The sequence below is a fragment of the Micromys minutus genome (genome assembly GCF_963924665.1).
Source record: "Micromys minutus genome assembly, chromosome: 11".
In the NCBI taxonomy this organism is placed as follows: Eukaryota; Metazoa; Chordata; class Mammalia; order Rodentia; family Muridae; genus Micromys; species Micromys minutus.
The window spans coordinates 22897235-22959660 of record NC_137980.1 but is presented as its reverse complement, the minus strand read 5'-3'; the positions used below and the strand labels follow the sequence as shown (position 1 = coordinate 22959660).

General features: G+C 39.0%; 1 protein-coding gene and 1 pseudogene across 2 annotated transcripts; both read left to right on the top strand.

Moving 5' to 3' along the window:
• Nucleotides 1-16872: 16872 nt before the first annotated feature.
• Nucleotides 16873-32231, top strand: LOC308427549 (vomeronasal type-2 receptor 116-like; the record flags this gene model as incomplete). The annotated part of the gene is made up of 6 exons (XM_080925695.1): nucleotides 16873-17075; nucleotides 19405-19687; nucleotides 20049-20852; nucleotides 21706-21930; nucleotides 25512-25635; nucleotides 31327-32231. 6 exons carry the CDS (start codon nucleotides 16873-16875, stop codon nucleotides 32229-32231), a joined length of 2544 nt encoding a protein of 847 aa, XP_080781821.1.
• Nucleotides 32232-39954: 7723 nt separating this feature from the next.
• On the top strand, nucleotides 39955-41076 carry LOC308427357 (caspase activity and apoptosis inhibitor 1-like; annotated as a pseudogene). The gene is made up of 2 exons: nucleotides 39955-40005; nucleotides 40387-41076. The product of its transcript is annotated as a caspase activity and apoptosis inhibitor 1-like (transcript).
• The last annotated feature ends 21350 nt before the right edge of the window (nucleotides 41077-62426 follow it).

Genomic DNA, 62426 nt, shown 5'->3' with positions numbered 1-62426 from the left:
GATGCTTTTACTGACCCTCATTCTAGGACTTTTGCCCTTGGGACCTCACCCCTCCATTTACTAGACCCAGGCCAGGCCTGGATCTCATTCTGGAGCACAGCTTCCGAGGAGCACTGCCTCTACTTTAACCCCATTGCCGACTCTCACCCATGGGCCGCCTCCGTGGAGCACAGCCTCCGAGTTTAGTGCCCCCATGGCAGCTTATTTCCTGTGATGCGTTTGTTTAATTTATAGTAAACAGAAACCAATAAACTGCACTCCATTGCTAGCTATCTGTTACCTAGTTTGCTGTGTAAAGAGTGGGTCTGGCTCTGCCCCTAGTCTCCGCTTGGGACTGTTTGCTAGACAGAGCTGTTCCCATCCCACATGTGCTTTCCCAGCCCCAGTCTCTGTCCCAGACTCTTTCTGTCTGCTGGGAGCCAATGGGCAGGCATCTGGTCTGGGACACAGTGCCTGCAGGAGCAGCCGGCGGCCCCAGGCTCTAGCCATTCCTGGGGCCTGTGAGGATGGTGGCAATTGGGTTTCTGCAGGAACCCTGGCCTTGATGTCAGTCCCTAGGGAAACCATGAAAGCAGGTCTCCTAGTAAGCAGCCACCTGCCTAGCAGATCACACACGTGGCAGGTAGTGCCCTGCCCACCCAGGGGCGGGGTGGTGCGCCCCCTGGCTGGAACCACTAACCTTGCCCTGCCACCACAGAACCAAACCCCCTCCCTGTATGTGAGTGCCTTCAATGCCCCAACTGCACTTTCTCACCTGTGTGCAGTAGTGCCTGTCTCAAACATGTTTTGTTTCCCTTTATTATTTTCAATCTTATTCTGCCTGCTAGATTAAAGTTTTATTTATTCTAAGCCAGATTTCTGACTGCATTGACAGCTAAGGCAACTGCAGCTTAACAACTAAAAGAAACAGATTTCTATTTTCTAACAAGCAGCTCAGATATATGGTTACTTCCTTATGTAAGCTCTGGTTCCATTAATGCTTCATGTTTCCTCTTGCTAAACTTCCTTTTCCACTATATATAATTCTTGCTCCTTCTGCTCCATAAAGGTTCATCTTAAAAATGTTTATGTTATTAACTCATGTTGTTACCTCGTTTATAAACTTATAAGCTACAGGAAACCCAATCAGATCTACCTCCAATGGACCAAATAATACTCCACCCAGATAAGTACATCTGCCTAAAGCTCACTACCTATTCTAAAGGGTGGGATTCCTCTAGATTTCAAATGTGGGTTTCAAATGTACATCTAAGAATTTTTCTTTCTTTTCATGACTATAGCTCTTGCCGCGCAGGCCACTGAGATAGTTAAGTCAAACGCCACAGGGTTTCACTTTTCTTGATACCAGATCATGGCTAAGGTTCTCGCATAAACATCGGCAAATTGGTAGAGATTATCACTCCAGTTGGCAGAAAGAATCTCTGATTTCCCAAACAAAGCCTGGCCAGCCTTTGCGGGCAAAGAGGGTTAATTCTCTATAGCCACAGTTTTGAGACAGACATTTACCATTGAAAAGGTCCCTTCAGGAGTGCCCTTTACTTTATCCCTTCCCCCAGGGCTCTAGCAGCCTGTTCACTCAGCTGAAGACCAGGCCTGGCAAGGGTACTCTCTGCCAGATCTGGGATCTGGTGAAGCCACCAGGAGTCTGAGTGACGACTCGAGACCCCTGCACATAGGCAAAACTTTACTACCATGTTTTATCCACTGGGACGCTGGTTTGAGATAGCTCAGTAGCCCCTCCCTATACCTTCCCAATGGACAACTCAATGTCTCAAATAGTGTCACCAGACTCCCCACTGGGATATCTCCTGGAAAATTCCAAATCTCTAACACTGACACCTCAGCTACAATGTTTGGACTCAGTATCCACTAGATAATGACTCAAAATGGCACCCTAGACTCATTAATTTTATGAGACCTTCACTCATACTGCCAACGATCTGGTAAATGCAGAGAGGTTCCTCGTGTACAGGCATCTATCTATCTCTGCTCTAATCCTTCTCTGTGTTCTTCTTGTAACCCCACCCACCTCCTTTTAGCAATGAGGCAATAAGGCAGATGACACCACAGCTCTCCATCCAGCCCATGAGCCATCCTCTCTCCGCCGCAAAATCCAAACCTCTACCTCAGCTTCTACTCATGCTATTCTAAGCTTTTCAAAACTCTCCCCTCCATGGCCAGACTCACATGTAAACGTGGGCATGCCACCTGGCCTCAAGCACCACTGCTGATGCCCCTTACCTCCCTATCTTGTCCTCTTCTGCACGGCAATCTTATAGTCTGATGTTCCATGCTTTATGTATGAGTCTCACTAATAATTTACTTCCTGAAGAAAGCCAGCGAGTTTGGGAGCAGAACAAATGCATGCAGATGAGATCCATCAAACAGATAGACACTAACTTAGACCCTGAAAACCCAGAAGGTAAACAACTTCTAATGACCTATTTCTTTTCCCAGAGCTACCCTGACATAAGAGGTTAGCTTAAAAGCTAGAGAGGGGACTCCTAACTCCACAGGTAGAAGAAGTCTTGGTGCTAGCCTTTAAAGTGTACCACTGGAAAAGAAAAAAGGCTCACAAACAAATACCATATGCTGGCAAAGGCTTCCCAACCAGCCCCAGCCACTGCTACACCACCAGGCCCCCTGCTAAAGATGTGGTCAATAGGTCACTGGGCAAAAGCTTGCTCCAGCCCTTACAAGCCAAGGAACCATGTCCTAAGTACGATCCAGAGGAACATTGGGCCATCAATTGCCCTGTGTCACGCAAGACAGAGGGACATCATGCCCAAATAACCCTCCAGCCTTCTAGGCTTGGCTATGGACAACTGAAGAGGCCCAGGCTCCCTTGACCTGACCACTGCCATCATGAACACGGAGCCACAGGTAGCTATCATGGTATGCGGGGAACCCATCTCCTTCCTCTGGGACACTGTGGCCACTTACTTGGTCCTGACGGAGTTTTGGGGACCCACTTCTCCCTCCCATTTTCCTATTGTCAGGTAAAAGGACACCTTACCTTTCTCACCAGATCCCACCACTTAGTTGCATCTTTAGGGGTGTAAATCTCAGTCATTCCTTTTTGGTAGTGCCAACATATCCTGTCCCCTTACTGGAAAGAAATCTTCTAGCTAAGTTGGGAGCCTCTATTTCCTTTGCTCCCCCCATTCGCCTGAACCCAAGCTCACCAGCAACCTTTCTGCTCCTTCTAGCCCATTAACCTATTAACACAAACATGTTTCCTTTACCAGTTTCTCAGGTAAACCGCCAAGTCTGTTGCTAAACATCATTCTTCTGTTGTCATTTAATTACTAGACCCTACCAGGACCCTTTAAAGGTGATTCTTGAGATGCCTACAGCTCTTTTTCCACACACAAGATCCATGAGATCCCAGGTGAGAGACAGAAGTTGTTGATAAGCTCTACTATAAAAACCAACAAGAGTCCTCCCTGTAAGTACTATCAAAATTCATCTGCCCTGACTCTGACGTTGCTATGACTCCACACCTTTCCTCTATCCCTCTTCATGGCATGGCAAACTGTTTTAAGACATCTGGGACACATTATAGTAATTTGCTCCGAACCTTATCAATCTTCTGTCTACCTCAATGACAGACAAAAAAATTCTAACCAAACTATTAATTAGTTCCTGTTACAGGATTACCAGCCACTGTCCATAGAGGAGCCTGATGTGAACACTTGCCATGTGGATCCTGATGGTGAAAGTCAGCTGCACCCCCTTAGGATGCCCCAAGACAGCAGGAAGTAGCTAATGAGACTCGACGCCCATATTCCCCTTTCACCATTGGCCACCCCTCCCTTTTTTCTCCATTTTATGATAAAAAAGGGGGGTAATGGCAGCATTGGGACTGCTCCTGAAAATCTTTCTTTCTTCCAAACCAAATGTACTTAATCTCTACCTATAATGTATACATATGTGTGTTCCAGCATCTTGTCAAGTCCAGGTGCTTATTACATCTAGAACAGCTCCAGAGAAGCAACCTACAGATGCTTCAGCCTTCTCTCGAAGACACAGACACTTCTACTGGACCTGTTCCTTCTGACTTATCCTCAGATGGTTCCACAGACCCTGGACAACAAGGAAACAGCCAACTCTAAGACTGGACAAACTTCCCTATCCCCACTTTTCTGGACTCTCTAGAAGCATCGCCCCAAACAAGCATAAAGCAGTCAAGAGATCACAACGACCCTATTCCTGGTCCACCATCACCTCTAATTTTTCTTTTTTAATTAAACCAAAATGGAGGGATGTTGGGATTCTGTAAACCCCACCCCTCAATTACCTGGCAGTAGCCAGGTATGCTCCACCCCAGTGACCTGACACTATAAAAGGGGCTGCTTGCCTCCTCCTCCTCTCTCTTGGCCTCTCTTGCCTCCTGGCTCTCTTGGTCTCCCACCCCTATCCCTCCTCTTCCCCTTCCCTTCCCCCCTCTCCCCCCATGTGCTCATGGCCATCCTCTACTTCTCTATTTCTCTCTCTGCCTCTACTATGCTCTTAACTCTCCCATGACCTGAATAAACTCTATTCTGTACTAAAAAAAAAAAAAGAATTACACCAAACTTCTCAACAGAGACTATAAAAATCAGAAAATGCTGGATAGATGTCATCCAGACCTTAAGAAAGCACAAATGCCAGCCCAGGCTACTATACTCAGCAAAACTAAAAATCACCACAGATGGAGAAACCAAGATATTTCAAGACAAAATAAAATTTAAACAGTATCTTTCAAATAATCTACAGAGGATACTAGAAGGAAAACTGTAACACATGGAGGGTAACAACAACCAAGAAAACAGGAAGAATTAAACATCTCACAAGCAATCCAAAAGAAGAGAATCACACACACACATAATGTCACCACCAGCAACAACAACAAAAAGCCAGGAATTAATAACTATCTGTCTTTAATATCTCTCAATCATAGACTCAATAACAAAAAGACACAGGATAACAGACTGGATATGGAAACAGGACCCAGCATTTTGCAGTATACAAGAAAAACACTACAGTGACACAGGCAGATATGACCCCAGAGTAAAGGGCTGTAAAAAAGGTTTTCAATCAAAGGGTCACAAGGAAGAAGCTGGAGTTGACATTCTAATAACCAATAAAATAGACTTTTAACCAAATGTTTTCAAAGTACACACCATATTCATATGTGGAAGGACACATGAGATTCACAAAAAAACCAAACCAAACCAAACCAAACCAAACCAAAACAAACAAACAAACAAACAAACAAACAAATAAAAAAACCCAAAAAACCGCCACAGAGAGGAAGCCTAAATTCTGAATATCTGTGCTCCAATTGCAAAGGTACCTACAATCATAAAAGAACTTACTAAAAGCTAAACCCACACACTGAAATTCACACATTAATAGTGGGAAACTCCAACATCCCATTCTCACCAACGAGCACGTCACTGAAACAGAAACTCAACAGTGATACAGTGAAACTAACAGAAGTTATGAAACAAATGGATCTAGTGTTCATCAATAGAACATTTTACTTCAAAACAAGAGAATATACCTTCTTTTCAGTGCCTCATGGAATGTTCTCCAAAATTGGCCATATAATCTGACATAAAAGATGTCTCAACAGCTTGAAATAATCCCAAGTATTCTATCACAGTACCATGAACAAAGGCTAGACTTCAATAACAACCAAAATAATACAAAACCCACATACTCATGAAAACTGAATAATTCTCTGCTCAATCATAACTTGGTCAGGGAAGAAATGAAGAAAGAATGCAAAGTCTTTCTGGAGTTCAATGAAAATGAAGAAAGAACATACCCAAATTAATGGGACACAATGAAAGAAGTGTTAAGATGAAAATTCATAACACTAAGTTTCTTTATGTAGATACTGGAAAGATCCCATATAAGCAACTTAACAACACACCCAGAGCTCTATAGCATGAAAAAAAGAAAACACACCCAATAGGAGTAGATAGCAGGAAATAGTCAAACTCAGTACTGAAATCAACCAGCTGTGTTTTTAAATAGTATTTTCCTTTTATCTTCTTTACTAAAAATTGATAATATTTTTATCTTACTTAAAAAGAAAAGAATTGGGGATAGTGCCTTTTGGGATGTGAGCATAGCTCTCATATGCTAATTAATGCCCCTGAATTTGGCTTACACTTTTTTCCCCTATAGGCCCAGGGAACATCACAGAAGAGAGGACAGAAAGAATGAAAAAGCCTGAAGATGAGTCCTGTAAAATGCCATCTCCTGGAACAGTTGTTATGCACATAAACTCACAGAGGCTGTTGTTAATCAAGCACAGTCAAGCCAGTTAGGAAATCCTGTGTGGACAGGGAATGAGCTACTGAGATGCCATATCTAGCTGAGGAGCTATTGGCAGTTGATGCTTCTCAGGGGAAACAATCACTTTTATACAAATACGTATGGTCATCTGTAGGTGGCCTGTGTCCTAAAAACTGACTCCACACCTGCTTTGCATGTAAGTTGCTCTAACTGGATTCAGTATGTTAAAGATAACATGACATAAAGTTATAAGGTGTGATGGGGATTTCTATGGAGAATTGAATGTGTATAGGGATATATATTATCCAGAAACTGTGCATGTGTGATTTTCAAAAAACAAAAGTATTTAAAAAAGGAAGAAACAGAGAGAATGATACAAATAAACAAACCAAGAGCTGGTTCTTTGAGAAAATCAACCATATGCATAAACCCTTAGCCAAACTAACTAAAGTGCAGAGAGCCAATATTCAAGTTAACTAAATCAGAAATGAAATGGGAGACATATCAACAGAAACTGAGGAAATTCAAAATTTTTTCAGAATTACTACAAAAACATACATATACTCAACTAGAACATCTAGATAAAATGGATGATTTCTTTTTTTTCTTACAACTTTATTTTAAAAAAACAGACACTTGTACAGATTTTTAAAATAATTTTGGCATAAAACTGTATGAATATATTTTTGTCAGTACTTGATTTTTTAATAAGGTTTGTATTTTTAAAAAGGTATGTATTGAAACCTTACTAGTTACAATGAGCATAAAGTACATGTAAAACAAAACGTAACATAGAAATAGTCAAAGTTTTCTTGGTGTGTAAAGATTAAACAATGATTTTTAAATAAAAAAAATTGCCACAAGGCTATCTTCTTAGCTCTTGAGTTATTAATGATTTAAGGTCTACGTTTACCCCACTCTGAGAGGGAGCTATATGGTTTCAATTTTTGGCCTATTTTTCTGGGGGGGAGCTTCATATTGTCTATGAGTTGTTTCTTGGGTATTCAGAGCTTTATGGGGCTGGTATTCAATTATCAGTGACTGCACATAATGTCTGTTCTTTTGGGACTGGGTTATCTCACTCAGGATGATATTCTCTAGATGCATCCATTTTCTTTTTTTAAAATTTTTTTAACAACTTTATTTTACAAAAAGATAAATGTACAGATTTTAAGCATTTTTTTTGTGTAAAATTATACAATACATTTTTGTCAGTACATTTTTTCAGATTTTAAAATAATTTTTACATAAAATTATATGAATATATTTTTTAGTCAGTACTTAATTTTTTTAAAGGTTTGATAGTATGCATTGAAAACTTAATAGTTACAATGAGCATAAAGTAAAAGTAAAACAAAATGTAACATGGAAATAGTCAAAGTTTTCTTGTTGTGTAAAGATTTTTTTGTTTTGTTTTGTTTTGTTTTCATTATTTCTTAGACTTCATACAGTCTGTGAGTTGTTTCTGGGGCAGTGCGAGCCTCTGGGGTTAGCATCTCACTATCAGTGACTGCATATTATGTCTGTTCCTTTGTGACTGGGTTATCTCACTCAGGATGATATTCTCTAGATGCAGCCATTTTCTTAAGAATTTGGTCAAGTCATTGTTTCTGGTGGCTGAGTAGTATTCCATTGTGTAAATGTACCAAAATTTCTGTATCGATTCATCTTCTGAAAAACATCTGGGTTCTTTCCAGCTTCTGGCTATTATAAATAGAGCTGCTATGAACATTGTGGTACATATATCTTTGTTGTGTATTAAAGTGTCTCTGGGGTATATGCCCAGAAGTGGAATAGCTGGGTCTTCAGGTAGTATTATGTCCAATTTTCTGAAGTATAGCCAGACTGATTTCCAGAGTGGTTGTATTAGTTTGCAACCCCACCAACAGTGGAGAAGTGTTCCTCTTTCTCTGCAGCCTCGCCAGCATCTGCTGTCATCTGAGTTTTGGATCTTGGCCAATCTGACTGGTTTGAGGTGGAATCTCAGGGTTGTTTTGATTTGCATTTCCCTGATGGCTAAGATGTCGAGCACTTCCTCAGATATTTCTCAGCCATTCGATATTCCTCAACTGAGAACGTTTTGTTTAGCTCTGTAACCCATTTTTAATAGGGTTATTAGATTCTCTGGTGTCTAGCTTTTTGAGTTCTTGTACACCTTAGATATTAGGCCTCTATCTGATGTGGAGTTGGTAAACATCTTTTCCCATTCTGTTGGCCATCCTTTTGTTTTCTTGAGAATGTCCTTAGCCTTACAGAAACTTTGCAATCTCATTAAGTCCCATGTGTTAATCTTTGACCTTAGAGCTTGAGCCATTGGAGTTTTATTCAGAAAATTTTCTCCTGTGCCTATATGTTCTAAAGTTTTCCCTACTTTCTCATCTAATAGTTTCAGTGTATCTGGTTTAATGTGGAGATCTTTGATCCACTTACACTTGAGCTTTGTACAAGGAGATAAGAAAGGGTCTATTTTCATTCTTTTGCATGCTGAGTGCCAGTTGGACCAGCACCATTTGTTGAATAGGCTGTCCTTTTTCCATTGAATGTTTACTGCTCCTTTGTCAAAAATCAGGTGACCATATACATGAGGGCTCATTTCTGGATCTTCTATTCTATTCCATTGATCCACATGCCTATTTCTGTACCAGTACCATGCAGTTTTCAGCACAATTGCCTTGTAATATAGCTAGAGGTAAGGGATAGTGATTCCTGCAGATGTTTTCTTGTTGTTGAGGATGGATTTCGCTATTCTAGGTCTTTTGTTGTTCCATATGAAATTGCACATTGATCTTTCCAATTCCATGAATTTGATGGGGATTGTGTTGAATCTGTAGATTGCTTTTGGTAGGATGGCCATTTTTAAAATGTTGATCTTTCCAATCCACGAGCAAGGGAGATCTTTCCATTTTCTGAGATCCTCCTCAATTTCCTTCTTTAGAGGTTTGAAGTTCTTGTCATACAGGTCTTTCACTTGCTTAGTTAGAGTCACACCAAGGTATTCCATAGTTTTTGTGACGATAATGAAGGGGTTCTTTTCCCTAATTTCTTTCTCCACATGTTTGTCCTTTGAATATAGGAAGGCTACTGATTTGTTTGATTTAATTTTGTATCCAGCCACTTTGCGGAACTTGTTTATCAGCTGTAGGAGTTCTCTAGTGGAATTTTTGGGGTCACTCAAGTACACTATCATGTCATGTGGGATATTAAAGTCTTCCACTATTATTGTGTGGGGTGAAATGTATTTTTTGAGCTTTAGTAGGGTTTCTTTTATGAATGTGGGTGCTTTTTTATTTGGAGCATATATGCTAAGGCTTGAGAGTTCCTCCTGACAGATTTCCCCAGTAATGAGTAAAAAGTGTCCTTCCTTATCTTTTTTGATAACTTTTGGTTGGAAATTTACTTCATTCGATATTAGAATAGTCTCTTCACCTTGCTTCTTGGAGCTGTTTGCTTTGAAGTTTATTTCCCACCCTTTTACTCTGAGATAGTGTCTGTCTCTGTCTCTGAGATGAGTTTCCTGTATGCAGCAAAAGGCTGGATTTTGTTTATGTATCCAGTCTGATAGCCTATGTCTCTTTATTGGGGAGTTGAGACCATTTATGTTAATAAATATCAAGGAATAGTTGTTTCTGTTTCCTGCCATTATTTGCTTTTGTGGGTTGAGTTGTGTCTGTGTCTTTTTCTTCTTTTAGTTTTCTTGTTTAGGAGTTTTCTTGTTTTTACTAGGCTGTATTTTCCCTCATTGTATTGGGTTTTCCACCTATAATTCATTGTAGTGCTGGGTTTGTGGTCAGATATTGTGTAAATTTAGATTTGTCTTGATATATCTTCATCTCTCCATCTATAGTGATTGATAGTTTTGCTGGGTATAGCAGCTTGGGCTGGCACTTGTGCTTTCTTAAGGTGTACATGATGTCTGTCCAGGCACTTCTAGCTTTCATAGTCTCTGTTGAGAAATTGGGTGTGATTCTGATTGTCCTGCCTTTATATGTTACCTGACCTTTTTCCCTTACTGCTTTTAGTATTCTTTCTTTGCTTTTGGCACTTGGTGTTTTGACTATTATGTGTCAGGAGGTATTTCTTTTCTGGTCCAACCTATTTGGAGTTGTCAAGGCTTCTTTTTTGCTTGTGGTCATCTCATTCTTGAGGGTAGGGAAGTTTTCTTCTAGGATTTTGTTGAACATATTTTGTGCCTCTTAGTTGATACTCTTCTCCCTCTTCTATTTCTATTATCCTTAGGTTCAGTCTTCTCATTGTGTTTTGGATTTCCTGGACATTTTGGGTTAGGAGCTTTTTGTTTTTTGCATCTTCTCTGGCTGTTTTGTCTATGTTTACAATGTTGTCTTCTGCCCCCAAGATTCTCTCTTCCATCTTTTGTAATCTATTGGAAATGCTTGCTTCTGTGACTCCTGATTTCTTTTTTAGGTGTTCTACCTCTAGGGTTATCTCTTTTAGTGCTTTCTTTATTGTGTCAGTTTCCGTTTTAAATTGCCTCTTCCATTCCTTCGTCTCTTTGGTTCTGTTTTCTCTAGTTCTTTGAGTGTTTTTCTTGTTTCCTCTTTAAAAGCTTCTGAGTCTTTTTGCTTTTTTCCCCATTCTTGTTTAAGTATCTCTATCAGCATCTTGAGGTATGATTTCAGGTCTGTGTCTTTTTTTTCTGGAGTGTTTGTCATTCCAATGTTTGCTGTTATTGGAGAGCTGGGTTCTGGTGTTGCCTGGTTGTCTTGATTTCCTTGGGATATACTCTTTCGCTTTCCTCTTGCCATTTTGTTGTCAGTGATATGTTCTCACCTTTCCCTTGTATCTGGTCTGTGTCCCTGGATCTCCACTGGTCCAGGTGCCAGATGGGCTGAGCCCTGTTCTATGCCTCAAAATCGCTGGGTGGGAACAGAAGTTCCAAAGTTCTGTTCCTGGTCCCTATATTAGGCAGATCAGAGGGTGCACTTTCCGTGTGCACTTTTCATAGATCTCTCTGCTCCCTGGCTGCCTAGATCTCCTACTCACCAGTTTTTCAACCTTTAGGAGCTGCCGGTATGAGTGACAGATCCCTTAGATGCTTTTCAGCCATTTAATATTCCTCAATTGAGAATTCTTTGTTTAGCTCTGTACTCCATTTTTAAATAGAATTGTTTGATTCTCTGGAGTTTATCTTTTTGAGTTCTTTGTATATATTGAATATTAGACCTCTATCAGATGTGGGATTGGTAAAGATCTTTTCCAAATCTGTTGGCTGCTGTTTTGTTTTCTTGACAGCATCCTTGGCCTTACAGCAACTTTGCAATGTCATTAAGTCCCATTTCTCGATCCTTGGGCTTAGACCACCTCTGTTCAGGAAAATTTTCCCTGTGCCTATGTGTTCTAAAGTCTTCCCCACTTTCTCTTCTAATAGTTTCAGTGTACCTGGTTTTAAGTGGAGATATTTGATCCACTTGCACTTGAGCTTTTTACAAGAAGATAAGAAAGGACCTATTTTTAATCTTCTGCATGCTGAGTGCTAGTTCAGCCAACACCATTTGTTGAAGAGGCTGTCATTTTTCCATTGAATGTTTTCACATCCTTTGTCAAAAATCAAGTGACCATAAGTATGAGAGTTCATTTCTGGATCTTCTATTCTGTTCCATCGATCAACATGCCTATATATGTACCTACATTCTGAGGTTTATAACACAATTCTTTGTAATATGTACTGAGGTCAGGGATGGTGATTCTAGCAGAAGTTTTCTTGTTGTTGAGAATAGATTTTACTATTCTAGGTATTTGTTATTCCAGATATATTTGCAATTGCTCATTCCTACTCTATGAAGAATTGGGTTGGAATTTTTATGGGGATTGCATTGAATCTATTGATTGCTTTTGGTAAGATGGCCATATTACATTGTTGATCTTTCCAATCCATGTGCGTGGGAGATCTTTCCATCTTCTGATATCTTCTTCAATTTCCTTCTTCAGACATTTGAAGTTCTTGTCATACAGATCCTTCACATACTTAGTTAGGGTCACACCAAGGTATTTTATACTGTTTGTAACTACTGTGAAAGGTATCTTTTCCTTAATTTATTTCTTAGCCTGTTTGTCCTTTGAGTAGGGGAAGGCTACTGATTTGTTTGAATTAACTATATATCCAGCTACTTTGCTGAAGTTCTTTATCATTTGTAAAAGTTCTCTGGTGAAATATTGGGGTCATGTAAGTATACTATCATGATATCTGCAAACAGTGATGTTTTTACTTCTTCCTTTCCAATTTGTATCCCTTTGATTTCCTTTTGCTGTCTAATTGCTGTAATCAGAACTTCCAGTACTATGTTGAATAGGTAGGGGGAGAGTGAGCAGCCTTGTCTAGTCCCTGATTTTAGTGGGATTGCTTCTAGTTTCTCACCATTAAGTTTGATGTTGGCTATTAGCTTGTAGTATATTGCTTTTATTATGCTTAGGTATGGGTCTTGGATTCCTGTTCTTTCCAAGACTTTTAACATGAAGTGGTGTTGAATTTTTGTCAAATGCTTTCTCAGCATCTAGTGAGATGATTATGTGTTTTTCTTTTTTTTTGAGTTTGTTTAAATGGTGAATTACATTTATGGATTTCTGTATATTAAACCATCCCTGCATCCCAGGGATGAAGCCTTCTTGATCATGGTAAATGATTTTTTGGATGTGTTCTTGAATCTGCCTGGCAAAAATTTTATTGAGTATGTTTGCATCAATGTTTATAAGGGAGATTGGTCGGAAGTTCTCTTTCCTTGTATGGTCTTTGTGTGATTTAGGAATGCATTATTGTGGCTTTAAAAAATGAGTTGGGTAGTATTCCATCTGACTCTATTTTGTAGAATAGTTTGGAGAATATTGGTATTAGGTGGTCAATAAATGTCTGATAGAATTCATCACTGAACTCATCTGGTCCTGGCTTTTTTTGTTTGGGAGGCTTTTGATGACTGCTTCTATTTTTTAGGTGTTATCAGATTGTTTAAATGGTTTATCAGGTCCTGGTTTAACTTTGGTATCTGGTATCTGTCTAGAAATGTATCCATTTCTGATAGATTTTCCAGTTCTGTTTTTTGTAGTAGACTTTTGTAGTAGGATCTGATGATTTCTTCAATTTCCTCAGTTTCAGTTATTATGTCTTCCCTTTAATTTCTGATTTTGTTAATTTGGATACTCTCTCTTTGCCCTATAGTTAGTCTGGCTAAGGGTTTATTAATCTTGTTAATTTTCTCTAAGAACCAGCTACTGGTTTTGTTGATTCATTGAATGGATCTTTTTTGTTTCTACTTGGTTAATTTCTGCCCTAAGTTTGATTATTTCTTCCTGTCTACTCCTCCTGGGTGTATCTGCTTCTTTTTGTTCTAGAGCTCTCAGCTGTGCTGTCAAGTTGCCAGTGTGTGCTCTCTCCAGTTTCTTTTTAGAGGCACTCAGAGCTATAGGTTTTCCTTTTTGTATTGTTTTCATTGCATCACATAAGTTTAGGTATGTTGTGCTTATATTTTCATTAAATTCTAGAAAATCCTTAATTTCATTATTTCTTCTTTGACCATGCTATCGCTGAGTAGAACATTGTTCAGTTTCTGTGTGTATGTGAGCTTTATGTTGTCTTTGTTGTTAATGAAGACCAGCCTAAGTCCACGATTATCTGATAAGATGCATGGGAGTATTTGAATCTTCATATATCATTGAGGCTTGTTTTTTGACTGACTATATGCTCAATTTTGGAAAAGGTGCCATGAGGTGCTGAGAAGAAGGTACAGGTGTAAGAGGGCCTGTGGAGCTGATCTTCAATCACTGCCTTTCCTGGTCATACCCCAGTTCCCTCTGACAAAGACCTGAGTCTTACTATGGGCTGGAAACAAACCTTTTCCACAAGCACTGCTAAGCCCTCTCTGTGCTCTGGTTACTCATGGCATAACATCACTAGGCCTGTACCCCAGGATCTCTACTGGTCCAGGTGGAAAAGAGCCTGTGCATTTAGTCTGCAAGCACGGTCTTTCCTGGATAGATTCTGAGTACCTCTGACAGAGGCCAGACCCTTACTGTGGGCCTGAGGGGAACCTTTTCCAGGAGCAGTGCCAAGCCCTCTCTGCAATATGGTTATTCACAGTACAACTTCACCAGGCCTTTGCTCCACGATCTCTGCTGGTCCAGGTGGAAGAGAGCCTGTTCGTTTAGTTGCGAGCATGGCCTTTCTCAAATCAAAGTCTTATTAATCTTCTGTAGAGCTGGGATTCACTTTTATACCTACATTATTCTTCACCACTTCCATCAAGTCAAGGCTGTTCGATGAACCATTTGTAAAGAGTAAGCACAAAATATCGGCGGGTAATCAATGAGATCTTTTATATTGCATGTCTCAGTCATAAAAGAGGACATTTTCCATCTGTATAAAATAATGACTGTGGATTCTCATAACTGCTTCAGTGCTTTGACTAAATCTTGCCTTTGTGCTGTATCTCACCATATTTTAAGTGGTTTAAGAATCAATAAAGTGCATCCAACTAATGGGGAACAAATAGTACAATAATGTTTCATTAACAAATGGTATCAAACATTTAGTGAAAATACAACACCAATACTTCTAATATTATTCTACACAATGTGAAGGGGATGGAGACTATCACAGGTTGCCCATAGAATAACATGGCATCAGAGAACTGATATCAACAAGAAGTAATGAGACAACAAACCTGAAGGAAACTGTCAAATAATAGCTGATAAATGTATCAGCAAATTTCATTTTACATACTCATCAAGCATAGTAGTGAATATGTTAAAATTTACAGCCAATAGGATAGCCTAAATGGAAAGGAAGAAATTTTTCCTTGATAATCAGGAACGACACTGTGGTACGTGGAGTGCATTCTTTCCACCATGGCAAGCCAGTAACATAAGTTTTAGGCAAAAAGAGAAAGTTCAAGTAACACTTTTTGTGTTCCAAGCAATATAGAGTTTGTCTTTTCAGAAGACTACATGGATGCTCATATCCAAATTTTGGCAAAATAAAATTCAACATTATTGAAGAATCTGAATGTTTGATTTGCTGGCTTCATATAATATGTACTTTATGGATCCCAGCCCAATGCTCACGCAAACCAGCTGACATGCTTAGAACAGCCACAACTCGGGATGGCATTTCCATAGAATCACAATGGAATTCACAGTCTGTCTCCATTATAGACAGAATGTATATTACTAGTAGATTAAACATAGCCATATATTTTATAAAATGTATACATCCAGTGTACAAAAATGATACAAATTTACTTAGTCAGTAGGTCTGTAAAAGTACTAAAATAGTATTTAAACTGACAAAGGTATAATTTAACCAAAGGATGTGACACATTTTTATTCAGATTAACACATTTAGTGCAACAAAATCAATAGAAAGATTCTATTTCAAGCTAATGAATTATCAACCATTCTTAAAATTATTTCAGTGGTGTTGAATAGATAGTTTTAAAAACCACAATTTCACATGGAGATAGGATTCAGTGTAGCAATCATGAGGATACATATAAAGTAGTTCAAAAAATTACAAATCAAAATCAATTCTCTACATATGAAACTCATTTAATTGAAACAAGTTACATAAATTAGTATATCAGACATTCATCTGTGTTGTTGCAAAGTCATCCAAAACAGCACTGTATCAAAACAAATACCGAGGTAATGAAAAAAAGTAAGGTGTATACTAATATTTCAGATTAAATTTGCTTATAAATAACAATGAAATTATCTCATTCCTTTGAGTAAAACATATAAAAATGTTCTTAATCATCTCAATGATATATGGATAAACATCAACCAAAGAAATGTTTCATTAAATGGCACTGAAGCCAGGGACTGATTATCAGGCAAGCAATAAGCATTATAACTCAGTGAATGTCATCACAGGAAGTGATATTGGACAGGAGGGTGTTGAATAGTGTAATTCTAGGCATTACTGGATGTAACATGATCACAGATTCTCCAGCTGACAGGAATCACAGAAAGTTGGAGGAGATTTTCTAAATATGACTGACATAGAATAGTGTATATGCAACAGAGAGAATGTTTAGCTCCTGGCTCCATGTTGCATATAAGATTGTCCTTCTCTAGACTAGACAATGGAACACATAATATTCCATGTATCAAATCAAAGTCTGAATAACATGGGACATTTATGACTTTCTCAATTCCTTTTTTAATATGAAACTTCTGATGAACTTCATTATAATTGCCAATAGTGTTCTTACATATGGCTGTTGATACATAAGTCTTTCCCAAGCTACTCAGGAGAAGACGGTCCCTGGAGTGTCTGCCATGGGATATGAATGAAATCATGGCACCTGAGGATGAAAAACATGACCTTCACAACATGTTTTCAGAAGTGTTTTGATCAAAAGATTTCAGACCTCAGATGTAGTGCTTGAGGTCACAAATTTCCAGATATATCCAGGGACTATGACACAGGATGAGTGGAAAGAAATTGTAGAATATAATTCAGTGGATCTCCAGACAGCAAAACCCTTAAAACAGAAACATAGGTGTCAATGTGTGTGATGTTTGTCTGCATAAGAAACGCATTTCATAACTGCCCCATCTTAGGTCCTAGCAGCCATGAAGAAGCTGTGTGCTTTCACAATTTTCTTCTTGCTCTTGATGTTTTCTCTCATCTTGTGGAGTGTGACTGAACCCAGTTGCTTCTGGAGGATACAGAGTAATGAAGATAATGAAGAATTTCGAAGTGACTGTGGTTTTGTTCTTTTCCCAAGCAAGGTACCTCTAGATGAAAAGTTTTACAATAATGTTCTCAGTTTTGGGTAAGTCTAATTTTTGTGCTTCAATGTCATAAATTATAAATCTATATCTGTATATATAAACTGTGGGATTCTGTCCTGTTCTTTCCATTGTAGCATGAGGAACCACTGAAAACTGTATAGCACATCAATCATTATTTTAATAGTTTCAAATGTGTCACTGTTTAATTTGGTTTCAGTATAACGTGCTCCAATTTATATAGCTAATAGTAACATATGTGCTAATGGAGTGTGGAACAAATGAAAATATTTCATATGGAGAAAAGTTCTCAGTGATCAGCCATAACTTAAAGGTTGGGAAAGAAGTAAGAAAACTTGGGTATCTACTAAAATAAAACTAGGAAAGTATTTTTACCTAAATAAAAGATAACATCAAAATTGATATGCAAAAAGTCAAAAATTAATAATCTACTCATGTAGTATATTGTATTATTTTGTATATTTGGATATGGATACATTTGTATTAAATTAATTACCCTATTGATAAATATTAACATTTGAAAATAATGTTACACTTTTTTACAAACATTAAAAATTTAATAATTTTATATATTTTCTTTCAGAATTCTGTACCCTTTTGGTAGCCCTTCCCAAAGTTCTTTACCAGATCCCTACTTTGAGACTCTGAGAGGGTGTTCCCCAACCCCGACTGTCTCATCTCCCTACCATACTCACCTCTCTAGATAGTCCCCACACCTCATATTCTTTACTCATCCATCCACACTCAGAGGTCTCTACAAGTTTGGGCACATGCTCTCCCAATGAGGTCATAAAAGAGAGTCCTCTGCTACATATGTGCCAGGGGCCACTGGCCAAAAATGTATGCTCTTTGTAAAAAGATTATTTGTCAATAACAATGAAGTTAACATATATCTAATGTTTGACTTCAAAGAGTTTTTCCTATTTTATATATATATATATATATATATATATATATATATATATTATATATAATTATATATATATATATATTATATATAATTCTTGCCAATTACATAAATTCTCATATAGAAACATGGATAATATCTTAATCTTTTTTATCAGATATTTTATATATTTCCATTTCAAATGATGTTTCCTCCCTGCTCAAATAATATCACATCCCCCCTCCTATCCCTTCCATGATGATGTTTCCACACTAAACAACCCACTCATACCTCTTTGCCATGGCATTCCACTTCACTTGGTAAACCATCCTTCACAGGACCAATGGCTTCTCCTCCTATTGTTGCCAGACAGTTCCATCTTCTGCTACCTACGCTGCTGGAGCCATGGGTCTCTCCATATGTCATCATTAGTTTGTGTTATTCTCTAGAGCTCTGGGGGTTTGGTTGATTTACATTGTTCTTCCCCTGAGTTTGCAGACCCTTTCAGCTTCTTCAGTTTTTTCTCTATCTCCCAGATATCTGTCCTCCTGCCTAGTCCGATGGTTAACAGCTAGCATCCTCATCTATATCAGTATGGCTCTGGCAGAGCCTCTGAGGAGTCATCCCTATCAGCAAGCACTTCTTGGCATTAGCAATATCTCTGTGGATGACCAGATATAACCAAGGTCATCCCTTGTGCTGCAGCTGGGTTGGTAATGTGTAAGAATTGCCCAGGTGGTACTGGTTTTAAAGATATAAAGCTGTCATGGAGAACAGCTGTAGTTTGGCAGTAAAAGATGCAAGGGAAGGCCATTGGTAAAGATGCAGCTTCAGTTAATGGCCCAGGACTAAATGGGTCGTTATAGAAGGTGAGTTTTGGCACTATGAAGAGAGCTGATGGGATGCTATTGAGGAAGCCTGGACGCATCAAAAGTTTTTCATGTCAGAATTGCCAGAACCAAGGAATGACTATGAAGTAAAGTAGCAGCTGTGGAGTGGAATCAATCAAAGCCTAGAGTTATACAGAGGGAAGAGCTGGAGAAATGACACAAGACCTTTGAAGAACCCATAAAGTCATGTTCAAATCCCAAACATTGGAACTAGAAGCTGTGAAGCTGAAGTTGACTTGGAGACTCCAAGATTGTAAAGATGCCTGATTCAGTGTTATTAGAATTTGAAGACTATTGTGTAGCAATCTTAGTTTATAGGACTGTAATGTAGTCCATGTAATGCATCCAGAGATAAAACAAATATGTATCCATTTTCACAAATATAAAAATTTTTATATCAGAGTGACCTATTTAGGGGAGTTCTTAGGGTGCATTCATCTCTAAATTTCAATAATTTCCCAAGCTTATTTCAGGCAAGGGAGCATTTACATATTTCTTAGTACAAAATTTGCTGCAATTTAGGGAAATTTTCATGTTTCTAACATACTGCTCAACCATCCCTATGACTTCTTGTAGAATACCAGCAAGAAGATATGAGTATTTTTTGGTACTGTTTTTTGCAACTGATGAGATCAACAGGAATCCTCATCTTTTATCAAATATGTCATTTTTCTTCAGTATCAATTCTGGTACGTGTGAGGATACATTAGGATATATAGAGGAACTAAATTCACGGCGAAATATTTCTTTGGATTTTCTTAATTATGACTGTGCAATATGGCCAACATGTGAAGTAGATCTTACCGGACCATCATGGACAACATCTTTAAAACTGGCAATTCTTTCTAGGAATCCAAAGGTGAGGATGTGTGACATTGGATGAAGTAACAAATTTTAAATCTACTCATAGGTGCCTAGGGAGACAAATTGGTTTACATGGTTTTCTGTGTGTTGTGTTTTATATTTTATACATATATTATTAATGTTTAGAAAATAAGTTCATAGATATATTGGGGAAATAGATAAATCTGGTTTCTACAAAACTGAAATTTGTCAGGAATAGATTAGAATCTAATAGTAATGATACATGATATTTATACTGTAATCTTACTATCCTCAATATAATCTGAGAAGTAAGTAATGTCACTTGTACATAAGTCAAAATTCCTAACAATCGTATTCCTTTTGGGAATGTTTAATTCTCTTTTTACATCATTTAGATTTTCTTTGGACCATTTAATCCCCACATAAGTGACCATGATCAGTTTCCCTATGTCTATCAGATAGCAACAAAGGACACATGTTTGTCCCATTCCATGGTCTCCTTGATGTATCATTTTAGATGGACCTGGATTGGACTGGTCATCTCAGACGATGACCAGGGTATTCAGTTTCTTTCTGACTTGAGAGAAGAAATGCAAAGACATGGAATCTGTTTAGCTTTTGTGAATATGATCCCAGAAAACAAACAGATATACATGGTAAGAAGTAAGATATATGACATACAAATAATGACATCATCAGCCAAGGTTGTCATCATTTATGGTGAAAGGAACTCTACTCTGGAAGTCAGCTTTAGAAGATGGGCAGATTTAGGTGCACAGAAAATCTGGATTACAACCTCACAATGGGATGTCATCACAAATAAAAGAGATTTCAGCCTTGATTTTTTCCATGGGACTCTCACTTTTGCGCACCACAATGGTGAGATTACTTTATTTAGGAATTTTTCACAAACAATTAACACTTCTATATATCCAGTAGACATTTCTCAGTCTATGCTACTGTGGAATTATTTTCATTGTTCAATATCTAAGAACAGCCATAGCAAAATGGACCATTTTACATTCAACAACACTTTGGAATGGTTAGCATTTCACAACTTTGACTTGGCCCTGAGTGAAGAAGGCTACAATTTGTATAATGCTGTGTATGCAGTGGCCCACACATACCATGAACTATTTCTTCAACAAGTAGAGTCTCAGAAAATCATAGAACCAGGAGTTTTCACTGACTGTCCGCAGGTAATGTCTCTTACATTTCATTATGCTGAGGTTTACAGTGAGACCTTTAAATGACCTCTAGAAACTCATGTACATTTGTTAGAGATTCTTCTCTCAAGAGACAGAATACTACACTCCAAAAAACTTCTTAATGGATTGTTTACTGGCTTATGTTTCCTGAACAATTATAACAATTTATAGAAGACAATATTTTATATTTGAACATAAGTGAGTTTTGTGAAAATATTTCTCACATTTTATCCAATGAGTTCAATATTTTATATAGGCGCCATAAGTTTTCTCATGAATGCCTTAACTTATGATTTAAGTAGAATAGTGTTCTCAAGAAGTGATTCAAGAATTAATATTCATTGAAATTAACATTATTTAAAAAACCCAAATGATCAACACAGCACATTTCTTAAGTTTATGTTTATTTCATGCATGTAAACTCTATGTGCACAAGTGACCCATTACCACTATTGGTTTCCACAACTTCCAGATATTCTGACTGCCCACTCATTATTACATACATGCCTTCAATTTCTTAAATTATTTTGCCCATTATGTACACTCATTCTCTCTGTCTCTCTGTCTCTCTGTCTCTCTGTCTCTGTCTCTGTCTCTGTCTCTGTCTGTCTGTCTCTCTCTCTCTCTCTCTCTCTCTCTTACTCACTCACTCACACACTCATACAGTTACTTTCTATTTGGTAAGCACTTTAATTACCAATTAGGTACATTTTAATATCCTACATGGTATAACTTTAATATAGCTGTATTCCCTGGAAGACATTAAAAATTTAGGGACAATCTCAATTTTGTGTTGCTTTAACTGATATGCATATATAATCATCTTATGATCCATCTCTTTTAGGTTGCTTCAGTGCTAAAGACCAGGGTATTTACTAGTCCAGTTGGAGAACTTGTGAACATGAATCATAGGGAAAATCAGTGTGCAGAGTATGACATTTTCAACATTTGGAATTTTCCACAAGGTCTTGGATTAAAAGTGAAAATAGGAAACTATTTTCCTTGTGACCCACAGAGCCAAAAACTTCATATATCTGAAGACTTGGAATGGGCCACAGGAGGAACTTTGGTGTGTACACCACAATTTCCATTCTTTTCTTTTTGATCTTTTTTCAAAAACATATTCCTGTTTTTATTCTTTTCCTTTACTCTAGATTTTATTCCCCTCCTGATTCATCCCCAACTACTCCACTTCTCATACCTCCTGCCTACCCCCTTGTCTCCAGGAGGATATCTTCATCCCTCCCCACCAGGTCTTAAGTTCCTTGAGGGTCTCCTGTTTCTTTGTGGTTAGGTGAATCTTCTCTGACTGAACACCACCTGGTAAATCTCTGCTGGATATGGGTTGCAGGACTCATATCAGATGGTAAATGCTGTGTGATTGTTTGTCCGGTGTCTGAGAGATCTCAAAGGTTATGGTCCTTTGAGACTGATGGTCCTCCTACAGAGTTGTCTTCCTCCTCACTTCCTTCCAGCTAGTCCCCAAATCAACCACAGGGGTCAGCAGCTTCTGTCCATTGGTTGGATGCAAATATCTGCATCTGACTCTTTCAGCTGTTTCTTGGGACTTTTGAAGGGCAGCCATGTTAGCTCCCTTTTTAATGAGTGTTCCATGGCCTCAGTAATAGTGTCAGATCTTGGGGCCTCCCCTTGAGCTGTATCCCAGTTTGAGCCTGTGGCTAGACTGTTTTTTTCTCAGGCTCTTCTTCATTTCCATCCCTGCAGTTCTTTCAGAAGGAACAATTATAGGCCAGAGTTTTGTTGTGGGATGGCAACCCAATCTCTCTTTATGCACTGACTTTCTGTTGTATATGGGCTCTATAAGTTCCCTATCCCCACTGTATTAATTTCATCTAGGGACCCCTTCATTGAGACATTGAAGGTCTCTCACCTCCCTGGTCTCTGGTACATTTTGCAGGGTCCCACTAAATTCCTACCATCTGAGTTTTCCTGTTTCCATTGTTTCTGTTGGCTCTCAGGGCTTCAGCCCTTTCCCCCTCTGAATAGCAGATTATATGTTGTTCCCCTCTTCCCCCTCCTATCACATTTCCCTTCCAATTTTCTCTCTAACTCTGCTTTTGTGATTGCTGTCTTCTTCCTCCAAAATGTGACTGCTGTTTCCTCCCTTGGGTCCTTTGCTCGATGACCTTTTTGAGTTCTGTGGACTGTATCTCAGTTATTCTGTACTTTTTTGTCTAATACATTCTCTTATTAATGAGTACATACCATAAATGTCCTTCTGGTCTGAGTTACCTTACTCTGGATGATATTTTCTAGTTCAATCCATTTGCTTGTAAAACTCAGGATGCCCTCGTTGTTGATAACTGAGTAGTATTTTATTCTGTATATGAACCACATTTTCTGCCTCCACTTTCTGTCATGGGACATCCAGTATATGTAATTTTAAAATATGAGGCACTGAAGTGATAGCTGTGTAGTTAAAACCAATCACTGCTGTTGCAATAGACACATCCTCTGTTACCAGCAACAGAACTTGATAACTCATAACTTCATGTAAATCTAGGTCAAAGTGATCAAAGGCCTCTGGATTCTATGTTCAATTGCATTCCTATGCATATTTACCCCACAATTCAGAAACAGTTTTATAAAATTTAAATATATATGTATACATATTTAGGTACATATATATATACATATAATAAAATATTTAATTTAGTTTTTCTATGCATACAACGTATTTTTTAGAATAATATATACAATATTATATATTTTCCATTTTTATTATTTTATTTCTTTTACATTACTAATGCTGTGTCTTTTCTATTCCCCACTCTATGAGCACCACAATCCATCTGCCTCCCCTTCACCTCTAAGAGGGTGCTCCCCCACCCTTCCACCCATTCCTATTTCACACCTCTAATATTAACCTTCAATGAGGAATCATACCTGCTAAAGAATAAACACATTCTTTCCCACTGAGTCTAGTCATGGCTGTCCTTTACTATGTATGAAGCAGGGGCCATGGACCACCCTATATGTGTTCTTTGGTTGGTAGCTCAATGCCTGGGAGCTCTGAGGTGTTAGATTAGTGGATTGTGTTGTTTTTCCTATGGGGATGCAATGTCCTTCAAGTCCTCCAGTCCTTATCCCAACTCTTCTGCTTGGGTCCCCCATCTGAGACCAAAGGTTAGCTATAAGTATCTACATCTATCTCAGTCTGAAGCTGGTAGAGCCTCTCAGAAGACATCTATATTATAGGGACTTGGTGTATGTGCATGGAATTGATTCTAAGTTGAATGGTTTCTGGATAGCCTCCATTTTTGTTCCCACAATTTCTTTAGGCAGGAAAAATTTTTGCTCAAAATTTTTGATATGGATAGGTGGCCCTATCCCGCACCTGGGGTACATGTCTAGCTATTGGACCTGGTCTCTTCAAGTTCAATCTCCCCACTTTTGGCAAATTCAGCCTATGGCATCCATTGTATCTGGTATTTTCTACAGGTTCTCTACACCCCCATCCCACACTGCTATATATTTCTATTCATTTTTCTGAGCCTCTGTGCTTCTCTCTTTTCTCCCTCAATACCTGATCCTGCCCCCATTTTCTTTTCCTGTCTCTCCCAGGTTCCTCCCTCCCTCCCTCTGCTTCCCAGGATTATTTTGTGCTCCCTACTAAGAAGGCATTAAGCATCCACACTTAAGCCTTTCTTCTTGTAAACTTCATATAGTCTGTGAGTTGTATGTTGGATATTATGAACTTTTGGCTTAACTTTAACTTAACAGTGAGTACATACCATGCATGTGGTTTTTGTCCCGGTTACCTGACTCAGGATTATATATTCTAGTGCCATTTTTGCCTGAAAATTCATGGTGACCTTACTTTTAATAGCTGAGTAGCATTTCTGTGCAAAAGGCCTATCCTTAGTTAGCAGCATGAAAATTTGATAACTCATAACTTCCTATGAATCTGGGTCATAAGAGTCAAAGGTCTTCAGATTGCTTGTTCTAATGTACTCACATGCCTATTCACCCCACAATAAAAACACATTTATGAAATTTAGAATAATATATGACTATATTTATATCAAAATTTATAATTGCAATAAACCATAAAATTTTGTGATTCTGTTTGAACATTGTTATAGCCTATGAAGTACAGCATATTTAATTAACAGCCTTGATTTAAACTTAGAAATAGTCTATTAATTTCATGAGAATCTTATATAACATGTTTTGTTCAAAGTCATCAAAGAATGTTTTTGATATACCCTACTTTCTCTTCTCAGCCAACTTAGTATTATTATTATTTTATTTTAAATTATGTGATATAACCAATGTCACATAAATATTCTATTTGAATTTTATCACTTTAGGAAGGAAACTTTTAAAATCTATATAGCTCAAACATTATATACTTAATATTACAAGATGTAGTAAATATTGTTTGACAATTAGTGCACTAGAGGCTTACACAAAATAATAAAGTGCCTGAAATTGATAAGTGACTTATAAAAGGAATATATATATTAATATCTGTTAAGTATATACATAGACATACATATATTAAAATTATATAACTACATATAAAACTTGAAAATTAGGTACCGATTTGTAAATGTATACCTATACATATATGTGTGTCATTATACACTTGATATATACATACATTATACATATATATATCCTCAGGTTCCCACCTCCATGTGTAGTGTGACATGCACTCCTGGACTCAGGAAAATTCATCAGCAACAAACAGCAGACTGCTGCTTTGACTGTGCCCATTGCCCAGAAAATGAGGTTTCCAATGAGACAGGTACATACTTCTATGAGAAAAACACCTGCGGAATTCAAGGATCTTTTCTTTTTATATTAGAAGTGTAAAATTTCCTAGGTGGAAATGGAGGCCCTAAAATCTATGAGTTTCAGATTTTAATCATTTGATGATACCAACAATTTTGGGCCCTGCAAATAACCTTCAATATCTTCTACAAACAACTCATTTCTCTCACAATATTATGACCAGTGATTTTCATTTTGCAGAAAACTTTCAGGGGAAGAAATATTTGTAACCATTTACTTATATTATTCCCCTCATTGTGGCTCTTCAAGTCCATGTGAGACTAAGTGCTTCAGCTCCTTCTAAGGCCAGACAAGGCAGCACATATGCAATTGCATATCCCACATATAGGCAACAGCTTTTGGAATAGACCGCTGCTCCAGATGTTCCAGACTCCCGGGACACCCGGCTGCATATTTGCTACATAAGATTTGAAAATTCTAGGCACAGCCTGAGTATATTCTTTTAGAGGTTCAGTCTCCAAGAGTCCCAAGCATCCAGTTTAGTTAAATCAGTTGGTCTCCCTGTGGAGATACTATCCTTTAAGGAGCTGAAAGTCTTCCTACTTTTTCATAAGGTTTCTAAGTACCATACAATAAATGGCTGTTGGTGTCTGCATCTGTTTCAGTCAGCTGCTGTGTAGATCTTTTCAGAGGACAGTCATAATAGACTCTTGTTTCCCAGCATAACAGATTATCATTAATAGCGTCAGGGATTGGTGTTTGCCCATAGGTTGTGTCCGATGGTGGACTTGTTATTGGGTGGCCTTCTTATCAGTCTGCTCCATTCCAAACCTCTGCATTTTTTCTATGATAAATTTTGCGCTGAACATTTGGTGAGTGAGTTGGTGTTCCTCTGGCTCCATTGGGGTTCCTGCCTGGCCCTGAGAGGCAGTTTTCCCAGTGTTTATATCTCCAATGCTGTGATTCACAGCTAAGCACACCTGCATTGATTTTTCTCACCTCCTTTATTTCAGGTCTTTTTTGTTTTTCCTGGAGATTCTCCATAATTCCCCACCAAAAACCACTGGTTGCAGATTTCCTTTAATTCTCATGGCCACCCAATGTGGCCATCCTGCTTTCCACCCCCTAAACAAACGCCCACACTCTCATCCAGATCCTCTTTCCCACCCAATTCCCTACCTTCATATGCTTTCCATGACCATTTTCACCCCTTCTGCCTTCTAAGTGAGTCTCAAGCATCCTTGCTTGGGCCTGTTCAGCGTTCTTTCTTCTGTGAAATATAGCATGGGTATCCTGTACTTTATGGCCTATATACACATTAAAAGCGCATATGTACCATATATGTCCTTTTAGGTCTAGGTTACTCCATTCAGGATAATAAGCTCACGAACCATCTATTTGTAAAATCCATTCCAAAATTCATGATAGCTTTGCTTTTCTAGATGAATAGTGTTTTATTGTGTAGATGGGCCACATTTACTTTATCCATTCTTTTTTTGAGGGACATCTAGGTTGCTGGGTTTGACAAGGCAGTCCAGCTAACAGAACATATTTCCTACCCAGGTGACAGCTTTTTGGATAGCCTCTGTTTTAGTGGTTTGGGACAAAACATGAAGACCAAGCTGCACATATATGTTTATGTGCAGGGATGTCTATGTCCTCCCCTTGTATTTTCTTTGGATGGTGGTTCTGCCTGTGAGAACTCTTAAGGTTTAGTTTAGTTGACTCTCTTGGACTTCCTATGGAGTTCTTACCTGTTTGGGGGCTCACAATCCTTCCTCCAACTTTTGTGTTTCCAAGGTTAATCCACTGGTTTTGTTTGTGGGTGTCTATATCTCTGAGTCAGCTGCTGGATGGTGGCTTTCAGAAGACATTTACAGGATCCAAACCAAGATCTAGTTATTTGTGTATGTTGTCCTTCATTTTACATTGTAAGTTAAATTTTAAAAGGTATTTAATTTTTTTATTTGTCTTTGACCAAGTTATTAGTGAGTAGAACATTGTTTAGCATATATATATATGGGCTTTTCATGTATATATTTTTATTGTTGTTGTTGTAATTGAAGAGCATTCTTTATCCCTGGTGATCTGATACAATGCATATGATTATTTCAATCTTGTATCAGTTGAGGCCTGTTTTGTTACTGAGTATGTGGTCAATTTTGGAGAAGGTACCATGAGTTTCTGAGAAGAAGTTTTATTCTTTGATTATAAGATGAAATGTTTTGTTTCACAACTTCTGTTAGTTTTACTGGGTCTCAGATTAGTATCTCTCTTCATGATCGCTCTATTGATAATAGCAGGGTTTTGATAATAGTCTTCCACTATTATTTGTCAGGTGCAATATGTGCTTTGAGCTTTAGTACTTTTTTTTTTTTTTTTATGAACGTAGTTCCCTTGCATTTGGGACATAGATATTCAGAACTGAGATTTTTATCTTGGTAGATTTTTAGAGGAGTATTAAGTTTCCTTCTTTATATTTTTGAGAATTTTTGGTTGAAAGTTGATTTTATTAGCTATTATATTGGCTACGCCAGCTTGTTTCTTGGAAAAATTTGTTTTGATAATTGTTTTTCAGCCTTTTAATCTGAGGTAGTTTCTGTGTTTTTCCTTAGGTATGCTTCCTATACGTAGCAAATTTCTGGGTCCTCATTATCAATGTAGTCTGTTAATCTATGTTGTTTTATTTCTGAATTGAGTCCGTTCATGTTCAGAAGTATTAGGGATCAATAACTGTTGTTTTCTGTTATTTTTGTTTTTAGAGGCTGAATTATGCTTGTGTGATTGTCTTCTTTTGTTTTAGTTGAAAGAAGGTTACACCTTGCATTTTAGGATGTAGTTTCCCCCCTTGTGCTGGAATATTCTATTTATTTTATTTTGTAGGTCTGGATTTGTTGACAGATATTGTGTAAATTTGGTTTGGTCATGAAATATTTTGGATTCTTCATCTATGTATTTGTGAGTTTTTCTAACTATAGTAGCCTGGGCTGGCATTTGTTTTCTCTTAGGGTCTACATGACATCTACTCAGGATCTTCTAGATTTCATAGTCTCTGTTGAGAAATAGCGTGTAATTCTGATAGGTCTGCCTTTATAGGTTACTTTAACTTTTCCCTTATTGCTTTTAATATCCTTTCTTTATTTTGTGCAGTTGTTGTTCATCTGTTATGTGACAGGAGAATTTTTTTTTTTCTGGTCGAATCTGTTTGGAGTTCTGTTGGCTTTTTGTACATTTATGAGCATCTCTTTTGTTAGGAAAGTTTTCTTCTATAATTTTGTTGACGATATTTACTGGTCCTTTAATTTGAAAATCTTTGCTTTCTTCTATGCCTATTATTCTCAGGTCTCTCAGAATGGCAGTTGTGGACTTATTTGTGTTCACGGGTGTGTAAACACTTCTGGGTGACCAGCTTTATAGAGGCAGGGTCTGGGTATAAAGTACTCTATTACAGAAGAGTTCTGGGTGCAAAAAGACACCAGAAGGATCCTCTCCTAGACTGCTCCTTGGTTCTTGTGTCCTTGGGACTCCTTTTGGGTTTCTCTTTGACCAGGAATTTGATCAGAGGTGGTAGTCTCCAATGTGCTCTCAAATGTGTCAGTGTTCCTTTGAGGTTAGCTCTCTTCCAGCTGGATATGTACAGAGTGCTCTGTCACTAGATCAGCTCCAGGCACAGGCAGAAATAGAAAGGATCCTGTCCCAAACTGCTCCTTGATTCCTGTGTCCTGAGGATTTCCTGTGGGCTCCTAATGGGCCAGGAATTTGAGCAGTGGTGGTGGTCTCACCTGAGCTCTCACATGTGTCAGTGCTTCTTTGAGACTGGCTCTCTCCCCACAGGGTCTGTGTACAGAGTGCTCTGGCACCAGAACAGCTCCAGACAACCATTTTTTCTCATAAATACCTCTACCTGTTAGATTGTATTTTCCTGTTCTTTTCACAGGAATTTTTTTTCCTTTCCTCTATTTTCTAATTTTATTAATTTACATACAAATTTAGTTATTTCATATTTATAGATGAGTAATAGTCCATTTAATAATGTACACATTTTATTTCTGTTTTATTAATTATGTTATTTATTTACAATTTAGATATTGCCCTATGCCCAATGCCTCCTCCCACAGTTCTCCATCCCATTTGCCTTCCCATTTGTCTCTAAGAGGGTGCTCCCCTTCTACTTTCCAGCCTCCTCCTTCCCTGAGCCCTTAAGTCTCTACAGGATTAGGTACAACATCTCCAACTGAGGCCTGCAAGAGCACTGCCAGAGACTCAACCTCATATCTTTGTAAGACTGGATTTATGATCATTTTCTTGTGCTTCAGTTGTAATAGAATATCCTGTGCTTTCTGTAGAAGAATAGCTGTGCTCTGAAGGAATATTATGGTGGCTTTTGTTGATTCTGTTCTTTGAAGGACCTTTAGCAATCAATATGTGTTTGGTCATTGAATATTCTTATTGTAGTAGGTATTGGGAGAGTTAATATGTATGGTCTTAGTTTGGGAGGCCTTTGGGGAATATATTCTTTGACCTACAGGCATATATGATTCAGGATGCACACGTCTGTTTGGCTGAGAGCTACAGATTTATTGAAAGTGGACAAAGAATGGTAGCAGAAGAATGGATGTTACTACTTGCAGTAGCCGACTTTTTGGGGCAGATTGGATTGCTCCAGAGACTCAGCAAGTAGTGATTATTGGTGGGAGTTGGGAAGCTTGCATGTAATGTTTAGGATTCATAGTCTGATGAAGACACGTGGAGAGGTGGGAAGGGGGAGAATAAAAGTCCTTTAGGAATAGCTGGATGTTCAGAGTAGCTTGGCTTGTTTCAGAGCCTATGCAAGCATAAAAGATGGATGAAGATGAGAAGATGAACTTTATAGTTCATGCTCAATAAGTGTCATGAAGATGGGAGAGTGAGAAGTGGACTTCTCTAAGCATTTTTTCACAATAAATTCTACACACAGACTACGTATATGTTTAATCTTCCTTGCTTATTTGAACAAAATAACTTGACTACATAATCCATATAAAATGTTTCTCTGGCATCATCATCCAGCTTGGTCCCTACAAAATCCAGATGCTCAGTGTAACATTTGTCATTTGATGAAATATACTTTAAGAGCTTAGATGTCATTAAGGATGAAATATTTGCTGTCTGTGAATTAGATCATAAGTAAAGATTTCAGGAATGCACCCAACAATGTGATAGTGCTCTACGGCAATCACAGCTCATCTAAGAAATATTGCATTATGCAAAGAATATTTACATTGATCCTTTTAAGTTTTTTAGCAATGTGAAGATATTGACAAAGGGCAAAACAATCAAGGCCAACAAAATGCATAATGCATTTTATTATTGAGAACTACACCAGCACACTGCAGAGATCTGTGATAGTTTAAAGATAAAGGAATTAAATAATATAATTTCATACATATTATTGTATACAATGCACTTTAAAAAGTATGTTTCTTTTTTATATAATTAATAAGTATTTTTCCCCTCCATTCTCTAAGATGGTATGTTTTTCTATCACCAAACACAGGGTAATACAGAGCAGCTTTATGTCAGTGGTCCCTACAGCAATAAGGAATGTCATAAATACTCAAAATCAAAAGTTTTTTAAGAATTATTTGAGTAATAAAAAAAACTCAGTTATCTAGAACATAACTATGATATGTTATAGGGGTTATCTTTTTTTTTTTGCCTGCAGATATGGAGCAGTGTGTGAGGTGTCCAGATGATGAATATGCAAATTTTGAGCAAACCCACTGCCTCCAAAGGGCTGTGTCATTTTTGGCTTATGAAGATCCACTGGGGATGGCTCTAGCCTGCATAACCCTGTGCTTCTCTGCCCTCACAGTTGTAGTACTAGTCACCTTTGTGAAGAACAAGGATACTCCCATTGTGAGGTCTAATAACTGCATTCTTAGCTACATCCTCCTCATTTTTCTCATCTTGTGCTTTCTTTGCTCCTTGCTCTTCATTGGAAATCCCACCCAAGCTACCTGCATCCTCCAGCAGACCACATTTGCAGTCTTTTTCACAGGGGCTGTTTCTACAGTGTTAGCCAAAACAATAACTGTGGTCATGGCTTTCAAGCTCACATCTCCAGGAAATCGGATGAGAGGGATGTTGGTAACAGGGGTACCTAACTTGGTCATTCCCATTTGTACCCTCATCCAACTTGTTCTCTGTGGCATCTGGTTGGTAACATCTCCTCCCTTTATTGACAGAGATATACAATCTGAACATGGGAAGACCATCATCATTTGCAACAAAGGCTCGGTCATTGCCTTCCATCTTGTCCTGGGATACTTGGGCTCCTTGGCTCTGGGGAGCTTTGCTGTGGCTTTCTTGGCTAGGAACCTCCCTGACAGATTCAATGAAGCCAAATTCCTAACATTCAGCATGCTGGTGTTCTGCAGTGTGTGGATCACCTTCCTCCCTGTCTACCACAGCACCAGGGGAAAGTTCATGGTAGTTGTGGAGGTCTTCTCCATTTTGGCTTCTAGTGCAGGGTTGCTTGGTTGTATTTTTTTCCCAAAGTGTTATGCTATTTTACTTAGATCAGATTCAAAATTTCTGCAGAAGCACAAAGATAAACTTTATTATTGAAACTACAATAGTTAAAAAAATGTTTGATGGTACTCAACATATCATACTACATTGTCTTATGAAAAATAATACTATAACAAAACCTTAAGTAATATACTACAATCATAATAACTCATCAGTATAGTGCTGTCTAATAAAATAGAAACTTCTAAGACTCAGTGTAAAATGGGTTCTTAACTACACCAACCTCAACTTTTACAATAGGGAATCTCTGTTGAGTTATGGCTTGCATCATGTTGACATGTTTATGGGTGTAAGCCATATTCTTAATTAATGAGTAATACAAAGTGACACTACTCTTTGTGTACAATGCCACCTCTAGGCAACTTGTACTAAGAATTAAAAACAGATTTTAGACAATGTAGACACGAAGCTAGTAATGAGCATAATTCCATGGACATGGATTGGACTCCTGCACATATGTTCTTGACTTGGTTTCATTCAAATAACTGTGATCAAGGAATACAGGGAAATCAACAGTTTTTTATTTGTTCCATTTTGACCATAGTGTTTTGTTACAGCAACAGAAACTAAGATATTAGCAAAATGAAAAATTGCCTGATTAGTAATTGAGAATATCATAGATTACTGATGCAATAAAAAGAACCAATTTGAAAAGAGAAACAAGAATGAATGTTAATTGCCCATGGCACATAGTGATAGCATTGCATATTATTGATGGCCATAACAGAGGAGCTGGACTTTGAGTGGCTTTACAATGTGTTATGAAGATGTTACTAACATCAGATAACATACTAGGAAGAGTACAGTATATGAAAGGACAATGGGTTTAGATTTTGCTTGAAATATAAGGCTTCTGTACTTTATATGAAAACCCATTTTAACACAAAGTAAATGTGGTTCATTCAGTAAGCAATGTTGGTAGAGAAAATAGTATCATACACCATACCTTTATTACAATACAGTCAATGAATTATGTGAACATATAATTCACTCTAGATAAAGAGTCTCATAAATTTTATCAGAATAAGAGTTGCTAAATCTTGTTTGAGCTTCATATTACAAGCACAACATACGTATACAAACACATATATTATTATTTTTGAACATTGCTTGTTGAACTCAGTGTCATTTTTCTCTCAGTGTACTGTTTGTTGCTTTATTTTTAAATTTTATATAAGTAGTTTGTGTTTTATGTTGTAATTTAATTGTTCTTACTTTACATTTTTTGTTTCTAAAACGTTCTTTGTACTACTTCCTACAATCTATAAATGGACATGGCTTTTGTTCAATTAATTTTTATGGAATATCTATGTGTTCTTTTATAAATGTATATATTTTGAAAGATATCTGTAGAAATAATGTAAAATTGCATACAATTATATTCTGATTGCTCATTATTTGGTAATACATGGTTAATATTTGTTCCCTTTTGTGGCAATAACATTTTACTTATTCCTCCCTATTATGACTATTTCTAAATTCCTGATAAAAACAACCTTAGAATAACCACGTCTATCCTGCTAAAGTCCAGGGAATGGGGGCAAAGACTCTTCATAGCTTCTTCAAGATGAATATATGGGTATTGAGAATTTAGAAGCAGGGAGTGGGAATGTAGAACCAGGACAAGCCTCAATAAGGAAAGCCACACTGACGATTGGTGTTGTCTCTGGTGTCTGAAATCAGGTCAGTTTAGCATTCTGATGACAAGCTTCACTGTTGCACATATCGGTTTTGGGGAGGGGGTCCCGCTCTGCTCCTCCAGACGAAGGTAGCTTTTCATAGAGCAGGTCCCGGGGAAGGTTGCTTAGGGCGTGCTCTGCCTGGCCCACAGGAGTTCAGGCTGTGTGGCATGGAAGCAACTCCCAGTTGGGTGCTGCCAGGCCTGTGAACTCTGGTGGGACAATGCTCAGCCTGGGGCTAAGATTATAGCCCTGCTGGTCAGGGCCATAAACTGACTCTTAGAAAAGTGCAGAGCCTGCGATAAGGCTCTGGGGTATAACATTCACAGAGGACAAAGGAGTCTGGACCACAAAGGAGCCAGGACAGAGGAGAAAGTTTCAATGTGTGTCTTTATTTTCCTGTGCCTCTTTCCTTTGTTCTGTTCTTTTTAAACAGCCTGGGATCCAACCACCGGATTCACATGTGTTTGCCTCTAAGGCTGGCCATAGTTGTTTTTCTAAAGCTATGTACGTACATGCGTGCGTGCGTGTTCATGTGCGTGTGTGTGTGTGTGAAGGGGAAGGACTTAGTTAGTGGCTGATTTGGCTAGGTCTACATCACTCTCTCCCATGGAGGTCGGGTTTGGGGCTTGTCTAGAGCCTTGTACATCTGCCCCATTGTGGTGCATCCAGGCAAAGTGGATTTTTAATCAGGAGTTCAGAAAGCACTTGCCAGTTGACAGTTACCCATCCTCGGGGCTTCGACCGAACTCGACCTCTCAGATAACCAACTTTGCTCCTACAAACCCACACTTCACCATAGCTGCACATTCTGAAATAAATCTAAAACTCAACAGAAAACATTTTAGTATCGAAATATATTTTGTATGATTTCTTGAATTTAGTTTCAAATATGATCTATATAAATCCAGAATTCATGTAAACCCGAATCATACTTTTTAAAAAGCAAAGACAAAACCTTCCACCCAAAGTAGCGTGTCCCTTAGTTGGCAACTAGAATATTTTGTATTTTGTATTCTCTCCCAGAGAAATAATATAACCACAAAACTCAATATCACACCCAGTTTGAAATTTAAAACAATATAAAACAAATGTATAAACTAAAAAAACTGAATGATTTTATTCTTAGGCCTCTAATAATCTGTCATGTCAAGAAATCAACTCAATTTCCCAATAGATTCCATGTTAAGAAATTATGAGCTTCTTGTGGTAATTTTAAGATAATCACAAATACTCACTAGCTGGCATCTGAGGAGCCATGTGGGCTTAGCAGATTAATTCACAAAACAAACTAATTTACTCTCAGTATCAAAACAATAAATAAGCAACTTGTATAACCAGGTCCTTAGCTCAAAATATTTTGATCTGTCTAGCTCTCAATCTGGAGTGTCTGATCTTTATTTATTAATAATTTCCCTAATATATGTCTGCATTCACTCTGCCTGATGTACATACTTGTATATACAATAACTTTTTAACTTTTAAAATTACTATTTTCTCTCTCTCCCTTGTAGTCACTGATTAATTTTCCTTATCTAATTCAGAACTATGGGGGGAAATCTCAACATGATCAGGTAATCTCGGTACTCTTTCCTTCTAAGTAGAAAAACAAATTAGACTTGAGCATTAAATCTGTATACCACCTTTAACACAAACTGATCAACTTCTTAATATATTTTCTAAACAATTCTGTCAATGAATCAAACATCTTTTAATTTCTCACTGTGTTACCCTGACTTCTCACAGTAGGAGACTCACAGTCTACAGATAGAACCTGCCTATATGTTTTCTTAGAAACATAGAAGCAGCTTCTAAAAAATGTTCAACATCCCTAGTCATCTAGGATGTGCAAATCAAAACAACCTTGATTTCCACCTCACACCAAGCAGAATGGACAAGATCAAAAACTCAGGTGACAACAGATGTTGTTGAGGATGTGGAGAAAGAGAAAAATTCCTCCACTGTTGGTGGGGTTGTAAGCTGGTACAACCACTCTGAAAATTAATCTGGCAGTTCCTCAGAAAATTGGACATAGTACAACCTGAAGACACAGCTGTTCAATTCCTGGGAATATACCCCAAAGATGTTCCAACACATAACAAGGACACATGTTCCATCATGTGTATAGCAGCCTTTTTATAATAGACAGAAACTGGAAAGAACCCAGATGTCCTTCAATAGATGAAAGGATACTGGAACTTTGTTAATTTTACACAATGGAGTATTACTCAGCTATTAGAAGCAATGACTTCATGAAATTCCTAGGCAAAAGGATAGAACTAGAGACTATCATCTTGAGTGAGGTAACCCAGTCACAAAAGAAGAAACATGGTATGCACTTTATGATAAGCAGATACTTGCCCCAGAAAGCTCTGAATATCCAAAAAACAATTTATAGACCTTATGAAGCTCAAAAAGAAGGAAGGCTAAAATGGGAATGCCTCAGTTCTTTTTAGAAGGGAGAACAAAACAATCACAGGAACAAAGATTGAACAAAAAAATCATTCAGAGGTTTCCTAATCTAGAGATCCACCCCATATACAGCCACTAAACCCAAGAACTATAGCTGATCTCACATGTATTTATTTGCTGGAACCAGATAGAGATGCTTCCTCAGGGGCTCTGCGATAGTCATACAGATACACCTGAGCATGTTTGCAGCTAAACATCAGACTGAACATGCAAACCCAATGAAGGTGCTAAATAAAGAATTGAAGCAGTTGAAAGGGATTCCAACCTCATGGGAATAATAACATTATTAACCAACCAAACCCTCCAAAACTCTCATGGACTAAAACACCAACCATTGAGCACACATTGAGAAACCTATGGCTCCAGTTGCATATTTAGCTGAAGATAGCAATGTCTGGCATCAGTGTAAGAAGAGGCCTTTGGTTCATGGAGTTCACATTTCTTTCCAGTGTAAGGGAATGCTAAGGCACTGGGCTGCAGAGGGTGATTAGAAGGGAGTGCACCTTTGTGAAGACAAAGGAGTGGGATTGGAGATGGGATAAGGGTGGCGGAAGGAGATTACTTTTCAAATGGAAATACAGAGTATCTTTTATTTAAAAAAGGAGTAAATCCTCTCCAGTGCTGGCTCCCTCAGGGACATATGGCACTATGGGCATCTCTAGCTGGGTGCTCCAAACCACCTCTATGAACTCAAAAATGGATCATACCCACCGCACCTGATGCTTCTGTCCCAGATGGCATATGGGTTCCCCAGTGTGTTGATTTCACTCACTTTCCTTTATCACCCAGTAGGAATAAAACTCACAACCATTATTTTATCAAGGAGGTTTAGATGTTATATTCTCAACCCACAAACTCTCTACACAATAAACTTACAACCAATAAAGAATGATATAAACTGCCCATTTATATGAGATAAAATGACCCAAAGAAATCCTTAGAAATAATAACAACCATATATATATATATATATATATATATATATATATATATATACATGTATAACGAAGAGACACACTTAGAAAAACATAAACATCTGCCTCCATCCCCATTCCTCCTGGAATCTCCCCCTCATTCTCCCTCCTCTTCCATTTCCTAGCCTTTTCCTTACCTACCTTTTTACAGTCCAATTGCATATCACCTTAGCATAAACCTACAACTTTCTTGGACAAGCATATAATAATCATCACAGAGAGATTGAAGCTTTCTTATTTAAAACTACATTCTAGTTAAACTTCTTATGGTCTAATGGCTGTATCCTGGGTATTCTGTTTTTTTTGTTAATATCCACTTATCAATGAATATATACCATCCATATCCTTTTGGATTTAAGTTACCTAATTGAAAATGATATTTTCTAGTTTCATCATTTTGACTGCAAAATTTATGACATTCTCATTTTTAAGAGTTAACTATATTTCACTGTGTAAATGATCCACATTTTCTATACAGATTCCATGGTTGAGGGACATGTGCATTGTCTCCAACTTCTGGCTATTACAAATAAGGCTGCTATAAACATAGAGGAGCGTGTGTTCTTGTGTTGTGGTGAGGTATCTTTTGGGTATATAGCCAGGAATGGTATATCTGGCTTTGAAGACAGAACTATTTCTAGTTTTCTGAGAAGCTGCCATATTGATTTCCAAAGTAGCTGTACACGTTTTCACTCCAAAAAGCAATGAAAGAATGTACCCCTTGCTCCACATCATCACCAGCATGTGCTGCCTTTTGAGTTCTTAATATTAGCCATTCTGATGAGTGAAAGGAGGAAGATCAAAGTTGCTTTCATTTGTATTTTCCTTATGACTAAGGCCAGATCATCATGTCCAAAATTCTTCTACCTCCTATAGCCTGCCTGTCTCCAAGGAAGTTCATACTAACCAAGGATATAGGTGAGACTCCCACCCAAATACCCATGCCAGCTAGAACACTCACAGAGCCTAGCTGACACTAGTCCTACCCACCCTTTGAAGCTCCGTTTTCCTTTAGGCCTATATCTTCACAGATGCCAGATCAGTGGGCCTGATAACCTCTCACACCCTACAGCCTCTGACACCCAGGAAGTCTTTTGTAACCAGGGACACAGCCTGCCTGTCTTCCAGGAGGTCTGCAGTAACAAAGAACACAGGAGTACTGCATTAACAGGGGAACAGTCTTTTCAGTTTGCTCCTCCATTTGCAATGGGAGCATATCCTGTTCTTGTATCTCAGGACCTGTCTATCTACCAGGATGTTCTCCCTTGGCAGGACTACAAGAGTTCTGCCCTAACCAGGGATGCAGGAATCCCACTCTAACCTGAGACAGTACTGCCTGCTTCCCAAAAGACTGGCTCTTACCCAGGTCACAGGGTTTTAATTGCCTCCAAAGAGGCTGGCTCCATTTAGAGATACCCAGGATAGTTATCACAAGATATAACCAGAATCAAGCCCAAGTGCATAAGCTACAGAGTCCAATACAATTAAGCACCATTAAAACAGAATTCTACCAACACGGCAAGATCGTGATACACTAACATGCCTGGAAAGCAGTATTCTGACTTAAAATTCCATTTCATCTCTGAAGATGATGAACCTTGAGGAGAATACAAATAACTTCCTTTAAAAATATAGGAAATCACAGGTAAACAGGTAGAAGACCTTAAAGAAGAAAGAAATAAATATGTTAAAGAAATACTGGAAAATATAATCAAGTAGGTGAAGAAATTGAACAAAGCAGTCCAAGTTTGAAAAATGGAAATAGAAACAACAAAGAAATCACTAATGGAAGCAACCCTCGAGACTCACAACTGAGGAAAGATATCAGGAGCTATAGATGCAAACGAGAGAGTCTCAGTTGTGTAAGATACCATAGAAGCTATTGACAAGCTTGTAAGAGAAGCTTCATTTGGGTCCCCGTGTTCAGGTTGATGGTTAGCTTCAAGCATTCTCATCTTTATCAGTATGACTCTTTCAGAGCCTCTTAGGAGGCATCCATATCAGGCTCCTGCCAGTAAGTCTTGGCATCAGCAATAAAATTTATTCTTATCCATATAAGAATAAAATCTATTCTTATCTCCTTGTACTAAGCTCAAGTCCATGTGGATCAAGGACCTCCACATAAAACAAGATTCACTGAATCTAATAAAAGTGGGAAAGACTCTCAAACACATTGGCATATATGAAAATTTCCTGAATAGAACACTAGTGGCTTAGGCTCTAAGATTAACAATTGACAAATGGGACCTCATAAAATTGCAAAGCTTCTGTAAGGCAAAGATACTGTCAATAGGACCAGATCACAATTTGCAGCTTGGGAATATATCTTTACTAACCTTACATCCAATAGAGGGCTAATATTCAAACTATAGAACTCAAGAATTAAGACTCCAGAGAACCTTGTAACCCTATTAAAAATGTGCATGCCTTCTGGCATGGCATGTGGTGACGATGGGAGAGACAGCTTACAGGTGTCAGTAACTCTGCTTCATGGCCTTTCTCTGATCTGCCTTAGCTGTGTGAGGATCTGATGATGCCCAGCCCAGGCCAGAGGTGGTAGGTGGAGCTGGGACTGGTGAGCAGCACCTTTAAGGCACAGCTTGTGAAGCAGAGACAGCCAGCTGGCATGGCCAGATGGTGGAGCTCTTCAAGGACGAAAAGGTTGAGCAGCAGCTATGGAGGAAGGTGGGTCACTGCAGAAATGCAGGCTGTTGCTGATGATTGCAGCAGAAGGACCATGACAGGAAAAGTTCTTTCCAGGAGAAGTGGCCCTGGTTAGGAGGCAGCAGAGTCGCTGGTGTCTCTAGATCTTGTCCCTGTGCTGAGCAGGAACGCTGGTGGGTGATGGAGCTGCAGCTGCTGAGTAGCAAGCAGTGCGACTAGTGTGGTGACCATCGCTGAAGGGAGTGCTGAGAGCAGAGGAGCATCTCAGTCTCCCTGAGGCAGGAAACCAAGAATATTTTACCACGTCTGGAAAAATAATTACTCTTGACGAAGCGCAGTGATCTTGAAGAAGGTGGGTGGGTCTTCTGAATGTCTCATAAAACCTATTAGTTTCTATGTCAGACAAAAGAAATGCTGCGTCAGTCCTTCTGTATAATAGGAGAAAAGAAGCCACAGAAGGTGCTCCCTGATGTGCTGAAGAACTGTCCAGTAGAACAAATTAATAAACTATGCCAGGAACAATTAGAACTCCTGTCTTAAAAAACAAAAACAAGCAACAACAAAAAAACTTGATGATTCTTGAGGGTGACAATGATTTGGACTAATATGGAAGAGGAAACAGATTACTGTAAAGTGGCACCTGATTTAATCAATCAGCAAGATCCCTTCATCCCTGAGAGAGAACGACCAGAAGGGTTGGAACCAAACAAGGGAGAGGGGAAGTCAGTGAAGTACTCAGTATAAATGCAGATGCTTATGACAGTGATATAGAAGACCCAAGCAATGAAGAAGCTGCTGCTGCTGTCAACACGGCCCCTGTTGCTGCTGCTGCTGCTGCTTCAGAGGTCCCAGGAAATACAGTCCAGAGTGAAGTTGGTCAGATAGATGACCTGGAGAGAGATATTGAAAAAGGTGTGAATGAGATTTTGCGACTGGCAGAGTCTAGCCCAAAGGAACCCAAGCGGCCACCCTGACTGTTCCTCCACCAATGTTCAGCCTTCTGCGCAGTAACTGGAGCTTCTAGAACTTGAAATACGGGCAAGAGCAAGTAAGGCTCTTATGAAAGCTGGCGATATAGAAAAGCCAGTCTAGTTTTCTGACTTGGATATTATGTGTGTTTGAATGAAGTTATGTCATATAATTTTGTATCTAATGTTTATTTGTGTCTCGTGATATTTCTTTTGTAAAACTTGTTAGTTAACTCATCTTAGGCTGAAAGTATATATATTTTTTACTTTTATATTATAGGTTTTAAGCGAGTATTTAAATTCATCACAAATATGGTTAAATACCCTGGATATTTCTTTAAGTTCATGTCTCTAAATTGATATCTTAAAAGCCAACAGGAAGGAAACAGAACATTTTCTGCCTTTGTTTTTAAAAGTTTGGGCAACAAACACAAAAGCTTTAAGAAAGATTGACCAAGCATGTCTCTCTTAAGGCTACCTGTATTTTTCAACAGAATATTAAATTCCTCTTCTTGATTTATTAGCAGTTTAAAAACTTTATTTAGTTTTGTGTACTTTTATCGTGAATAGTGTTGGAGGGTTCCTTTTTGTGAGTGTTAGTTTCCTAGCTAAAATTAACCGTTTTGCTATAAGCCTCAGAGATCAAACTTGCTTTAAAACTTCTTTAATAAAAAATTCAACTTAAGACTAATTTTTAAACAATGTAAAGTTAATTTGTTCATGTTAAATTCCAGCAACAATCCATTCTGACATATGTTTGGTCTTTTGTTCACATTTTCCCTTCAATAAAATAAAATAAAACTTATTTCCATTTTCATTCCAAACTATGAGTTATCATATATATGATATGATACAAGGTTTCATTTGATGTTATTGTTAGAAGAGCTGGTGGAGAGTTCAATAAATCAAGATAATAAAAGGCTGTGATTCTGGATATGAAGACTTGATACTTTTCCAGAAGCAAATTTGACTTATAGAACCTTTGATAAGTTGAGGTTGTAATTAAGCTAATTTTGTATACTTTTTAATAAACAAATTATTACTTTTAAAGGATGGGGTACAGATATAAACAAAATTCTCTATTGAGGAATCTCAAATGGCAGAGAAGCATCTAAAGAAATGTTCAAACATCAGGCTGAACATGTGGACCCCAGGTAAAGAGCTAGAGAAAGGACTGAAAGAGCTGAAAGGTTTGCAACGTCATGGGAAGAACAATATCATCAACCAGCCAAGGCACTGAGGTAAAGAGGATGATTGGGAGAGGGAGCACCTTCATGGATTCAAGTTGAGGAGGAGTAGGAGGGAGAAGAGTGGTAGGGGACAGGTATAACATTTGAAATAAAAATACAGAGAATATCCAATAAAATTGGGAGAAAAAAAGAGAAAAGAAATGTTCAGCATCCTTAGTCTTCAGGGAAATGCAAATCAAAAGGACTCTGAGATTCTACCTCACACTAATCAGAATTGTTAGGATCAAAAACCAAGGTGACAGCAGATGCTGGTGAGGATGTGGAGAAAGAGGAACACTCCTCCACTGCTGGTGGGATTGCAAACTGGTACAACTACTCTGGAAATCAGTCTGGGGGCTTCTCAGAAAATTGGAAATTGGTCTAACTGAAGAACCAGCTATAATCCCCTCCTGGGCATATACCCAACAGATGCAACACCACACCACATGGTCACCTTCTCCACTATGTTCATAGTAGCTTTACTTGAATAGTAAGAATATCCAGAAGCTAGAAATAATCCAGAGGTTCATCAATAGAAAAACAGATACAAAAAATGCAGTACATATATACAATGGAGTACTACTCTGCTATTAAAACCAATGGCTTCATGAATTTTGCAGGCGAATAGGTAGAACTTGAAAAATTACCATCCTGAGTGAGGTAACCCAGACCCAAAAGGACACACATGGCATGTACTCACCAATAAGTGGATATTAGCCCAAAACCTCAGAATACCCACAATATAACTCACAGCCCATATGAAATTTAACAAGAAGGAAGACCAAAGTGTGGATGCTACAATCCTACTTGGAAGGTGAAACAAAATAATCACAGGAGGTAGAGGGAGAGAGGGACATGAAAGGAAGAGGCACGGAGGGTAAGGGGGGCAAATCAGGTATAGGGCATTACAGAAGAGAAGTCCAGAAGGTCAGGAGAGTGAATAGAAATGTGTAGGAGTGGGGGTGGGGAATAGAGGGGAAACCAAAAGAAAGTCTCAGACATCCAGGGAATCAAGAGACTTCCAGGATCCAAGAGGATGGCATTAGCTGAAACACCCAGCAATGGTGAGATAGATCCTGTAGAGACCACATCCAGTATATAGGTATACCCCCAGTTGAGGGATGGGGACACCCACCCAAGTTTTTAATCTCAAAATATTCTTAAATTTTAATCTCAAAAATTTCAACCAAGAATTGTTCCTGTCTAAAGAAAACACAGGGGCAAAAAAATGGATCAGTAACTGTAAGAAGCCGTTGGTGCCAATAGATGGTGCCAGCTTCCCGCCGAGGACTCAGAAAACAGAGCTGTTGACCAGCCAAGAGACTTAGAGAGGAAAAACCACATACATCATAGCCCACTCTCGGGGCACACTAATGAGCTACTGGAGGATGCACCAATCAGGTAGCAACACAAGTCACTTAGGCATATATAAGCAGTGCATTTCTCTCCCACGTGAGAGATCGCCTGTTCAGGAGAAGACCCCTACACAGGCAAGCACCAGGAGAGTCCCCTGCCCAGAAAGAGTCCCACATGGAGAAGACCCCTGCTAAAGAGAAGTCCCCTGCTCAGAGAGTCACCTGCTCAAGAGTGCTGTACAATAAAGGTTGTTCGCAGAAGAATCCTGTTGTTGCACGCCTATTCCTGCCAGCGACGTGGGGCGCGCGACAAGTTACTGTAGGAAAGGCCATCCAGAGATGGTCCCACCTTGGGACCCATCCCATCTGCAGACACCAAACCCTGACATTATTTGCTGATGCCAAAAAGTGCTCCAAGGCAAGAGCTTAGCGTATCTCACCTCTGAGAGGCTCTGCCAGCATCCAACTAAGACAGGTTCAAATACTTATATCCAACCACTGTACTGAGCCCTGGGACTCTAATGGAAGTGTTAATAGAAGGACTGAAGGAGAGGAAGGGAATTCAACCCCATACGTGGAACAACAATATCAACTAATCCAACCACCAGAGCTCCCAGGACTAAACACCAACGAGTATCCATGGATGGGTCCATAGCTCCAGCTACATATGTAGTAGATGACTTCCTTGTCTGGCATCAATGGAAGGGGTCCTTGGTCATGTGGAGGTATGTTTTCCCAGCATAGGAAGTTGCTAGAAGGGTGAGGCCAGAGTGGTTGGTTGGTTAGGTGGGTAAGCACCCTCTTATAGGTGAAGAGGATGGAGAATCGTGGGGGAGCGTTGAAGAAGTGAGACCTGGAAATGGGACAACATATGAAATGTAAATAATCAATTTTTAAAAATGCTGCATCAGACATCAGCTCGATGACTTCTGCTGCACTACAGGCTTCAAAATCACATCCTCCTCTCCTAGATCACACAGACTGGGAATACTTTGATCAGAAAATTGAATTTGAATTATTTTGTATCCTCCACAAAGGATTAATCTTTTCTAAAATGAGAATGCCATCTTTGGATAATATTAGCCCTTTTTTTTGTATAGGCTCTCACATGGAATGGCTGTGGTTTCCTTCACAGATCCCAATTTTATCAGTGGAAAATTTTGGAAAGAACTTACAGGCTCCCTTTCACTAATGCCCCTGGTTGCTAGGCCTTCCTAGAGTTTATCATTAGCCAAGGCCACCCAGCACTGCCTATTCAGTAACAGGCCCCCTAGTGGTGAGCGGAGATCACATGACTCAGACAACACACATATTCATTCTCCACACTAGGAGCAGACAGGATCCTAGTATGGGAAATTTTTAGTTTTGCAGAAAGTCTTCCATTCTCCCAGAGTACTTCTCTTCCAAGCAGGGTCTCTTGTGTGTACATTCTATTACACACTAAATGTCCAGTTCTGTCTTCCCTTTGTTTCATACCCAGAAAGACCTGTAATCCAACAAAGTCACAGTCATACAGTAACTGTTGTTAATGAGGCCATGAATTAGAAAACAGTATGGGGTCCATGGGAGGGCTTGGAAGCAGGAAATGATGGTAAAAAGATGTCATTATAGTCCCAGAATTTTCTTTTAAAAGTTTAACCAGGTGTTATGCCATGTAGGGATTTGAATTAGAGCACACCAAACACAATTCATACCTTTTCTCTAGGACAGAACATCTTAAAACTGGAAAATAACACACCTGTTCACCAGGGCAGCCAGATCTTCTATTTAGGTTGGACTAGTGTAACTATAATCATTTGGTTTCACAATAAATCCAGTTGGTTTTCTTAAATCGTATTTTGGTCTGTGGGTCTGAGAAATTGCCAGTCTGGACATTAGTTGATCATGTACAATTGATTACCTCACTACTCCTTGATGATGTCAACTACTGTCAAAGCATGAAAGCTTTCGCCCTCCTTCTCGACCATCTCTTTTTGTGCTGTGGCTACACCAGCTTCAAGACTGGTCACAGAACTCAGTTCCTGCATAGACCCTTCTTTGTTTGCAAGTACCAATAAAGCCACAGAGGTGGGAGGACACTCACTGCCCAAGTTTTTCTTTCACTGAGCAGTGAAGGTACAGCCTGGAAGGAGATGACTGACTGTCTTCCCTCGTAGCTACAGTAGGAAATATTAATCAACAAACAGTGATCTCTGTGGGAAAAAGCAATTTGGCAAAGCCTTTTGTTATGGGATCCTCTGATATCTCAAGCTGAGATCAAACTCAAATGGCAAGAATTTATTATAATCAAGCTGCTGACCATGGCCAGAGAACATACATGGAACCTAATGTCTGTCCCGCCATGCACCCATCCCCCATTGTGAGCTGGAGTGTTTTAGAGCTTTTATGTTTGAAAACCAGAAACATTGTGCCAAGTTACAGCTACACTTCCTCACCAATCAGTATTAGAGATAAGTGCTTTCCTTATGTAATTTTCTATGTCAACTGATATAGAATGTGGGTGTTACCAGTCTTATTTATTTGTTGAATGGTAGGAACAAATGTTACGTTTTGAGGAGGACAAGATGAATGGCAGAAGGCATTATTAAAGACAGTCAATGTTTTCAGGGACAGAAACAATAATAATTATAATGAAAGGTTTGTTATTGGGAAATCCCCATCTCCTCTAGGAACTGAGAACCTGAACTTAGGTTAACTCTATGACTAATCTAAGACTGAAAACAACATAGTGACCTAAGGTTAGAACCGGCATGGGCACCAGCAGGCCACATGGCACCAGCAGGGTGTTTTCATCTTGGCAAACTCTCTGCCCCTGAGCTCTGGAAACCACTCTCTACCAGACTAGCTAGGTTGCTGTGGTGGATAACTGCCCCGATAGCCCCTCCCACCCCAATTCCGAGAGCTCAGGTAAGTTCCTCTGGACTTACAGACTATGGACATAGTAGTGTCTCTGTTCTGTGGACTACCCACCATTCCATTGACCATTCTCTCCTTGGATGATTTTGAAATCCTGAAATTTCTGCCTTCTCTAAGCACCTTGATTACTGGCCCGTGTCACCATGCCTGTCTTAGGTTGTTTCAACGTCCTTTAATGACTTAATAGAATGACAGGGTGAGTATGACCAACAGCTGCACTCAACTATACTTCAAAAACACACTTCTCTGTGGGTGGATTTTACACTCTGCAGAGTAAGGACAGAACTCTGCCCTACTCCTTTGATGAGTCATAACAGACTCAATGATAAAGTGCAACACCATTGCTCATAGTTGGAAGACAGTGTAATTTAAAGAGAGCTGCAGTTGCTGGGACCTTCTTCTGCATCTGGAGTTAGGACTGGAGCCTGGGTACTGGTACCCTAACCAGCCAGGTTTAGCCACTCATCCTCAATAAGTTAACTAGAAGAACAGAATATTCTAGCTATAATATTCCCAATAAAATGCAGACACTCTGGAGGTAAGGTAGGCAGATCTCTCTGATGTCCTAGGATGGCCTAGTCTATATTCTGAGTTCCAGGACAGCCAGAACTTCATGGTGGGACTATTCTTTAAAATAATAAAAAATGGGTTGGGCAACAATGGGTAAAATCAAACTATTAATGAAAATTAAAAACATATTTAATACATTTTCTTGGTGTGACTAATTTTGACCAGTGATGATGATATGATGTAACTAATTCATCCCTGGGCTTCTAACAGGTTTAGATAGTAGTAAGACAAGACATATGAACAACGAAATAATCTAACCAGGCCATGTAAATAATATTTTCCTATTCACAAATCCCTCCCACATTCTCAGCTTCTTTCTACCCTGTAAGGTATTCAGATAATAAGATAATGTTTATTTAGTATAGACATTTTCATCTGGAGAAATCAATCTTTTCCAGAATGAGATTCCCGGGAAAAGCTGAATTTCATGGAGTCCTCTGCTTCACTAGATGTTTGCCTCAGGGAGAGATACAAGCATCTCGAATATTATTCTTATCCCTACCAGGCAGGCGGGCTGGCTACGGGGATGACACAGTGGGGACTGAGGAGCTTTTCTGTAAACTGGAGACCACAGAGAGGGAGCCTGGAAGGGTGCTGCATGGACAGCTATGTGCAGTTGCTGAGAAAGGGAATAGGGGACTGACCCACCACACCTGAGTGGATGTGGAGAATATTGTAGGAGCCTGCTTGTCCTCAAGTATGTGCCCTAAGCACCGCTCTCTGAGACAGATGGGTAAGCTATTGGAGGACAGGGACAAGTACTAATGAAATGCGAATCCCTGCAGATCTGGGTAAAATCTGGATCTGGACAAGAACCACTGTTCTGTATGTATCTCTGAACACAATCTCAACCTCAGGGAGAAACTCATGTCACTCAAGATTCGCTGGCCAATCAGAGCCTTCAAGTGGATCTGCCAGTCAGAAGAAGAGGCAGGTTCTTCTGTGCCATGAGGCAGGTTCCCCTTAGTGTCTTAGGAGGCTTGAATGGTTGTTCCCTGAGCAATGCTGCTAGGGGCTGTGAGGAGCGCTCAGGCAAGCTCCCTGGTTGCAAAATTGTGAGCACAGAGTCACTGCCATCAATGGAGAAGAGCAGAGGGTAGAGAGGCAGCAGCTGGTGTGGTGGGTCTTTCCGGGCTGGGTGGAAAAAGTAGGCCAGATGCTGGTGAGGTCCACTGTGGTCCTGCCACTCGCTACACCCAGAGGTAGCCTCTGAATAACTTCACTGTTGGGGCTTCATCTGTGTAGAACATTTAAGACAGTGGCTTGTGTGTAGAAAGATCCTTGGCATGATGCTAAACTCAGAGAGCCCTAGTTTCTCCAAGTTTTGTCCTTATTTAACATTAAGGTGCTGTAAAAGTGCTGACCTGATGATGTAAAGGATTTAATAATGCTTAAGAGATGGTGACACCAAGTAGAATTTAACAGAGGGAGGACTGCCTGTGAAACACACCAGAGATAAACAGTATGCTAACCTGGCCTGGTAGAGATTAGAATGTTAGGATACACAAATTTATTCACCAGGATTGTCCAGGATATGGCTCCACCATAACAAAGGAAATAACCCTGATTTACAGCCGGCCACCAAGCCTACCCCATATCAAGGAGCACACTTTTAACAAGCTGCTTGATGAGGATTACAGGATCACAGTCAACAGTAAGGCCTGATGTGGTAAAGGATAAGATATCTTATTAAGAGAAGCATATTTCTGCCACATAAGCAAGATGACACCTGTTGACAACCATTTGACAAGGTAAACCAGAAACAAAACAAAACACTGTTGTGTTGAGTGCTGGCCTGATAAAACCAGGTTTTCTTTTCTTGAGGTCCCAGTGCCCCAAAGGGCCCAGACCATTCCCAGCTCCTGCAAACATATTTCTGTTTTTAGGTGAGGAACTCTGTTTTATCTCAATAATTCAGAGTCTAAGTGAGTAGTTGCATCAGATTCTGAGAACACAACTCTTCCCAGTGTCTAGAGCTGTGGTTATCAGGCTTGGGCCACTATAAGATTGGTCAGGAATGTTCTTGAAACCCCCTGTTTGTTTAGACTTCTCAGTGTGATCCATTGTATGATGCTTCTGCTAACTTCAAATTTTCCTCTTTCTGTCGACCTCATAGACCTCTCCCACTTCCTTCCATTTACCCCAATTAAGAACTATGCAAGATGTTATTCTTAAGAAGCTTACTTAGCATACAACATAGCATGTGCAAGGCCTCCCCACCCCAGCATTTACACATTCTATCATCTCCTTTTCCTATGTGTTTCCCATCTGTGACCTTCCTCTCTAGACTCTGTCACTGAAGAATGACCAGCAGTTTTAAGAAACTGTGTATTTAAGAAATTATCCTGGGGATATCGTTGCTGTATAAGACTCTAATCTGTCTAAGTGGCTAGACTTGTAGTCGCCAATCCATGTTGAAATTGTTCAAAGTATAAGCTGGGACCGTAACATAAAAAGACTTAAGGGAGAGAGGATATGTGGAATACAAACTCCATCCAAGGCTGACTCATCTTTTAGCCTTAACCAGTGTAGCTGTGTTTTTCTAATTTGTGGTTTTTTTTTTTTTCCTCATCCTTTATCCACCATTACCACTACCCCCATTCACCCCAACACCAGATATGAGAGAAACAAGGATAGAGAAGAAAGACATCCTTGAATGTGAACTTATTCCTTTTGTTTAAGCTACTCACCAAAGTACAGCCAACCTCTCTAAAAGACCAACAACCACCCTGCCTGTCTTAGTTATGATTTTACTGTTGCGAACAGCCACCATGACCAAGGCAACTTTTATAAGGACAGTTATTTGGGGCTGGCTTACAGGTTTAGAGATTCAGTCCATTATCATCGAGGCATGAGCATGGCAGCTTCCAAGAAGGCATGGTGCAGGAAGAGGTGAGATTTCTACATCTTCATTTGCATGCCTCTAAGAGAAGACTGACTTTCAGGCAGCTAGGACTGAGGTATTAAAACCCATGCCCACACTGCCACACCTACTCTGACAAGCCCATATCTCCTAATAGTGCCACTCCCTGGCCCAAGCATATACACACCATCATCACACTTACTCTTGGGGTCTTTGGAGTGCCCTCGAAAAGTTTCCAAAATTTCAAATGTCACATCACAGAAATCTGTAGCTGGTAAAACCATACTTCTGCTAGAACACGAGGCAAATCATGGTAAGTGACTGCAGACATTCAAAATCAGATGCCCATTCATACACCTGAGATTATAACAAAAGTACGTTTACTATTATGACCTAAGACCTGATTCAGGCAGTGTGGTCATTTTGTAATCTCGCAGCATGTGTTAATTCATGGATATTAGTGAGAAGAGACCAGATTAGTGGATATTCAATTTGGGAAGTTCGTGTTCAGCCAAAGAATATTGAACTTCTAATTAGGGGACTGTCTTATACAGATGTGTACAATCTTTGTTGACACACTTATGTTAGCTCCGAGGGCCTGAGACACAGGCCTTTGGCTATAGCTGTATGTGTCAGGATACAGGTCTCAGCAGCTAACATTGCACAAGGGAGCAAGATCAAATGGTATCTTATCAATGCCAGGGAATGGCCTGTTCTTTTTTAAAGTCAGTAGAACTATGCACTTTTTTATTTGTATTTATCTTTTTAAGAAGCCAATGTTGGGATTACTTTTTTAATTTCTTAATGTATCACTGATCTCTTATTTGTTTCTATTCTGCAATATCTCTGTGTTGTTAACAATTTTTCCTTTTTCTTCAAAGGCTTTGATAATTTGTTTCTGCTTAGAACAATATCTTCTGTAGTTCAGGCTTGGCTCATGCTATATAGTTAAGACTTGCTTTGAACATCCTATCCTGCCTCTGCTGTTCTGTGACTGAAAAACAGTCCTGCAGTTGCTTCTGGGCTGAGTCCTCACTGGTCAGTGAACAGGAAGTGAGACTATATAATGAGTGTCCTACTACCTCCCTGACATTTGCAGGGGAATTAGAGATGAAGAAGGACCTGTGTAAGACATCACAGCATGGAGGGATAGGAAGGAAGGTGAGAGTTTTCCTGCTCTGGAAGTAGTTGGCATAAGTGGTCTCTCTGTAGCCTGTAGAGTCCCTTCTCTCCTACAAGAGACTAGAACATAGCAGTGATGCTTGACCTCTGCATTCAGAGGAGCTGTGTAGAATTTGACCTCATGATGGCGCCCTGCTGTCAGTTTTAAGAGAAACAACTTTTGTCCTAGAATCAGCATTGGTTGTTTAAGGATCTCCTAGGACCTCCTTGGGCAGCAGCTCAAGCAAATATAACCCATTTCAACCATTGAAGCCCTAACTGGCTACAAAGGATGGTCAGTTCAGATTCCATATCCTCAGTGTACTGGCTGGTTTTGTGTCAACTTGACACAAGCTGGAGTTATCACAGAGAAAGGAGCCTCTGTTAAAAAAAATGCATCCATGAGATCCAGCTGTAAGGCATTTTCTCAACTAGTAATCATGGGGGGGAGAGCCCACTTCATTGTGGGCAGTGCCATCCCTGGGCTGGTAGACCTGTGTTCTATAATAAAGCAACCTTAGCAAGCCAGTAAGCAATATCCCTCCATGGCCTCTGCATCAGCTCCTGCTTCCTGACCTGCCTGGGCTCCAGTCCTGACTTCCCTTGGTGATGAACAACGATATAGAAGTGTAAGCTGAATCAACCCTTTTCTCCCCAACTTGCTTCTTGGTCATGATGTTTGTGCAGGAATAGAAACCCTGACTAAGCCAAATTGGTACCAGAAGTGGGGTATTCATGTGACAACCTGACTATGTTTGGGGGAGGACGATGTAATGACTTTGGAACATTGAGCTTAAAGAGCTATTGGGATATTAAGAGCTCTGTGGGATGTTTTGTAGAAGCATGGAAGATAATGTTGAGAACAGTGCAGACTATGGAGGCCTGGCTTCTGAAATTTCAGAGGAAAGATAAAAACACTTATCAGGGCTGCTGCTCTTTTGATTGTGAAGATTCTGTAGTTTTGGTTAGCTGGAGCTGAAGAATCAGCTGTGATTAACATAATACCAGAACTACTAAAGCAAAATCTTTGCAGTACTAGGACTATTGATACTGGTCAGCTGACACTAAGAAATTAAAGGTGAAAAAGAAGAGACCAGCATCATTGAGGACTTGTTAATGTTTAAGAGTCAAACAAGTGGAACTGGTTGTGAAGGAATGAAGGGGTCATGAAGAGCAGCTGATGCTCAGCACTGGGGAAAGCCATTGGTGAAGGTGCAGCGTCAGTTGCAATTAGTGCCCCAGGACTGACAGTAGTATTTTGGAGATACCACAACCATGAGATGACCACCAAGGTCAACAGCGGCAGTGGAGAACAGGCAGCTGGAGCCTAGAAGACAAGGTGTGTACTACAAAGGGCAGAGCTGTAGAAGTGACCCAAGCCCTTTGAGGAGCCCAGAAGTTCATAAGTGGATCCCAGACATTGGATGGTTAGAAATTGATTTTGCTTTTAATTGTGATTTTGCCCTGATATTTTTACCCTTTTGAAGGGAAAATGTGGAGCCCACAGTTAAGACTTTGAAATGTAAAAAGACTCTGATTGTTAAAGGAAGCTGGATGTTTTAAATATATTGCAGGGATTGGAGGAAAGATCATCCAGAGACTGCCTCACTTGGGGATTCATTCCATAATATGGAAGAACATTGTCAATGTTCTAGAAGACATAATACAAGGTAATTCTCATGCACAAGTTGGTATGAGTATGCCTCTGAAGAAATGTTAATGTATCCTGGACGATTTAAATAAAAAGAACAGTGGTTAAAAAAAACTCTTTAAGTAAATTGATGATTATTAAATTCACACAGATCCATAAACCTCAGAGACAGTTGTCTGATTTGTGTTTGCAAGGAATTCGTCTAAAAAGTAGATAAGGAAACAGTGCCTTAACAAACATTTGAATCATAGCATATTGCAGCAATTTTGTTGAACTGCCAATCTATAGAGATTCATACCACTACCATATTGCAAAAAAAAAATACATTCCAAATATTTCATAGTAAAGCTGGTGTTGCTCATATACCTATACTGGCATTGCTAAAGTTAGTGAGAGGGGAAGTTTATGAGAGTTCAGAATGTTGTTGGGGAGAAACCTTAATCCCTATACCACATGGATTTAATAAATAAAAAATGAAACTGTGAAATTCAACGTGAAATTTTTCATTTGTTATTTTTCTTTAAATGGGTATATCATATGTTACAATGGATACAAATCATGAGAGCATAGGGATATTGAAACAAGCAATCTGCCTCTGTTTCTCAGAACTATTAGAAGATATTCCCCCATTGGAGTAGACTTTCTCAGTGTGATACAATTTTATAATTAGTCAGTTTTCCAATTTCATTGGGAGGATATCCACAAAGTCACACTGCAGAAAATCCCTAAGAGTTCTAGGAATGGGAAAATTTTCTCTGTTTGTTCTGGTTCACATTGCAAATTCTGTATGCAAATGTAGTGTGTTTCACACTATAGGAAAATTTATAAATGTACTCACTGTGGTAAAGCTTCAAGTTCTTCCAGTTCTCTTCAAATATGTGAAAAACCTCATAGAGAAAAAGGACACTATAAATGTGACCCATGTAACACTCTTAGCATTACAGGCATCTTCAGACAAGCCAAATTAAAGGGAAACCACTACTGTGAACAAAGTGACAAGATTTTAAGATCTGATTTCCCTGTACATCTCGACTGTAGTGTGAAATTAATTCCCACAGATAAACAGATTAGATGGTATATTGAATGTGGTAAAGCTTTGACATGTGCCAAGTATCTTTGCAGGCATGAAAGAAGTCTTACTGGAGAGAAACACTCTGAATATAATCAATGTGGTAAAACCTTTGCATATCAAAGTTATCTACAAAGCTTTTAAAATATTCATACTGGAGAGAAACCCTATGATGGTTTTCAATATGGTGAAGACTTTACACATAATATTAGTTTCCAAATACATAACAGAACATATTCTGGAGATAAGCCCTACAAATGTAATCTATGCGATAAGGTCTATTCACAATACTGTCATCTCCAAATTTATAAATGAACACATGTTTGAGAGAAGCCCTATGAATGTAATCAATGTGGTAAAACCTATGTATATCACTGTTATCTTCAAATACATAAAAGAACACATACTGGAGAGAAACCCTACAAATGTAATCAATGTGATAAAGCCTATTTCCATCACAATTATCTCCAAATACATAAAAGGACACATACTGAAGAGAAACCTTATGAAAGTAAGCAATGTGGTAAACCCTTTGTATGCTATGGTCAACTTCGAAGGCATGAAAGAACTCATACTGGAGAGAAACCTTACAAATGTAGTCGATGTGACAAAGCCTTTGCATGACACAGTCATCTCCTAATCCATAAAAGAACACGTACTGGAGAGAAACCCTATGAATGTAATCAATGTGGTAAAGCTTTTGCATATCATTGTGGACTCCAAAGTATTGTAAGAACACATACTGTAGAGAAGCCCTATGAATGTATTCAATGTGGCAAAGCCTTTGCATGTCACATAAGTCTTCAAACCATGAAAGAATGCATACTGGACAAAAACCGTATGGATGTAATCAGTGTGAGAAATCTTTGCACATCAGCATAGTCTTCAAAACCATAAAAGAACACATGCTTGAGAGAACACCTATGAATGTGATCAATGTGGTGAAACCTATGAATATCATAATTATCTTCAAATACACAACACATATTGGAGACAAACCCTACGAATGTCATCAATGCAGTAAAGACTTTTCACGTCAGTAGTCTACAAAACCATAAAAGAATGAATATTGGACAGAAACTCTATGAATGTGATCAATGTGGTAAAGCCTTTGCATATCATAGTAATTTCCAATACATGAAAAAAGAATACTGGAGATAAACCTTAGAAATATAATGACTGTGATGAAGCCTTTTTACAATACCATAGTCTCTAAATACATAAAAGAACACATACTGGATAGAAACCTTATGAATGTAAGTAATGTGGTAAATCTCTTTTCTTTCATGTTTAACTTCAAAGGCAGTAAATAGTTTATACTGTAGAGTAACTTTACATATAGAATCAGTGTATAGCCTTTGTGTTACATGATTATCTGAAAAGACATTAAATAACATACTTGAGGGGAAACCCGTTGAATGTAATCAATATGGTAAAGCGGTATTTCAGATCACTTTACTCTCCAAATTCATAGACAAATATATACTGGAGGTAAACACCATGAATGTCTTCATTGAGGTGAAGCCTTTCACAACCAAGTAATCTCTGAATACGTAAAAGAATGCATATGCAGAGAAACATATGTATGTAATCAATGTGGTAAAGCCTTTGCAAGTCAAAGTGATCGCCAAAGGTGGTGGTTTGTATATGCTTGGCCCATTGGAAAGTGGCACTATTAGGAGATGTGGGCTTGTTGAGAAATTTTGGAGTGGGCTTTTGGCTCTTCCAGCACTGGATACTGCCATGCTTCCCTGTTTCCATATATATTAAAAAATTGAACGGGTTTATCTCTTTACTGGCCCTGAGGTCTCACTCCTCAAGCCCGGTTTTATTTAGGAGCCACACAATCACCTGGAGCCCAGTCTGAGCCTCCACCACGACTCAACTCCCTTTCCATGGCAGTTTTCTACCACCTGTTCTCTGCCTCTTTCCAGGGGTAGTTCTGTACCCCCAAATCCAAAACACAAACAACTCTACACCCAACAGTTTTCATATAGGTTTATATATTCAACTTTCAATCCACAAACCCTCTACCTGTAAAATCCTTACTATTTATAGCTTTTTAATACCAGTAAATTTTACCTAGGTCCAGCTGGTCTTTTTAAAGCTCCATGTTGCCTCGACCTCTAACCTCTGTCCTCTGACCTTCTTCTGACCTCTCAGCCCTCTCTACTTCCCCTGCCACACCCAGTCACAGCTTTCCTTTATTTTACTAATTAAAATGGGAAGATTCAGTTGGAGTTATATAACTAGGCAACCATTATTGGGTAAGTGGAATTAACATTAAAATACAAACAGCTTCAGGACAATCTATAAGGTCCTGAGTTCAATTCCCACCAACCACATGGTGCTCACAATGATTTGTCTTGTGATCTGATGCCCTCTTCTTGTATTTATGAAGATAATGACAGTTTACTAACAAACATAAAATAAAAAATTTAAAAAAAGAACACACTGTGCTAAATTTCCGACTCTTAGCACACAGCAATACATAGTATATTGCTTTGAATGGAAAAAAAATCTTGCATCAACAGACCACAACTAGGCTAACCTATGGCAAGCAGAAGAAGTGGATCCCACCTTTCTTCCTGTGTCCTCCCTTGAAAAGTACTCTTGCACCTCTGAGTAATGGGTACTTGCTGTGCACACAAGGGTAGAGATTGGTGAGGTTTCTGTTAGATGCTGTTCAATATACTTTCTGTATGTGGCCTCCTAACATATCTTCAGAAAGAAGTTAAAAAGCAGAGAATAATAAAGGTTATGATCTCTGTGTTTTGCCTTTTTTTATTCCTCTGGACAACTCTTGTCATAGAACATACTATGTAATAGACATGATGGGAGGACTGTTGGTGCTCACTGTTTGACTCTGTGCCACCTTCTTTATTCTCACCCTGTCTAATCATACATGGGACAGAATGACTCATCTCTATTAATGATTCTTCCCTATATTCTGATTGTCAACTTGACAATTTCCATAAGGCATGGTTAACAATCAACATACAGTCAGTTCTCTGTATATATGGGACTTTGGTTCCAGCCCCCTCATCAATATCACATCTAGGTATGACCATGCCTCCTATGTAAAATTTAGGTATATTGATATCTTCAAACTAAGATATAATCCTCCTTTTAAGGTAAATCAACTTATATGTTTTATAATATCCAATACAGTATAGATGATAAGAAAACACATTGAATTTTTAGGAAATAATGGCACACAGATAGATCTCTGCGTGTTTGATGCAGAAATAACATCTTTTAAATAGTCATTTTATCCTTCCTCTCCTCCTTCCATTTTCCTCATCTATATTCTTCTACATCTCCTTTTTCTTTCCATTTCTTTTTTTCCCATGAGGACAGTGATGTATTAAGGTAAAATCTCACATGTAACCCAGGATAGTCTTGAATTGAAAATCCTCCTAACTCTACATCTTGACGGCTGAGATTATAGGTGTGTATATCATGCCCATGTTTTTTACGCTGAATCCATGGGTGTGGAACTCTGAGCTACAAATTCACTGTGTAGCCTTTGGGAACTTGCTAAGGGGATGACAATGTGGGGGAGGAGTCTCGGAGATTACAGCCATACCTCCACCTCTGTTAGCTCCTAGAAGCCCATTACTGCAGGGATATGGAGTGAGCCTAGGTGTCAGTTCTAAAGCAGTTTGTTGCACTTGAGAAAATAAGAGGCCCCAAATTAACCAAGAGGGACAAGAGCTTAAAGCAACATAAGCCCCTCTCAAGCTAGGCTAGGACTCTAGGAGCTGCTCTAACAGACTTAATGATCCTTGCCCAGAGATGACAAAGCCTATTGTGTTATGAGGTATAAGAAAAGGTTCAACTGTGCTTGCCTCTACCTTCTGATATTGTTTATTTTTTTTAAAATTAGTGTTTATTAAATACAGACACCTATTGGAATGGGTAGAGATGAGTATCTTTAAGATTCCCATTGCAGACTTTCTAGCCCATCCCCCATGTCCACCTCCTTGCCATACCACAGAACATCAGAACTTGGGACCTGCCGCTGACACACTGAAGCAGTTCCAGAAAGATCGCTGTTACGTGACTATCAGTTTTTGAAAAGTTTGATTCCAAGCTTCTCCAGAATTTGGAAGGTTCACAGGAAGAATACACAATGTCCAGAGTGCCTTTGGCTGTTAATGATGGATAGGAAAAGAAAAGTCCTGTGGGTTTTTCTTAAAGCTTTCCCTCCTGTGTTCTTTTACATCATGCAAAGCATGAACTGTTATTGGTCTCTGAGGTCTTGCACTGTTTCTCCTTGATAATGCTGTCTGATGAACAGTGAATGAATTCTGGTCTTCAATGTGTGTAGAGTGATTATGATTTCCTAGTAATTCAGTGTGTTTTCTTAGAATCAAAATTATATTTAATATGGTAAAACATCTAAGCTGACTTACACTGTAAGGAGAATGTGTCTGAGTTCTATGCTATTACTACACAATTTTACATGTATTGAGCATAGTTTAACTCAACCACATTGCTATGGCTGCTTAGTATCACTTCCTGACCATCTAACTCACAGGAAGCACATTATGCAGGAAAACCACCTTTTCAATCATAAAATTTTCGCTAGCAGACATTAAACTAAAAAGTGGTATTTCTCTGGAATTTGCTCAGCAGTTAATCATGCATCAGGAAAATAAGAGAGCAGCTTTCAGGCGCACACAATCACAGTGAAAATGAGTCTGCTTTCAAAAACTTTTGTCAAGGGCAGTGTGTATTTCTTCCATTTAGTCATCTTGATCTACTATAAATTTGTTTGTTGCCAGAAAATTAAACTTAAAACATTAACTATTATGTATTATGTATAAAATTAAATTGAAAAATATTAACTATTATGGATATAATGATACTGGGAAATTTTGTCAAGAATATAAATACAAAACCCTTGCCAAAAAAGGGAGGAAAATTCTCGTCTCCCCTCCCTACGCAGGTAGGTCAGGCAGAGCCACGGCTTCCAGAACTGCAGGCTGGGCGGGATGTTTCGAGGACTTCAAGAGGCAGAGCAAGATTCTATCTGATACATGTCTGACACTTACTGTGGGCCGGAAAGGAACCTTTGCCACATCCTTTGCCACCAAGCACTCTCTGTGCTCTGGGTACTCAAGGCACAATCTCAGTGGGTCTGTGCCCCAGGTTCTGTGCTGGTCTGAGTGGAAAAGCACCTGGCGCTGGCCAAAAAAAAATTTACGTTCTTTAATTTTAAAAGAAAAATTGTTTCCAGGTGCATGACTCTTATAAGACCATTTTCAGTAGCCACATCTCAATGTGATCAGTACTCTAGCTGGAGGACAGGATGTGCAAACTTTCTCAACTATGTGTATTTTACATGACCTCCAACACAAAAGGAAATCTTCTGATCTGTAGTTTAGGTGTTAATTAAAGCATCTAGGTAGCACACCATCTTCTTCAAATAGCCACAGAACCTTTTGCCATCTCAAATAAATTAAATTTAAGCTAACTTTTGTGTGTGTGTGTGTGTGCGTGTGTGTGTGTGTGTGTGTGTGTGTTATTATATTTCAGGGATATTCTATTCAAAGAATCCCTTGATTCAACAGTATATTTAATAGTTCCTTTAGGCTTCTGAAAAGACATTCTCCCATCTTTCTTGTCTAGGGTCTTCTTTTGGCTCTCTCAGGAATGGCTGGCATTGCCGGTGGAAAGCCCAAGTCTCCCTGAGCCTGTTCCCTCTTGTAGTCCAAGAATCGCACCTTCAGAGCTATGCCATGGCCACTTCCAAGTGGCTGTGCCCCGAAGCAGCTCTTGCGGGAGAACTTAGGTAGTTCATGCCACCACCTGTCCCCACGGTTTCTTGGGCCATGGCTGCCACTGAGAAACTCAAAAAGAGGAAACACAAAAATTACCCAAAGTACTACAGAAACAGAGCCTGGTCCATCTACCATCCGGACCAGCAGCTTGTAAAGGCTGAAAAACTGGGACCAGAAATAGAACGTTGGAACTTCTGTTTCCTCCTGGCGGCGACTTCAGGGTGCAGAACAGAGCCCAGCCCATTTGCCACCCGGACTGGAAGCTCGTAAAGGCTTAAAAGCTGGTGAGTAGGAGATCTAGGCAGCCAGGGAGCAGAGAGATCTCTGCAGAGTGCACATGCAAAGTGCACCCCCTCCCCGACTTGCCCTGCCTGATCCAGCGACCAGGAACAGAATTTTGGAATTTCTGTTTCCACCCGGCAGAGACATCAGGGAGCAGAACAGAACCCGGCCCATCTGCCACCTGGACCAGTGGAGATCAAGGGACACAGACCAGATACAAGAGAAATGCAAGAACATATCACTAACAGCAAAATGGCAAGAGGAAAGGGAAAGAGTATATCCCAAGGAAAACAAGACAAAATGGGAACACCAGAACCCAGCTCTCCCATAACAGCAAACATCGGAATGCCAAACACTCCAGAAAAAGAAGACGCAGACTTGAAATAATACCTCAAGATGCTGATAGAGATACTTAAACAAGAATAAGAGGAAAAGCAAAAAGATTCAGAAGCTTTTAAAGAGAAAACAAAAAAAACACTCAAAGAACTCAAAGAACTAGTGGAAAACACAACCAAAGAGACAAAGGAATGGAAGAGGGAATTTAAAATGGAAATTGACACAATAAAGAAAACACTAAAAGAGATAACCCTAGAGGTAGAACACCTAAAAAAGAAATCCGGAGTCACAGAAGCAAGCATTTCCAATAGATTACATGAGATGGAAGAGAGAATCTCGGGGGCAGAAGACAACATTGTAAACATAGACAAAACAGCCAGAGAAAATGCAAAAAACAAAAAGCTCCTAACCCAAAATGTCCAGGAGATCCAGGACACAATGAGAAGACCGAACCTAAGGATAATTGGAATAGAAGAGGGAGAAGAGTATCAACTAAGAGTCACAGTAAATATCTTCAACAAAATCGTAGAAGAAAACTTCCCTACCCTCAAGAATGAGATGACCACGAGCATAAAAGAAGCCTTCAGAACTCCAAATAGGTTGGACCAGAAAAAAAAAATACCTTCCCATACATAATAGTAAAAACACCAAGTGCCCAAAGTAAAGAAAGAATACTAAAAGCAGTAAGGGAAAAAGGGCAGGTAACATATAAAGGCAGGACAATCAAAATCACACCGTATTTCTCAACAGAGACTATGAAAGCTAGAAGAGCCTGGACAGACATCATGCACACCCTAAGAGAGCACAAGTGCCAGCCCAAGCTGCTATACCCAGCAAAACTATCAATCACCATAGATGGAGAGATAAAGATATTTCAAGACAAATCAAAATTTACACAATATCTGACCACAAACCCAGCACTACAACGAATTATTGGTGGAAAACCCAATACAATGAGGAAAAATACAGCCTAGCAAAAACAAGAAAACTCCTAAACAAGAAATCCAAAAGAAGAAAAAGACACAGACACAACTCAACCCACAAAAGCAATAATGGCAGGAAACAGAAACAACTATTCCTTGATATCTATTAACATAAATGGACTCGACTCCCCAATAAAGAGACATAGATTATCAGACTGGATACATAAACAAAATCCAGCCTTTTGCTGCATCTAGGAAACTCATCTCAGAGACAAAGACAAATATTATCTCAGAGTAAAAAAGTGGGAAAAAAGCTTCCAAGCAAACATCCCCAAGAAGGAAGCTGGAGTGGCTATTCTAATATCGAATAAAGTAAATTTCCAACCAAAAGTTATCAAAAAATATAAGGGAGGACACTTTTTACTCAATACCGAAAAAATCTGTCAGGAGGAACTCTCAATCCTTAACATATAAGCTCCAAATAAAAAAGCACCCACATTCATACAAGAAACCCTACTAAAGCTCAAAAAATACATTTCACCCCACACAATAATAGTGGGAGACTTTAATACCCGACTCTCACCAATCGACAGATCATGGAAACAGAAACTGAACAAGGACACTGCATAACTAGCAGAGACTTTGAACCAAAAAGAATTAATAGATATATACAGAACATATTATCCTAAAGTAAAAAAATACACCTTTTTCTCAAAACGCCATGGCACCTTCTCAAAAATTGACCACATAATTGGTCACAGAATGAGCCTCAATCGATATAAGAAGTTTGAAATACTCCCATGCATCCTCTCAGATAACTATGGTCTATGGCTGGTCTTCAACAACAACAAAGACAACAAAAAGCCCACATACACATGGAAACTAAAGAATGCTCTGTTAAATGATAGCAGGGTCAAAGAAGAAATAAAGAAAGAAATTAATGATTTTCTAGAATTCAACGAAAATGAAAACACAACATACCTAAACCTATGGGATGCAATGAAGGCAGTGCTGAGAGGAAAACTCATAGCCCTGAGTGCTTCCAAAAAGAAACTGGAGAGAGATTACATCAGCAACCTGAGAGCACAACTAAAAGCCCTAGAACAAAAAGAAGCAGATATACTCAATTAGAGTAGACGGCAAGAAATAATCAAAATTAGGGCAGAAATAGACCAAATAGAAACAAAAAAACCCATTGAAAAAATCAACAAAACCAAGAGTTGGTTCTTTGAGAAAATCAACAAGATTGATAAACCCCTAGACAGACTAACTAGAGGGCAAAGAAAGAGTATACAAATTAACAAAATTTGAAAGGAAAGTGGAGACATAA